At 37.9% G+C, this 72,089-nt stretch overlaps 4 protein-coding genes and 1 non-coding gene across 6 annotated transcripts; 1 reads left to right on the forward strand and 4 right to left on the reverse strand.

The window, feature by feature from the left end:
- Positions 1–10,048: 10,048 nt before the first annotated feature.
- On the reverse strand, positions 10,049–13,534 carry LOC113093147 (ependymin-like). The gene is made up of 6 exons (XM_026258998.1): positions 13,381–13,534; positions 12,466–12,500; positions 12,125–12,259; positions 10,812–10,998; positions 10,425–10,512; positions 10,049–10,343 (listed from the first exon to the last, which is right to left on the reverse strand). The coding sequence occupies exons 1-6, from the start codon at positions 13,484–13,486 to the stop codon at positions 10,229–10,231; spliced, it is 666 nt and encodes a 221-aa protein (XP_026114783.1). The 5' UTR covers positions 13,487–13,534; the 3' UTR covers positions 10,049–10,228.
- Positions 13,535–14,848: 1,314 nt separating this feature from the next.
- LOC113093145 (alpha-protein kinase 1-like) lies at positions 14,849–23,856 on the reverse strand. Of its 2 annotated transcripts, none has more exons than XM_026258995.1 (14): positions 23,578–23,856; positions 23,208–23,310; positions 22,482–22,636; positions 22,218–22,416; positions 22,074–22,133; positions 21,910–21,996; positions 21,726–21,802; positions 21,524–21,619; positions 21,339–21,443; positions 19,174–20,713; positions 18,944–19,091; positions 17,815–17,977; positions 17,373–17,559; positions 14,849–15,460 (listed from the first exon to the last, which is right to left on the reverse strand). In XM_026258995.1, exons 2-14 carry the CDS (start codon positions 23,293–23,295, stop codon positions 15,282–15,284), a joined length of 3,084 nt encoding a protein of 1,027 aa, XP_026114780.1. In that variant the 5' UTR covers positions 23,296–23,310; positions 23,578–23,856; the 3' UTR covers positions 14,849–15,281. The 2 variants fall into 2 exon arrangements, with proteins under 2 accessions (XP_026114780.1, XP_026114781.1); XM_026258996.1 differs by having other exon boundaries at positions 23,208–23,313.
- A 203-nt stretch (positions 23,857–24,059) lies between these two features.
- Positions 24,060–24,150, forward strand: trnar-ucu (transfer RNA arginine (anticodon UCU)). The gene is given in 2 exon segments: positions 24,060–24,096; positions 24,115–24,150. It is a non-coding gene; the product is annotated as a tRNA-Arg (tRNA).
- Positions 24,151–39,321: 15,171 nt separating this feature from the next.
- On the reverse strand, positions 39,322–42,822 carry LOC113093146 (L-selectin-like). The gene is made up of 3 exons (XM_026258997.1): positions 42,498–42,822; positions 41,735–41,823; positions 39,322–39,787 (listed from the first exon to the last, which is right to left on the reverse strand). Exons 1-3 carry the CDS (start codon positions 42,805–42,807, stop codon positions 39,677–39,679), a joined length of 510 nt encoding a protein of 169 aa, XP_026114782.1. The 5' UTR covers positions 42,808–42,822; the 3' UTR covers positions 39,322–39,676.
- A 557-nt stretch (positions 42,823–43,379) lies between these two features.
- Positions 43,380–44,209, reverse strand: LOC113093144 (E-selectin-like). The gene is made up of 3 exons (XM_026258994.1): positions 44,155–44,209; positions 43,710–44,054; positions 43,380–43,396 (listed from the first exon to the last, which is right to left on the reverse strand). The coding sequence occupies exons 1-3, from the start codon at positions 44,207–44,209 to the stop codon at positions 43,380–43,382; spliced, it is 417 nt and encodes a 138-aa protein (XP_026114779.1).
- Positions 44,210–72,089: the final 27,880 nt, after the last annotated feature.

A 72,089-nucleotide genomic window follows, 5' to 3' on the forward strand; every position in this document is an offset into this window, starting at 1 on the left:
CTATACGATGTTTGATAGGGAGCCAGTGCAGTGTTGACAGGACCGGGCTAATATGGTCATACTTCCTGGTTCTAGTAAGAACTCTTGCTGCTGCATTTTGGACTAGCTGTAGTTTGTTTACTAAGCGTGCAGAACAACCACCCAATAAAGCATTACAATAATCTAACCTTGAAGTCATAAATGCATGGATTAACATTTCTGCATTTGACATTGAGAGCATAGGCCGTAATTTAGATATATTTTTTAGATGGAAAAATGCAGTTTTACAAATGCTAGAAACGTGGCTTTCTAAGGAAAGATTGCGATCAAATAGCACACCTAGGTTCCTAACTGATGACAAAGAATTGACAGAGCAACCAACAAGTCTTAGACAGTGGTCTAGGTTATTACAAGCTGAGTTTTTAGGTCCTATAATTAACACCTCTGTTTTTTCAGAATTTAGCAGTAAGAAATTGCTCGTCATCCAGTTTTTTATATCGGCTATGCATTCCATTAGTTTTTCAAATTGGTGTGTTCACCGGGCCGCAAAGAAATATAGAGCTGAGTATCATCAGCATAACAGTGAAAGCTAACACCATGTTTCCTGATGATATCTCCCAAGGGTATCATATAAAGCGTGAAGAGCAGCGGCCCTAGTATTGAGCCTTGAGGTACTCCAATTCAATTCAATTTCAATTCAATTCAAGTTTATTTGTATAGCGCTTTTTACAATACAAATCATTACAAAGCAACTTTACAGAAAATTATGTTTCTACAACATTTAGTAGTAGCTAGTAGTTTGTGCATGTTTGACAGGATTTTAGAAAAAATACAATAAAAATAATAATAATACAAGACTTAGTCAGCTAGACGATGTACTATCAACATTATTAATTAATAGTTATTATATTATGCAGTCACACATGTAGCAATAATTGTTAGTTCTCCATACTGCACTTTTGATCGATATGATACCTCTTCATTCACTGCTACGAACTGATTGCGGTCATATAAGTACGATTTAAAACATGCTAATGCACTTCCACTGATGCTAACAAAGTGTTCAAGTCTATGCAAAAGAATGTTGTGGTCAATTGTGTCAAACGCAGCACTAAGATCCAATAAAACTAATAGAGAGATACACCCACGATCAGATGATAAGAGCAGATCATTTGTAACTCTAAGGAGAGCAGTCTCAGTTCTATGATACGGTCTAAATCCTGACTGGAAATCCTCACATATACCATTTTTCTCTAAGAAGGAATATAATTGTGAGGATACCACCTTTTCTAATATCTTGGACAGAAAAGGGAGATTCGAGATTGGCCTATAATTAACTAGTTATTTGGGGTCAAGTTGTGGTTTTTTGATGAGAGGCTTAATAACATGTCAAGGAAATTGTTTAATTCATGTGGAAAAATAAGATGGAACACATCAACAGAAAATCCAAATGCAGTCATATTCACAGGGAGGGTTGAATGTCTCTTTACATGAACCATATGTTTTAAATCAACTTGCTAAAAAAAAGTGTTTGAAGGGGAATTGAGTTTGGTTCCTGATGCGATTTTTTAAGAGATGTGGACATGTACAGTTTGTGCTTTCTTGTGATTTGTGAAGCTTTCATACTTCCATAAGTCAGTCATCTGATTTATTTTCTTCGTGTCTTTTTGAAGTCTGTTACAAAAAGGTAGATTGGTCTGTGAATCCTAAAAGTGAGACGGAGTGGACTAGTTTGTGTGAAACAGCCCAGACATATTCACTATGTCATCATGTTTACAATCTATATATCTACCCATCCATCCATCCATCCATTATTTCAGAATATTTGAGATAATATTGTTTGTTTGTTGTCTGATTTTTTTTTTTTTTTTAATTTAAATTATAGTCAAAGTTTTAATAATTTGGTTATTTTAAATGTTTGCCTTTTTAAAAAATGTCTATATAGTTTACTAATATTTTTACATTTTTCATTTTTTGCTAACTTTAGTACATCAAGTTAAGTAAGTAAATATTAGACATGTTGCTTTGACAAATAGATGAAAGCATGCACTTTATTTCAGAATATTTAATATAGTTATATTTATATTATTTGTATTTAATTTTTTCTCTTTTTATTTGTATTTTTGCACAGTCTAAAAGGAGTATGCTAAACCTACATTTAACTGCTTGTTGTTTGTTTAATATTTTGTACATGAAAAAAACATGTACATGTTTTGTTTTGCCAGTTAATCTTTTATTTTTTGATGTCCATAGTATTTTTCTATATTTTAATCTCACTTGGAAATGTAACTTTGTAAATTAAAATGGGAAATGTTGCTTTGGCAGCTAAATTGTTTATACGAACATGTATTCTAATTGAACCATTCGGTACGCATTACAATCTCAACGATTCGGTTGAGCAGTACTTTTACATTTCCCTCTTTTCCTCACTTTTATTCACGTGAGAGTGAAGACCGTATAAAACATCCCCAGAGTGTGAGTCTGAAGATCTGAAGTTCTGGATAGATTCGGTTGAGCAGTTCAGTTTCTGATGGAAACACCTACACACCGAATGTTTGCATGATCTCACAGGCATCACATTTCATTTAATTGGATGTTTCACATATCACCAGAGTCAGGAAAAATGCTGATTGATTGCTGACAAATATATAACGACATATTTGATTATCACATGTGTTGAGATTACAGTTAGTGTTGAGATTATAGTTAGTGTTGAGATTAGAGTTAGTGTTGAGATTAGAGTTAGTGTTGAGAATAGAGTTAGTGTTGAGATTAGAGTTAGTATTGAGATTAGAGTTAGTGTTGAGATTAGAGTTAGTGTTGAGAATAGAGTTAGTGTTGAGATTAGAGTTAGTATTGAGATTAGAGTTAGTGTTGAGATTAGAGTTAGTGTTGAGAATAGAGTTAGTGTTGAGAATACAGTTAGTGTTGAGATTACAGTTAGTGTTGAGATTAGAGTTAGTGTTGAGAATAGAGTTAGTGTTGAGATTAGAGTTAGTGTTGAGAATAGAGTTAGTATTGAGATTAGAGTTAGTGTTGAGAATAGAGTTAGTGTAAAGATTAGAGTTAGTGTTGAGAATAGAGTTAGTGTTGAGAATAGAGTTAGTGTTGAGATTAGAGTTAGTGTTGAGAATAGAGTTAGTGTTGAGAATAGAGTTAGTGTTGAGATTACAGTTAGTGTTGAGATTAGAGTTAGTGTTGAGAATAGAGTTAGTGTAAAGATTAGAGTTAGTGTTGAGATTACAGTTAGTGTTGAGAATAGAGTTAGTGTTGAGAATAGAGTTAGTGTTGAGATTAGAGTTAGTGTTGAGAATAGAGTTAGTATTGAGATTAGAGTTAGTGTTGAGATTAGAGTTAGTGTTGAGAATAGAGTTAGTGTTGAGATTAGAGTTAGTATTGAGATTAGAGTTAGTGTTGAGATTAGAGTTAGTGTTGAGAATAGAGTTAGTGTTGAGAATAGAGTTAGTGTTGAGATTACAGTTAGTGTTGAGATTAGAGTTAGTGTTGAGAATAGAGTTAGTGTTGAGATTAGAGTTAGTGTTGAGAATAGAGTTAGTATTGAGATTAGAGTTAGTGTTGAGAATAGAGTTAGTGTAAAGATTAGAGTTAGTGTTGAGAATAGAGTTAGTGTTGAGAATAGAGTTAGTGTTGAGATTAGAGTTAGTGTTGAGAATAGAGTTAGTGTTGAGAATAGAGTTAGTGTTGAGATTACAGTTAGTGTTGAGATTAGAGTTAGTGTTGAGAATAGAGTTAGTGTAAAGATTAGAGTTAGTGTTGAGATTACAGTTAGTGTTGAGAATAGAGTTAGTGTTGAGAATAGAGTTAGTGTTGAGATTAGAGTTAGTGTTGAGAATAGAGTTAGTGTTGAGATTAGAGTTGTGTGTGAATGATCAGACGTCTCTGTCTGTTTCCTTTGATTCAGCTCCTGGATGATTCTGGGACAGAGTTTTTATAAACTGTTATTGCTTTTATTAATAGTTTGAATTAGATTTTTATTTTTTATTCTTAGTCAAATAGTTTTGTGCTTTTGTAATTTATGTATTTATTTGTTTGTGCATTTATTAATAAATGTATTTAAACATTACAGTTAAGGTTTAGTTTCTTTCTTTTTTAGCATGTTGCCTTTGCAACTAATTAATACTATTTGTATTTTAGTTTATTTCAGCTTTATTTTTTATTTTAATTAGCCAAAATGAATACAACGAAATAAGGCTAGTTTTCTAAATCAGATTTGACAGATATCAGCTGCAAAAAAATGTGGCCAAGAATATTTTGAGATGAAAATTAAGATAAGGAATGTTTAAGATCTGAGTGTGTCTGGATCACACACACACACACACACACACACAGATGGAACTGAAAGGTTCTGTATGTGTTTGCAGAAACACTTTCAGTTCTGTGGTGCAGTTCAGTTTCTGATGGAAACACCTACACACTGAATGTTTGCATGATCTCACAGGCATCACATTTCATCTTATTGGACGTTTCACATATCACCAGAGTCAGGAAAAATGCTGATTGATTGCTGATAAAGATATAACGATATTTGATTATCACATGTCTGAGGCGTCACATGACAACAGAACAGCCTCCTTCAGATGAATTCCACATAATAATAAACACCGATAAGGATTCGGCATAAATATGAACTAAATCAAGGTTCATCTAATAAACCTTAACACTTGGATAAAATCAGGATTAAAGTTGAATTGTTGAACGTTGAAGTCCTGGAGCTCTACAGTGGATAATTTAACTATTATTGGTACTACGATGGCATTAAATCACTTTCAGATCTACAGTCTTCAGAAACCTAATCGACCAGCACTAGCTGATATTCTCATGATGAAGTCTTTTGTATGAAAACCCATTTCTGCCACTAAATAAAGAAGATAATTGTGACTTTTTATCTCACAATTAACTCTTTACCTTTTTTTGATGTTCTGTTTTTATACCTCTCAATTTTACTTTTATATCTTGTAATTCTGCACTTTTAAATATATATAAAAAAGAAATAAGCCCTTTCTTAATCGTCTGTCAGAAACAGCTTCCATGTGTTTGTGGTTGAGGGATGAAGTTGATTCCCTGAGGCTGTTTTAGAGAAGAGCCTGTGTTCCTCGATCCACTCATGCTTTCTCTTCTCTGCTGAAATCTCTTTCCTGTGCCCTCTTCTGTGTGTGTGTGTGTGTGTGTGTGTGTGTGTGTGTGCTCCTCCCAGCTTCCCATGCACTGTAGTACCAAGGTAAGCCTGAACACTGCAGCAAAGCATTCTGGGAAATATCTGGGCCAATATCGGCTGTGTTCGGAATGGAATACTGTTTCCACTGAATGAGATGAAAAATGGAGGTCACCAAATTAAACCTGTAGCATGCTATCATTTGAAATGAATTTAGATGCAGATGCTAATGAGGCTGATGACCAGAAATCATCTGGTGAGTTTTCCAGAGCTAGTATTCCCATCCTCAGAAGCTTAGACTCCACTAGCATTCATTTATTTGAACGAATCCTGATTCAGACGGGACAGTTTTTCACCGCAGAGCATCCTGGGTCTGGTGAGCACTGTGTGTGTGTGCTGGGGTCAGAGGTCAGGCGGGACATGTGATTCTTCTGCAGCTCGTGAAACAAGGATGTCATCTGCTTGAGAATAACTGCACATGTTTGTCCAAGGCTCGGGACTTTGTGTCAGTGGAGTGATCTTATAGTTTAATGTTGTGTTCGTCTGTAGTCCACGAGACGCTCCGCTGCTGCATTATTCACTCAAAATATGAGAGAAATATTGAAACTCAACACGTCGAAGATCAAGAATAAGATTAGGTGAAAACTGAAACCAGCTCATTCACACAAGACTCATATTCAGTGCATGTTGTAGACGGACAGATGTGACTGATTGTTCTCACACAAGAGATGCAGAGAAAGCCATGCGGAGATCAAACAGCTTCCACTTTCAGAAAACACATCATGAATTTGTGGAGGTTTATTCCTCTTCACTGAGTCTCTTATGTTTTTAAAAACAATCGTCTCTTTGTATTGAGCAGTGCATAATCGAATGTGCTGCATTATTTTGCTCATTGTGCCCTCCTGTGGCTTCGGGAGACAAGACTAAAGTTTACTTTAAACCTATATTTATACAGTTATTACATTTTATTTTGTGTAAAAAACATAACAAATGTTTTCTTAATAAAGTGAGAAAATTTAAAAAATACTTTGTTTAGATAAATACAAAAATCTATTGCTCTTTGTTTTAACAAAGGTTAAAATAAAAATGTCAATAATCATCGATACCGAATATGAAATAATATATAAATGTTGATAATTTTTTAGCTATATTGCCAAGCCCTTATTAAAATATTAAAACAAAATCCATAAAAATGTAAACGTATTTCATAGGGCACTGAAATGTATTTTTTTTGTTTGTTATGAAACAAACACCTTGATCAGGCTCACCTTACTACTAATGCGCGTGGGAAGCTGGGAGGAACACACCTACACACACACACACACACACACACACACACACACACACACACGATTAATACTCACACACACACACACATGTTTGTTTTTGTGTAAAGTGTGTTCATCCCATAGGTGTAATGGTTTTTATTCTGTAGAAACTGTATATTCTATCGCCCTTCACCAACCCTACACCTAACCCTAACCCTCACAGGAAACTTTCTGCATTTTTACTTTCTCAAAAAAACTCATTCTGTATGATTTATAAGTGTTTTGAAAAATGGGGACATGGGTTATGTGCTCATAAGTCACCCTCTCCTTGTAATACCTGTGTCATACCCATGTCATTATACAGAGTTGTGTCCTGATATGATACAAAAACAAGAGCACACACACACATACACACACGCACGCACACACACACACAAACACACACACACACACACACACACACACACACACAGGTACAGATACTGGAGGACCGAGAGACGCTCATCAGAGAGTTGGAGAAATCCCTAGAGACCGAGATCAGATCACAGAAGACTCGACGTCAGATATCACTAATAATACATGTGGAACATTCACACAGTTGAGATATCAATAAAGAAATAAAGATATTTTAAATAATATCAGCATTGAGATATATGTAAATGAGTTGGATATAAAAGTATATTACAAACAGGGTTGAAATATGCTAAATTAATATGTATTAAATATGCATAGACATATTATAAATAAATAAATATTATTTTAGAAATATAAATATATTATAAGCAAGCAGTGTTGAGATTATAAATATTGATATCATGATTTCCTTTAATGCCGCTTTGTGTATTTTGACAAGCATTACACAAGTAATATTGACTTGACCTGAATTAAATCTAATATATGTTGTAATGTTATATGTATTATTATTTTTCATGGGTGTCACAATATACTATTGATGATAACGATACAAATAAATAAAACATATAAAAAAAAATTTGCACACCTTGTTATATATATATATATATATATATATATATATATATATATGTGTGTGTGTGTGTGTGTGTGTGTGTGTGTGCATTTTTCCCCAATTGTTGGCCAAAACAACACAAGAGAACTTGATGAATTTCCAGATGCATGTATTTTTCAAATTTGTAAAAATAATATTTTTTAATGTTTTTGTCAAAATAATATGTTTTACATCTCTGATAGGGCTTGGCGATATATATATATATATATAAAGAGCAACAAAGAGCAATAGTTTAAAACAAAAAGCAATAGAATTTTTTTTTTTTTTTTTTTTTTTTTTTTTTTTTTTTTTTTTGTAATCACTGCATTTTTAAAATTTGCCCACTTTATTAAGACATTTTTTTTTCTTCACAAAATAAAATGTAATGAATATAGGTTTGAGACTTGAGTCTTGTCTCCTGAGGCCACAGGAGGGCACAATGAGCAAAATAATGCAGCACATTCGATTGTCAATGCAAATACTTGTCTATAAAACGTGCATAATATCTAAATTAACTCATATTCATCAAATATAGTTTTGTAAATTGCATAAATAAAACAGCATCATATGTTTATGCACTGCTCAACACAAAGAGCCGAATCGCTCATCACACAGACTGCATTTAAAAACAGGAGAGACTCGAATGCGTGAAGTGTTTGAACTGCATCTCTTGTGTGAGACACATCAGTCACATCTGTCCGTCTACAGCATGCACTGAATATGAGTCTTGAACTATATCTGCATTCAAATGCTAATCTTCATTTTAATTCGACTAATATTCACACACACACACACACTCTCTCTCTCTCTCTGCGTGACCTCTGACCCCGGCAGGCTGAGAGTCCTCCACATCAGCAGAAACAACTCTTTCTCATTGGTGCTTAGTCAGTCAACATCTCTTAAAATACTACAGTACTGTCATGTTCTAGTGAAGCGAGTATCTGTATTTCGTCTCATCTCGTCAGCTGTCTCAGAGTGATATAGCTCATTACTGCCCAAGAGTATGATGAAGCTTTTACTCTTCAGCTCAATCATATCTTCATGAAAGACACACGTTGAACAAGGAAATATCTTTCTCGTAGTATTCTGTCCAGTTGTCTGGGATGATGGTGTGATGTTTATCTGAAGAGAGCATGTCAGCTTCACCGTTTCCTCTAGCTTTGGATTAATCTCATTGATTCCCGGTCGTAGTCTGTTGTGGACGTTCATCTCTTTGTACGTGATCTCTGTGTGTTATCCTCAGCTCTTGGTGTGTGTTCTGTCTGTTTCTGTTTCTCTGTTTCTTCTCCTTAAACCTGTCTTGTGAAGTGACTTTTGGTGAGGCGTTATATAAATACAAGTTAATATTATTATCATTGTTGTTATGTGAGATTAAACTTGTTACATTTCAAGAAAGTTTTTGAAATAAAATGCTGAGAATTAACTGCAATTTAATGAGTTTATTTTCAGCATTTTAGTTTCACTTTATTCTGCTAATTTATTGAGTTTATTCATAAAATACTTACTAACCCACGTTTAGCCCTAATCCTCATCCATAAAAACGATCATCAAACAAAAAAGGTATTTTTTTTTCAGCAAACAAATTTTAACATTTAAATTTAAAGTTAAGATTATTAATTGTTTTTATTTTTTTGATGAGAGAAAAAGTATGGATTTGTTTCCAAAGCTGAAGGCAACTCGAGGCCTGTCGTGACTGTTATTATAGTATTACAACACAGTCTCAGAATTAAAAAGATATAAACTCACAATTCTGACTTTTTTGCCAGTTTATATCTTGCATTTCAGAAAATAAAGTAAAAATTGCAAAACTAAGTTGCGAGAAGTAAAACCTGAATTGTGAGAGAAAGTCCAATGGTTTGTTTTGTGTTTTTTCTGTGACAGAAACAGGTTTCTTGTGCTTCAGAGGAACTCAGCAGGACACGCTTCTGGTTTTCAGACAGATTTACAGAGAAATCATCTTTTCTTTAACAGAGGAAGAGTCTCTCAAAGCTGAACCCGTGTGGACAAGCTTGAGCTGTTAATTAGCTGATCTTTGTTAAACGCTTCGCAGATATCGCTGCGTCCATGCTCTGGTTTTGTAGTTTGTTGTAGTTGTAGTTTGGTTTATTATTTCACATAATGTTTGGTGAAGGAGGCTAACTGTGCTAACGCTGTAGTGAAGAGATCAGCAGTTTGGATGATAACCGTAGGTTTCTCAGTGGAAACAATTGCAAAAAAATTATATTTTGACCTTGACTTTTTACATTTGAATTTAAAAAGAAATGCACATTACCAACATTTGGAAGTCACTTTGGATAAAAGAGGGTCTCAGTTCTCCCTTCCACAAATTAAAGCAGAACCTGACAGACACAAACACTTGATTTTGAGCAGTACCTCACGAAACCGGTCTTAATTTAGCTCTTTAAAGTCTTTAGACATGTTCTGGAAAGCAAGAGAGAAACACTGCTGAAGAACTTCACTGTAGAGTGTGATGAGAAGATATAATAGACATTATCTGTGTTACATCACCTAAATATCTATAGACTGCATTGATGTATTGAGTTCTATTCAATTTATTCCTAAACACATACACATACAGGTGGAAAGGCCAGAAATATGAAAAAAATAGACGTTTCAGTTTTAGTGTTTGAGAAAAAAAAAAAACGTTTATTTCCCTTTTGTAAATGATTAAAGTGCCTTTGACTGTACATACATTAGGTGCACAAATCACAAAGACCAGCAACAGCATTTAAAACAAAGAGCATTGCTTCAGAGCTGTTAAATCATGATAAAGGAGTGTAAGAGTGTGTGAGGCAGGTCAGTTCAGTAAAAGGCGCTGAAGAAGTCGAGCTGCTCCTCTTTAGTGTCTGCATGAGCACAGAAAGGAGGAGGAAAGAACTGCTCCGGGTCCTCGATCCCCGTCACCGCATTGAAATATCTGCAGAAATCAAGACGAGAGCTGTTAATCATCACATCACATCACAACACACAGAGCAGAAGCAGCTCTTATCACACGTACGTGGTGAGGATCCAGCCCGTTTTAGGAGTGTAGTAGAGCGTGGACACCGGGATGCATCCGAACTCTGTGACTGTGGCCAAATATTTACCTGGAATATAAAAAACAAACAATAACCTTGATTTTAACTATGCTCCACACAGCACTGTATATGAGGACTTCTGAACCATTATCCAGCATTAATGCATTGCTCATATTCACAATGCTTTTGACTTTGTGATGTGACGGACTTCACATTAGAAACAATACCCAGAGGGCAACTGATGCACTAAAGCTGGTAAATATACAGATCAAACTGATATGATGTCCATCATATCCATAACGTTGTCTGGTCTCGAAGGCTCGTTCATGAAGTGAGTTTGTGTGAGCTGTGGTTGCGTTGTGGCTCACCTGCGGTTGCAGGGACGTCCCCCGTCCAGGTGTTGACCAGCAGACCCTCACCTGGAGCTGACGAACCTCCCAGAATCACCTGTGACAGCAGCGAGGCGTTGTGGGGAATGTGTGAGGGGTGGAAGGCTGTGTGGAGAGGGTTCTTCTGACACGTGCGGTTCTTATAGTCGATGCTGTAGACCACGGCCTGAGGACGATCACAACACACACACTGATAAATCATAATTATCATAAAACAAAGATAAAAAGTCAAGTTTAAGACAGCCAACAGGGATAAAAAGTCAAAATAATGAAAAAAGGTATAATATTGGATAAGTCAAAAAGACTTTGAAAGCCATCATTATGAGGTGAACACCAAAATGATGAGACCCGAAACTGACAAAAAGTCCATTCTGAGATACAATTACTTGTGTGAGTCAAACTTGAATCTTTGACAAAAAGTCATAATTATTATATTATAAAGTTAAAATTGTGACATAAAATGAAAATTCTGAAATTATTAGCAAATTATGTCAGCTATGAGAAAAAGTCAAAATTATGCGGAAAAAAAAGAATTATGAGATAAAGCTGAAATTATGACTCAAGTCAATTATGAGAGTCATTATTACGCCAAAACAATGAAATGTCAATTATGAGATAAAAGTTGAAAAATTACAAAAAGTCATAACCCTGAGATAAAATCCAAATTATGATAGTCAATTATAAAATAAAAAATTAAAACTATGACATAAAAAGTTATTAGACTATAAAGTCAAAATTATGACATAAAGACAATTATGAGACAAAATTCTAAATCATGAAAAAATGAAATTGTGACAAAAAGTCTGAATTATGAGATAAAAAAGTCAAAATTATAACACACAGTTTTGGCCTTTTAAGTCATAAATTCAACTTTTTGATTTTGATTTGATTGTTAATTATGATTGTGTCATAATTTTGATCTTTTGTCATACTTGAACCTTTTAAAGTCTCTATTTCAGTTGATGTCAGAAGAGATGAGCATCATGAAGAACGAGCACAGTTTCAGTTCACCTAACATCTGCTGAATCTAGTAAAGATTCGTTTGACTCTTAATTGAGTCAGATATTGTCAGATTTCAACATCGACACATTTTCTGAGTAGTTTCTACACTTGTTGCTTCATTCATTGTTTCTATGAATCTGGAACAAACAATGTTTTGACGATGTTTCCTGTATATTAAAGCTGCACTGATGAGGACTTCTCCCTTCTGCTGGGTTTCTGTTCCTGTAAGGCTGACATTTCAGAGGTCATGAGAAATAAAAGCATAGTTTCACGTGGTGTTTGTGCTTCACCTCTCGGAACAGGAACAGCATGTCTGCGTGGAACGATTTACTCTGAACCTGACCGAACTCCCATAATCTGATGCGCTGGCCGATAGCATCGTAACGATATTTGGCCAACACCCAGTCCTGGCCTTCCCGAGCGCTCTGAAACACACACACACACACACACACACACACACTGAAATGTATCAATATACTGTCAAACAACAAGATAAATGACTTCTTTATTCAGCAAGGAAGCATTAAACTGATGAAAAGTGTGAGTGAAGAGATTTCTAATGTGACAGTAGATGTCTGTTTCAGACAGGTCTGATCTTTCTGTTGATCTGTGAGTGTGAAAGGTGTCTCACCACGCTCATACTGCCGGACAGCAGCGCTGGCGTCCCTGAAACACAGAGCACATGATTAATTCATGCAAAACATCATCCACACGCTCACAGTGAGAGCTCAAGAGTGGATCTTCCTGTTGGTTTGCTTTATTAATAGTCAGCTCTGTGTGTCTGGACGTGCACATTGAGTTTTACTGTAAAGAGAGATCAGATAACAGTTTGAGATGTGCTGTGAATGACTCAACATGTTTCCACACTCTTACACAATAATAGTTTTGAAGTATGCATGATTTATAATCTACTCGTAACAGCTGGACTTTAAATATACACTGCAAAAAAGTTTGCTTGTTTTAAAGCACTGAATTTATTTTAATTCTAATTAAAGCACAAAAATGCATTGTGAATAGATATAGTGACCAGCATCTAGTGTTGATCTTATATTAAAAAATAAATAAATAAATTAATAAATAAATAAAATATTAATTACATGAATTTCAAAACTGTCTTAACAAACATCGACAATAATTATTATTAACTAAAGTCATTCATAAAAAAAAAAAAACTTTATAAATAAACCAAACATTAAACATAAAATATTTAAAAAACTTCCAGCTAGTTGCATTTCTCATAAGCTTAAAATACAAACCAATAAGAACTACATATAAATATTTGATAAAACTAATAAACAACATTACATAAACAGCAAAATCACAACTTCTTCAAATTGATCTCCTTCAACACTAGTGCATTAATGATCCTAAAATAACACTTGTGCACAAGAAACACATTCACCCAGCACACATTGTCTGGACATGTATTCTTCGAAGCGTTTGAGCTCTGTGTAAACAGGATTGATGCTAAATCAGTGCAACAGTCGTCCAGTATCTCGGGATTATTATTGTTGTGTAGCAGACAGCAGTAGTTTGTCAGACTTACGGCATCGATGTGGCATCTGTGCGGAGCTTCTTCCAGTCAGAACCAGCACCAGAACCAGAACCAGAGCCCAACACAAGCCCAGCAGAGGCTTCATCATCTTCATCATCTTCACAGCTCAGATGTGTGTGTCCTTCAGCTGCTCTCTCTGCTCTTAAAGCACCTCCAGCACTTCCTCATTCACAGCTCTCTGAGTTCACTCCTGAATCCACTTCTGCTTTTCCTTCAGCTCTCAGGAGAATGTGACGTGTGCATCATGAGAGCCGAAAACAACACACCTGCTGCAGAGATACACCTGAGCACTTGGGATTAATGCACTTCCAATCATTTCTTTCTGTTAGATTTGAGTGTAATGCATGTATACACACACTACTGTTCAAAAGTTTGGGATCAGAACTATTTTTAATGTCTCTTCTGCTCATCAAGGCTACATTTATTTGATGATAAAAATAATAATAATTAAAAAAAAACAGGAATAAATATATAATTTTGTTAAATATTTTTATGATGTAAAATAATGTTTTTCTATTTTAATATACATTACACTGTAATTTATTTCTGTGATGCTCCGCTGTATTTTCAGCATCATTCCTCCAGTCTTCAGCGTCACATGATCTTCAGAAATCTGAATAATATGATGATTTATTATCTAATACGATGACTGTTGTGCTGCTTCAGATTTGTTTATGGAACCTGTGATCCTTTTTTTCTGGGTAATTTGATGAATAAAAAGTTAAAAAGAAGAGCATTTATTTAAAACAGAAATATTTTCTAACAATACACACTTCAGTTCAAAGGTATCGCAGTTTCCAGGAAAATAATTGTCAGCACAACACTGGTAATAAATCATCATATTATTCTGATTTCTGAAGATCATGTGACACTGAAGACTGGAGGAATGATGCTGAAAATACAGCGGAGCATCACAGAAATTATATTTTAAAGGATATTAAAATAGAAACTGCTATTTTATATTGTAATAACTTTGCAAGATTACTGTTTATTATTATTATTATTATTATTTTCAGTACTTTTGATCAATTATTCTATCTGTTTTCTTTTTATTTATTATACTATTTTAAATCCCATGCTACGTGTACTGTGTAAACCTAACTGAGACTTGTTATAGCACTTATATATCATTGCTCTTTTTGTGGTTTTTGATTGCTTCCACTGTCTTCATCTGTAAGTCGCTTTGGATAAAAGCGTCTGCTAAATGAATAAATGTAAATAAATGCAGCCTCGACGAGCAGAAGAGATTTCTTTAAAAAACATTAGTCTTATCCCAAACGTTTGACCAGTCGTGTATATAGTACTTCTGTTCCCTGAAAATACTGATTCATTTACTGGATAAAAAGAGAAGTACAATCCACACAGAATATCATAAAGAAGCTCCTCAGATGCCATCATATCATAAATAAGCACTACAGACATTACAGACATTACAGACAGACTTAAGAGACATAAAAAGTATTTTATTAATTTCCAGGTTTAACAATCACAATTTTCTGATATTTCCATGACAGTCAGAAATATTGTCTCATGTTTCGTCCTCTAAAGTAAACCTGTGTTGTGCATGTCCCTAATAATCAAACAGCAGAGTACAGCGTTTGTTTTGAAGCTCTGGAATGGAGCTGATCTGGTTTCAGTCACATGACATTAATGATGACGATCATGTGACTCTGGCACAATGTGACCCAGATATTTCTGGATTTACAGAAGCCAAAGGTCTTTGTGGTCAGATAATGTATTACTGATAATAGTCAGTTCCTCTTTTCTCATGCAAACATTGTTCTTTCTTCATAGCCTATGTATTTATATAAACTATTCAAGATTTTATAGCAGCACATGTTCTATGAGTGTGAATCCTAGGCCAGTGTTTGACTGTATACAGGGAGTCAGGGTTATCTGATGTGTCTGAGTCCGGCTGCTCCACAGATCTCGTTGCACTCGTCTCCGTGCTGGTGTTTGAGGAAGTTATTGATCCCGTTCTGTTGGAAGTTACTAGACCTGGACTTCAAGAGCGAGTGAATCTGAGGGTCGGTCAGGTACGTCAAGCCCTTCCCATTGGCCGTTATCCATCCTGAGGAGAATATGACAAAAGGAAATATCTCTAGAAACCTTCTTAGTTTCTTTCTCCACTTCAGCAGCACTTACACACACCAAACGTATCAGTTTTACACCTCTCTGTATCCTCAAGGGTTTTACTGAAGGGTTTGTTCATATGTCATCTGCCTGATTATAAACAGCACTTTATTCCCCAAAACTTGGTGACAGTATATTTGATTTATAGAGTAAGTCTGTCACTTTAACAACTTCTTCTTATTGCCCCAGAAATAATGGCGATAAGTGATATTATTGTCATTTTAAAGACACTTTTATGCCAAAGAATATATACAATCATAATGTAAGCATATAATAATGCAGGAAGGCCTACACACTTCCAAATGACAAAATTTTTGAGAATATTTAGGTAATGGAAATTAAGTATCAAAATATTAGATACATAATTAGTAAATGATCACTTTCTAACAAAAAGTGCAAAGTAACAAGCAGTATAAAAGAAAAATGCGCAAATAATTTCCCCATCTACAGATGTTTCTCTCTTCTCTGTAAATGAAGGAGGACACACTATTACTGAAATACAGGATCATTACTCAGCAGTCAGATGCACACAGTTCTGCAAATGAACCTTTCCTATTCGCACTTTTTAGATTTGAGCAAGCACTGACAACACCACGTTATGAACTAGAAACTGCTAAAGACAGGCACAAGTGGAATGGACAAAACAGTTACTTCATTTTTAAGTAAATATAATGGGTGATATACTGCGTCATGTTTTGAGGTCATGTTTATATATTGCACAATAAGTCGATATAGTGATTATTGCGACAGGCCTATTATAGAGTGATTAAAAGAGAAAACCACGATCCGCTCCGGAAAAACCTTTAACCCTCAAGCATCCTTCATAGAGCAGCTCTTAACGAATCCTTCATGAATAAATTTGGGCTCAAACGTCTCAGGTGTGATCCTTAATTATTATTATTTTTTTAAATAAATGTCATACTATCTTCACTTAAGTAAAAACAATCAATTTATGCACTTCTTTTGTTAATTTGTTTTACCTATAAAATTACAAAATTACTTGACTCTCATGTAAAGTATGAGATTACTTTTACTTATTTTTTTACTTCAGTTTAAGTATTCATTCCAGTAAGTTGAAAAGGCTGAAACTTAAAAATGTGGCAAGCTTGGCGATCCCGGAGACATATGTTGGTGTAAAAATAGCAATTAAATGAAATATCAACGGCCACTAGATGGCTATAGAAGGCCTAGCTCTTAAGTTTTAGATTTTTATCACAAATTAAACTTTTTAATAATAATAAATAAACATTTGTGTTGCATGAGACCATACAAAGATACCAAAATATGCTTACAGACAAATCTGACCATGCTACAAGGAAAAGTGGTTGATTCTGGAAATGTATGTAAACTAGTGCACATTTAATTAGATAATGCATAATTTAAACATAACATTTCATAAAGGTTTTATCTCCACTTCAGCAGCACTTACAGACACCAAAACCTAGAGATGTATTCCTCGCTATATTATAAATGTTTTTACTGAGGGGTTTGTTCACATATTGTTTGCATGCCTCTTTATAACATTTTATTCCTAAAAACATGGTGAAAAAAAAAAAATAATTCTCTGGTTTATGGCGTAATAAAAAGAGAAATCCAAAATCCCTTCAGTAAAAACCTTTAAATCGAATATGTAAACAAAATCAACCAGGAATTTTCGACATGGCTTTAGATTCATGTTCTAGAAACATATGCAAACGAGTGCTGATTTAATTAGAAAATTCCTCTAATTGCATACATTTCCGAAAACTTAAAATGTTTGCATGTGATGTTTTTTAGTCAAATTGCCGTGTAAAGTCAATCATGCGTTTATCACGTCAGAATGACTGCTGAACAATGAAACGGTCTCTCACCTTGCAGATCCACCACCACTTCCTGATGACCGGAGAACTCGTAGCTGAAATGACCAAAGGCAATGCCGTATTTAGTGGCGTCATGTTTCTTGTCAGTATCTCTTGCGTTGTTTGTGAGTTTTACAAATGTCCCAGACATGTACGGCTCAGCAGACAAGCAGGTTACAATACGATCCTTCTCCAGAACCTGAAACACACGTGTGAATACAACTACATTAAAGTCTACGCTTTTGTTTTCATGTTGGACATTATAACAAACATTATAAGCCATATCCACAAACAAATTATCCGTATAATATATACAATAATTAGTGATGTTCACTGATTGTTTCACTGATTCACTGTCCAAATACAGAAGTGGGTTTAAGAATACAGGTGTTTTAGACGTACACATGCAGTACTTTGACCAGGCTGATAAAGCAAATAAAGTAGTGGATCTCACCAGCAGCACTTCAGACGGGATGAAGAAGATCTGGGTTGTGACGTTATTATCGTACAGGCATTTATTAAACTCTGTAACGTAGTACTGTGCAGTCATCTGTCTCTCCACGTCATCAAGATGCATGTGGAGCCCTTTAGCTTTCAGGTATTCCTTTCCCACATAGCTGAAGATTGCAGGAGAGCAAGTGTACAAGGCATAACATAATGCACATAGTAATATTCATAACATTTCTGTCTACTATAGTGCAATCATGCATATCATCAGATACAGACAAGAAAGAAGGAAAACTTGTCCCCCCAGCCCTGTTCACTGACTGTAGAATAACAATAAAAAAAAATAAAAAATAAAAAAATAAAAAAAATTAAATGACATGCATCAAACAAGATATTGTATGTGCTCCAAAAACATAGCCAGTCCGTTCTCAGGTGTGCAAAACAAGAAATATCCAGAGATTTAAAGACATTTTAATAAAAAGAAAAAAATGACAAAAGTGAAAAAAAAAACTGTCTTAAAAACAGACGTTTCAGCTCATGCTTTCTTCAGCACTCAGTTGTTTTTAAGACACCTTCCACTTTTTTTTGCACTTTTTTCACCTTATAGATGTTAATTTAAAGTGATTTTTGTGATACGCCTAATTTTATGTCTTTTGGTGTGAGGACTTTTTTGTTTTTGGTTGATTATTTAAAAATGTAACAAAACAAAGAAATATTTTACTTTCACGGTAACTCTGTACTGTAAAATAAAAAAAACAATATTTAATACATATTATACTAATTATTTATTTTGTTCTGTAATATATATATATATATATATATATATATATATATATATATATATATATATATATATATAGTATATATTAATATTAATATTATTTATTTGCTTTAGAACATTTATTTTGGCTAAAAAAGTGTGTCCTAAAATATTCACTTTTGTAAACAACACATTTAGAAACTATTATTATTACAAATGTGGCAAGATAGCTATGTGCTAATTTTTAATCCTCGCAGGCTTCTTAATTGAACATTAAAGAATAGATTGGGAAATAAAATCTGTATAACTATAGAAAAAAGCAATGTTTTAATTCTTCTGACGTAACAGTGAACTGATAAAATGAAAGGAGTTGTACCTGTTGAGCAGTTGTTCCTGGTGTAGGTACAGCACCTGGATGGCTCGCCTCTGTTTGCCCTGGACACCCATCAGCTTCCCAATGTACACGCTGGTTTCAGACCCTATCCAGACGTCAGAGGCCTTCGAGTACTTCAGGACGATGGCATCTGCCAGATTAGATGAGGACATGTGCATCTGTTCAACCGTTCACCTCAGTTTGCAGAAGAAACACCGTGACACATCTCTTACCGTAGGCCTGCTCCAGTTGTCCGGGCTCCAGAGGCTTCAGCGGTTTGTTCGGCAGTCTCTCAACAAGGCAGCGTTGACAAACTCCAGCCAAAAGAGATCTGTAGTCACGCTCAGTCAGGACATCACTTCCCATGATGCACTTCTCGAAGCAGTCCTTGCACACTGGTGCGTTGTCTCCTGTAGACGAGGGTTTGGCGGGCTGACACTTCTCAGGTGTTGAGAGATGCTCAAACCCCAGTTCCTCAAACGGGTCACTCTCGGTGGACGGCAGAGTGGTTTCTTGCCATTCTTGAATCTTGTTTGGGACCTGAAGATGCTGATCCGTCCTTTCTTTCTTGTGTGTTAACTCAAGCCGCTCTACATTAGCGATGGGGCTTAAGGACAGTTTTTGCCATGAAGAGGAGGACGCAGAACTATCGCAGAGGGAAAACGAGGAAGTGCTTCCACCTTTGGTGCAGCCAACCTTAGCATCGTTATTGATTTTGCTGCTATCATGAGAGGGATCTATAACATCCTCCTCGGTTTCTATGCCACTCTGAGACTGTCCTGATACACGTTCCCATGAAGAGCCACTGCTGAAGGAACTGGAAGACGCTCTTGCATCCAGATTGTCTCTCCATCGGATACTTGGCATTTCTGATGGGTTGATCTCAACATCTTCAGTTGTAGCGAGCTCTTGCATGGCTTGACCTTGACATTGGTTTTCTTTATTGTTACTAAAGGTGTTGGGAACGGATGGACTGGTGCTACTTTGATTGCTCGGGTTGATGATGTTTGCTTCTGGACTCCCATTGCTGAAGTCATCAACCAACTCATAAGATCCAGTGCTGCTTTGCTCATCCACAGTATGACAGCTATGATCAACCAAAACCAATGATGATCCATTGCTAGATGGATTCCGCTTGGAGGAAAACAGACTTGAATGATCTGCTCCATGATCCGGGGGTTTCGGGATCTCTGTTGGGAGAACTTCTGTGTCCGTCTGAAACGCTGTTATACATTGTGCATGAGTCGAGCACGAACCACTTCCAACGCCGTTCTCGAACGCCTCACAAACAGACTTGTGGTGCTTTCCAAAAACGTCCAATGCCTTCGCAAAATCACTGAGCGTGAACAAAACAGACCCGAACTCCATCGAACGGTAGCTGTCGGGAATAAAAGAGCGTGGATCGGAATTACGAAACGTTTCTACCTTCAACAGCAACTTAATCTGCTGTATCTTCGCCATGATCTCGGCGCACAAAGTTGAATCTGCTTTAGTGCAGTAGTCAACAAATACAGTCATGGCTTCCCGACAGACGCTCATGGCTGAGATGACCCTCTCGGACGGGCCGGTCATCCATCTGTGAGTCGTGGCTAAGCAGTAAGCAGCTTTGAGGAACGTGTGTAACTCCAGCTTGCTGGTGACGACGTCTCCTGTCGTCTTTGTTAGCAAGCCGATCTCAAAGGCCTCCTTCGCTAAAATGAGATACATCCGCTGATCCTCTGCAGGGCATTTTTTTGAGAAACTGTAAGACAGTAAACAAATGCCTTGGGCGACCTGCAAAAGAGCATCAAGAGGGGGAAATAAAACATAAATACAGTATAATAACAGGGTTTGTCAGTCTACTGAACGATCCTTATTATTTAATGAAGGAATATTGTTTAATTTCCACTTTTTGCCAATTTAGAATCTTAACTTTCTATCTCATAATTATGACTCATTATATCATAATTTTGAGGTTTATCTCATAATCTCCACCCCCAAATTTTTGTTACTTTATCTCATAATTTTTATTTTTATGTCATAAATTTGACTTTGTTGTAACTGTTTATCTCATAGTTTATCTCATAACTTATTAAGTCATAATTCTTTTATCTCAAGTTGATACATTTATATAAGATTTAACTCTGTAGTAAAAAGAGTACAAAACTTTGTCTTAATTTCTGGATTTAGCCAAACTAAATCATATATGAGCAGTTACATTATGTAACCTCTTTTTTTACTGTTTACTTAGGTTTGCACTTTTGCAACCCTGTTACCAAAGACGGGAAATTTTAAGTCACATGACTGCAGTCACTACAGAAAAATGAATGCTTGTAATGCTTTAGAAAAAAGGACAGCAGATGAACTATCTGTGGAAGGAGCCAAAAGGAGATATGATTGTTTATTCTCAAGAACTCACCACGTTGGTCAGAACGTACAGAGATCCGTACTGACTGAACACAACGGCCATTTTAGCCGCTCGCGCCGCGGACAGCAGACGATGGCGACTCTCTCCGAGAAAACTCTGGAAGAGCAGAAAATAGTGTCCAATAACAAGCTCAACACAGGCGAACAACTGCTTTAGGACATATAAGACTGTATTACCAAGTCAATGTGAGACTTCTTCTGAAGTGCAGCGAAGTCTCGGTCATTCATGGAGGTCAGTATGTTTGCCAGGAGCCCGAGAGACGTCCCAATGCCCTGAAAACAACAACACCCAATTCAGATTCAAGACTGCCTTTCACACACTACAACTCCAGATCAAAGGACTGATAGAGGTCGAGTTTCATTGTAAGAGTGTCCAGACCTTTTTATCAGGTTGTGGAAGAGCGTAAAAGCCGATCAGAGACGCCCATATGAGCTCAGCAGCCTCAAGCCACAGACCTGATAAACACAAAACATGCTGCATTATACATTCACAATAAAAGACATGTCTGACCGGATGATCCAAACATATAATCGAGTGTGAAACAAGTGTGTGTCTCTCTCACCGAGCGTCTGCAGCACTTGTCCGCGCACCTGAAGACTGACGGCTTGCACTAGCGTCTGATCGCTGGCCTTCTGATACGTCCACGAGCCTGAATCACAATGAACCAGAAACAGCATGCTGTATTTACACAGCGGAGACAATGAGCTGAAACATGAGTGAAAGTACCTGTCGAAGCATTATTACTGATCAGACTGCTGAGAATGACCTCGGCTTTCTGGAGTTTACCTGCAGCACATCAAACCAAAGAGCTGTGTTATGGTTTAGAGCTGACACACACACACACACACACACACAGCGTGAAGAGCTCACCAGTGTTCAGATAGACTCGAGCCTGTCTGATGATGACCTGAGGGGCGATGGGAACGTCCGGATAACGTTTGTGCAACGCTTTAGCAATCTTCAACAGCACATGAGAGCCGTCCATCCAGTACAGAAGACGGTCGACCAGGAAAACCACTGCGAGCGCCCACTCCGGCTCATCGGCCGCGATGCTGTCTCTGAGAAACACCTGCAATCACAGCATCCTTCAGATCCAGCAGCGCTCGCTTGTGTCACACACGGTCAGATCCTCACCAGTAACTGCGGCAGGTGCTTCCTGATCAGATCCGAAGAGTTCATTTTGTCCTCAGACGTCACGGACTGCTTGTACTGCCATTTCTCCTCGACGAACGGCCACTTTCTGTCTGCGGCCTCCTGGAGAAGCGTGTTCAGATCGTCCGGAAACGACTCTGAGAGTCAGAGGTCAAGAGTTTAACAGGAACACTGGACACTGCATGTCTTTCTCCGCTCACACAATCAAAATCAATGGGGTCCAGTGTTGTTTGGACTTGCATACCGCTTGCATTTTATCATCTAATGCAAACATTCATTTGGATAAAGTGTGTAAATATTTGTTGGGCTGCTGTTATAAATGCTTATTTTGAAGAAGGACGTAAGCTATTTTCTGATTCTAGGCAAGACGGGCTGTAAACACTAAAACTATTTCTGATGCAAACCAGTGAGTTTATGACTTATGATAATACATAAAGATAAAATATGAGAAACAAAGTTAGAGTAGCTATCTGATTTGAATAATACTTAATTTGCACTTAATTTAGGCTCAAAGAAGCACGAGTCAAAGAGACGTGCCAGTGAAAACAATAAAGAGTTGAATTGTAGGGAGAGCAATCACGTTTATTTTCTAAAACCAAAATAAATAAATAATTCATAAATATACGTGTTTATTTTTATATCGTAAGCTTCCGGTTTTTGCAAACAGCAGGGCTACTTTGTATCTAAAGCAAGTCCGTCAGTAATTACCGCGGCGGGGGGTCTGCGTGTCTCTCCTCGGTCCGCTGATCGCGCGTCGCAGACACTCCTGCAGCAGCGCCTCCTGCTGGCCGCTCATGCTTTAATCAGAGATCTGCTGAAGTCAGAGAGACTATTTATTTACACAAAGACAGCGCCAGTGTTTCACAATACTCATGTTTCCAATCAAATATAATACAAATTCGTGACAAATAACTTTAAACGTAAACTGTTCTAAACTGTTTTAAACTTTAAAAAAAAAACAGTACATTACAAATAATGTAAAAACTGTTTTTTTTTTTTTACAAAATATTTTTTTCAACAGTTTCTTTTGACAAAAACAACTCAACGATATGTTTAATAAAAGTGCTAGCGTTTTTACCTTAATTGTGGAGTCTGGGGTGAGCTTTGAGGTTCAGAGTAAAATTCACGACTACAAAACAGGAATACCCACAAGCCCGTCCTCGCTGTTGGAGTAATGCTGGTAGTTCACACCTCTCTGTTAGAGTCGGAGGATCGTTGAAATACAGTAACCTTATTTAAACTTATCATCTAATAAAATGTGTTTGTAAACTTTGCTTATTTGTTTTCTGTGAATGAGTTACAATGATACAATCGGACCCCGTTCATGTTGCGTTCGCTTCCGTGTCACGTCTCCGTCCGTCTCAGCCAATCACAGCGTCGGATGAGTGACACGCCACAACACGAACACAGACACCGAGGAGCTAGAATAGGATGCACAAAACATAAATATTAATAATATAGCAGGTTAATAAACATTTTAAATGACAAACACTAAAAAAAATACTTCAGACGCCGTTTACAGAAGAATAATATGAGTAAAGTTGAAAATAATCAACAGGTGGCTCCGTGGCGCAATGGATAGCGCATTGGACTTCTAGGCGAATCTAGTGAAGTGATTCAAAGGTTGTGGGTTCGAGTCCCACCGGAGTCGCAGTTTTTATTTTTTTTTGAAAAAGTAGGTAATCAACGAAACGAAATACTGCTAATAGTAACTACACTAGTTCATTTATAATATAAATATAATAAAGCGTGGTTGATATCTGTTAGAAAATACATTGCAGATCCCAGCTCAAATGAATCTTCATCCTGAACATTGGTCAAAGAAAACATGACTCTCCATGCAAATAACTCCTTTCTTTGATTTTTTTTTTCAGTACTGACAGGCATCATTAGCCTAACAAATGCATGAGCATGCAAACATGTGTGTTTGCCATAGTTACGACTTTAGTACAGACTCCACTGGTTAATAAATCATCATCTGATCTGTTATACAGTGTTACATGAACCCAGAGCTCATTTGTCACTGTCTGGTTTATATGATATAAATGAACTAAACACATAAAGAGGAGAGTTCAGTCAGGAAAACTCCTGTCAGCATTCACTCATCCTCATACACACAGTAAGATTACATTGATTTGAATGCATTTGTCATCAGTGTGACTAACCTCTGTGCATCGTCTCTCTACTAACAGAAGTGGACTTTAATTACTTAAAAATCAGAAATACACAGCATGCTATAACCTTTCAGTTTCTAGGCTAGCATCTGTCTGCAATCAGCTAAGAGGCTATTTACTTCCACAATGAACTGTTTCAAATGTCACCAATCAATACCCAGAATCCATATAGTGTACAGAAACAAATCCCACCAGAAGATCCTACACATAACCTTCTCCTTCTTATGGCAGAAAAGCTCTTAGATAAATAAAGTAAGTAAATCATGTTCAGTTCTTTAAAAGTGTCCAGGAGTCTCATCTGTATTATTACCTGATGTCCAGCAGGGGTCAGTGTTTCCCTGCAACTGAGAGATCATTTATATTTAATTATGAAGTACGAATTATGTTGGTGAATAATACATTGAGTTAATATTTTGACGTATTATAATAATAATTATTATTATTATAGGTTCATTATATAAATAATAGCCTAGCATTTTAATATGTATAAGGTATGTGTTTCTATGTCTATCAATCAGTCCTCCAGCTCACAGAACATTACAAAGTCAAATATATTAATATTCCCATGATATTAATCATATCATATGATAAAATATAATTTGTTGTTGTTACCACTGTAAATCTATATTAAATTATTATAGCATCCCCTTCAATGCTTTCAGAATCGTTACTTTTTAAAATAATTTTGTTTCTGTCTTTTTCTTAACCGTGTATAATATTTTATCAATAGATCCGTGTATGTGTATAAACAGAATTAATCTGTGTTGGGTGTAAAAGGCCCCCTTGCCACCTCATACATTTATAAGATAATTTTTTTAAATGAAATAAACTACTGTAAAACCTATAACTACTTCATAATTTTTTCAATTCAAACACACATGCATGTCAGCAGCAGCATCAGATCATCTTTTGTGTGTGTGTGTGTGTGTGTGTGTGTGTGTCTTTGAACAGTTTGCTTTGTGCATTCAGTTTAAAGTTAAAGAGCACTCACATAGTTTCCCATGAAAGCACATTATATCTGTCCCATATTACTCTTAATGTACACACTGACTTCATCCTAGGCTGAAAGACTGTATTGTGCATCTCTCAGCACAACGTTTGTCTTTCTGTCAGTATGCTTTATGAGCTAACAGTGATCCTGCTTTCTCTCTCTGTTTGCTCTGTTTTCTAAAACACACTTCAATTCTTGAAGTGAACTTGTATATGAACTCTTGGACTGCTGTCTTGAACTCAGTCTAAATGTTCTCTCTCCTTCCGTGCATTAAATGTGCATTTTCTGATGTAATTACCTTTAACTTTTTAAAGGTAAAATCAATGGCAACGTATTTCAGAAAGTACAAAAAACACATATTTTTATTTGATTGTTTGATTTTTATTTGATTGACAGTTTGGTCATTGGATATTAGCTGTTTTATTTTTGGAAAGTATGAAATGTTTCTAACCTTGTCACCAAAGTTTGCCACACAATCATAAACCAAACCGTATATTCTGCTTGGATATCCATTCATTTGCAGAGACGAGTTTTTCTCCACATTGATCTGATTATTGTTTTGTGTAGTCTCTTTCAGACAGATTTCCCCCAATCAATGGGTAAGAACAAGATGACCTGTGACCTCATGATAGAGATATTACAACAAGACATGGCAGATTTGCATGCACCGAAATTTCCTAAAATTTTAGTTTCATCTGAGAATACAGAATTACAGGCTTGTTTTGAGCCAGTCTTCATAAAGTTTGAATGTATACATTTAGTTAAAGTATGGATTGTTTGTGTAATGTAGAACTAAGTAGTTATACGGAAACAATTATATCTCAGAAATTGCTTGTAAATTGCACAAATAATAATAATAATAATAATAATAATAATAATAATATATTTAAAATTAACCCTCCTATTGCAAATAGTGCTAAAACGTTTGTACTGTTTATACTCAATGCACCCAAGAATAAACTTTAAAGTTAAAGGGAAATTAATCATAATAATAATATTACTACATTAGCTCATTTATAATATAAATATAATAAAACTTGGTCTATATGTGTTAGAAAACATTGCAGATCCCAGTTCAAATTACTGATCATCCATCATGACTCTCCATGCAAATAACTCCTTTCTTTGATTTTTTCAGTATTGACAGACATCAGTAGCTTAACAAATACACAAACATGCAAACATCAGTGTGTTTGTGTGTGTTTGTCATAGTTACTACAGCAGTAAAAACTCCACTGGGTAATAAAACATAATCTGAAGCCAAAGGAATGTGCTGGGCACAGCTTACCAGCAGTGTCCTTCAGTGCTCCTCCCTAAAACAAGATGTCGATCGCTGCATTGGATGGAGATTCGGAGAAAGATTCAGCTGTGCTGCCGCCTCCGGGACAGTGGCAATGCCTGAATCAGATCCAGAGATGACAGCTATGCTTTCCTGGGCTGCCAAGAAGGTATGGCTCAAAGTTGGAGGATTGGTTTCTCGGGGTAGCTTGCTCTGATTCTAAGCGTTGCACATCTGTGATTTTCTTCCGGGAAGTGTATGAGGAGCACACCAGGTTCTGGATTGCACCTTTTACTGCCAGAATCCAGCCTGATAGTTCATCCTCCCTCTCCACCCTCGACAGTGGTGAAGCAAGGGTGTATAAAGGGATCCTCCTGGTGAAGCGGTCATTTCTGATGCTGTTGTGTAGTGTCCTGTATGTCCCAGCTGATTTGGAGATGTTTTGGAGCCTCTCTGGTAGACCTGTTTGCCTTACCAGAGACCTCTCACTGCCAGTTATTGTACTGCCTGTCCAAGGGAACACTTAGCATGGATGCAATGGCACACAGCTGGCTGCGGGGCCTGCACAAGTATAAGTTTCCTCCAGATAGACCTTTTTCCACAGATGATGTGCAAGGTGTAGGAGGACGAGGAGCAGGTCTTGCTTGTGGCGCCGTAGCACAAACTAGTGCTCTTCGCAACAACCGGAACTGGAAACACTTCACATAACACCTGATGTACTTGCTACATCATTAGAAGAATGGCATCTACGCTAATATTTGTCTGTTTCTCTCTTATTCCGCGGTCACCGTAGCCACCAGATCCAGTCTGTGTCCAGATCAGAGGGTCACTGCAGTCACCCGGATCCAGTACGTATCCAGACCAGATGGTGGATCAGCACCTAGAAAGGACCTCTACATCCCTGAAAGACAGCGGAGACCAGGACAACTAGAGCCCAGATACAGATCCCCTGTAAAGACCTTGTCTCAGAGGAGCACCAGTACACGACCACAGGAAACAGATGATTCTTCTGCACAATCTGACTTTGCTGCAGTCTGGAATTGAACTACTGGTTTCGTCTGGTCAGAGGAGAACTGACCCCCAACTGAGCCTGGTTTCTCCCAAGGTTTTTTTCTCCATTCTGTCACCGATGGAGTTTCGGTTCCTTGCTGCTGTCGCCTCTGGCTTGCTTAGTTGGGGTCACTTCATCTACAGCGATATCATTGACTTGATTGCAAATAAATGCACAGACACTATTTAAACTGAACAGAGATGACATCACTGAATTCAATGATGAACTGCCTTTAACTATCATTTTGCATTATTGACACACTGTTCTCCTAATTAATGTTGTTCAGTGCTTTGACACAATGTATTTTGTTTAAAGTGCTATATAAATAAAGGTGATTTGACTTGACTATTAGTATGTTATGTGTATGCCAGGTTAAAGAGATGGGTCTTTAATCTAGATTTAAACTGCAAGAGTGTGTCTGCCTCCCGAACAATGTTAGGTAGGTTATTCCAGAGTTTAGGCGCCAAATAGGAAAAGGATCTGCCGCCCGCAGTTGATTTTGATATTCTAGGTATTATCAAATTGCCTGAGTTTTGAGAACGTAGCGGACGTAGAGGAGTATAATGTAAAAGGAGCTCATTCAAATACTGAGGTGCTAAACCATTCAGGGCTTTATAAGTAATAAGCAATATTTTAAAATCTATACGATGTTTGATAGGGAGCCAGTGCAGTGTGGACAGGACCGGGCTAATATGGTCATACTTCCTGGTTCTAGTAAGAACTCTTGCTGCTGCATTTTGGACTAGCTGTAGTTTGTTTACCAAGCGTGCAGAACAACCACCCAATAAAGCATTACAATAGTCTAACCTTGAAGTCATAAATGCATGGATTAACATTTCTGCATTTGACATTGAGAGCATAGGCCGTAATTTAGATATATTTTTGAGATGGAAAAATGCAGTTTTACAAATGCTAGAAACGTGGCTTTCTAAGGAAAGATTGCGATCGAATAGCACACCTAGGTTCCTAACTGATGACGAAGAATTGACAGAGCAACCATCAAGTCTTAGACAGAGTTTGGTGCCGGTATCCTCCTGTGTCCTGTGCACTGAGTGGGTTTACTTCTTGTTGCGAGCCCTGGCCTACATCAAAAAGGGGCGCAGGTGGCTCACACAGGGCACTGGAAGGGGCAGCATCCATGGCGCTTTGATAGGAATCCCAATTCGATGGTCATTCAACGTGACGTCAAGATTGACTGACTGAAAGTGAACAACTCTGTTATGTATGGTAACCCTCGATCCCTGAAGGAGGGAATGGAAATGTGACATCCCGTCGCCATGGCTGCTTTATGGTCATTGCATGATATAGGCCTATTCTTATAGAAAAAAAACATTTGGAGATGTGTTTATGCATATTATTTTTCTATTTTACGCATTTTAGTAAATCAAGACTTTTAAAACAAATAAAACAATACAGAATAAACTGTGTACCGAAAGCAAGTAAAGGACTCAACATTAGGCTACAAAAAGTACTGACTACACTGCACTGTTAATCTCTTACACGGCATCTTTGTTGTTTATGATGACATCGGTTCTTGCACGTACAGCACTTAGACGTCCAGATAGCTGCAGTACTCCAAGTTTGCCACAAGGAATAGTGTGTACGCCTGCTCAGACCCTGATGTGGTGGTAAGTTTTACATGTCAAAGACTGTTTTTATAAATATGACCATTGCAGTGGAATTTTGCGTTCACATTCTCTAAGATCAAATCTGTGCATACGCACGTTATAACTGAGGCCCCCACTATCCAGTGTTATGGGTCTTTTCCCCTTCTCCAGAAGATTTGCAGAATCTTTCACAGACGCAGCAGGAGTTTAGTGCAGTTCTTATTCACCCTTGGGTTATTTTCATGTATTGTGTCTTATTTTGTGTAATTATCTGTACCTGTGCAGGACACTTTATTAACACACAGGTTAATAAATACATTCATTTGTGTCATATCTGTTTTTTAATAGTAAAAAAAAACCACTTCTGTGATCTGTTCTCATGCTCTCTGATGTTATTTGAATACAGAGCCTCATATTGCAACACAATCACAATGTAAATCAGTCTCAGCATCTTACTTACACTACTAAACAAAAGGCTTTGCATAATGCAATGCATAAAGCATCGGGTAGATATTAAAAGACAAGTACAGAGAATATGTTAAGAGAAAGAAACTTATCCTGGTGACAAGATCAACCTTCAGTCAGTCCGGAGCAGGTACATTTAATTATTTATTGTGACTGACATTAATATGAAGGTCTTTTCCCATTGAGTGAGTGAGTGAGTGTCAGTGAAAGGAACTGATGGAGTGATACATACTGTACATACTTTTGCCAAACTGTTAAGAAATTATACAAAACTTCTATTCAGTTTTATAAAATTAAACCTTTTACACACACAATATTTTATCTTATTTTCCAATACAGATATCAGTTTAAATATCTAATGTTTAAACATTCTCAAAACAAGATTTACTTTACATTTACTTCAGAAGCAAAATTACTTACAAATAAAACAAATAATCTGAAAGGAGTTTGAAAAAAAAAAAAAATCAGTACAATTTTACTTTAAATTGTAGCTTCAGAGTGAATAAATATTATTAAATATTATTTATTTGAATAAATAAAATCTAGCCAAATTTTCTATAATACCGCTCACAAAAGAGAAACTGAAAAAGTAGAGAAAATGGTGATTAACCCATGGAGTAACTGAAAATAATAAAAAGAATAATAAAATGAATGACGCTAAAGAAGAAGAAGTGAAACGCAGAAGCAAATGATGCTTCTCTTATACTCTATCACAATAGGGTTATTATTATGAAAAAAAAATATATATATAGGCATTTAATAAAAACACAACAAAATTACTATACTTCACCTACAATTAAAGTGAAAACAGAAAATATAAAACACTGCACATAAAAAAAACAAATCAAACAAAAAACCTTCTCTAAGCCATTTATTGAAGATGGGTTTGTATTTTATAAGAGCACACTTATACACTCTTACAGTTAACTTTGTATGGCACTTCAAAGTCTCTACACAAATCTAGCCCTTACAGACAACAACAGACAAGTTTAGTTATGTAGAAATAACTGGCATGATGCTCAGAGATACTGTATTTCAATATACAAAAGTGTTTCTTAATAGTTTAGTTTTAGTTAACTGATGTCTAAACGGCGGTAGATTGATCTCGTTCTCTAATCACTGATGTAATCTGGTGTCTAGATGAAGCAGATCCTCTCGGGTCAGACGTGGAAATCAGATACAGCATCACATGGAGCGTCCAGCCTGACGGGGAGATCTTCAAAACCACACAAAAGATGAATGAGTGACATCTAAACGCTAAACTATACATTGTATATTGTGCAGTCATTTATGAATTATTAATTTATGAAAGTTACAGGAATGTGTAATAAATAAGACTGTTTAACACCATCAAAATACAATACACTTGCAATGATATCATTAATGATTTGATGCTTTAGATACTGTACAAATATTCATGAATCACATTGGATAAAAACACAGGTACCAAATATTACTCTCTCATGATTTCTCTATTTAGTGCACATACATGCATGCTTTTACTTTAAATAAATAAATAAATAATAGTCTAGACATGTTTAAAGTCTTGAGAACATACAGATTTTTTAAATAAATAAACAAATGAAATAAACCAACCAACCAACAAATATAGTTCTGCTCGGTTTTTTATACAGCAGTCTTTTACACTGAAGTTACACCACAACAACTTTGAATATTCATTTATTGTTGGGCTATATATTGTATTATTTGGATAAATAACCGGAATCCATGTTTCCATATTTTATATAAATATATAAAATATGGTGCCTATGGGGAAGTGAGACCACTAGTGGAGACTCAGGGAAACACAGACCAGACAGCGTGACAATCTTATGGATATTCTAGACCAAGTATACGCACTCTTTTTCATGGCATGAGAAAAGTAATTAAGTAAAATCTGTTTTCATTTCAATATACACGTTTACATTAAATATTCCAATCTCATTAATGGAGATAAGCACTGGAAATACATAAATTCATTACGCAGAAGTTAAACAAAAATTATATGAATTTAGACATATTTACTGGATGCGCTTGATCACGTTTCCTGTGGCATGCTGTTTTAATGACAGCGAGGAGTGCTATAGATGCACAATAATTCATCTTTCAACTAAACTGCAGATCTCATGCTATGCGAAAATATTTTAGTGAGAACAATGATAAATGATGTGCACTTACATCGATATTATGATGGACTACTGGATTGAGTGGTCCAACGGTCCATTGTCCAGTTTGATTAGGTCCAATGATAATATCTTACTGTACAACCACAGCTGCGGTGATGATGACGTGTGAAGTCATCTCTACAACATTATGAAAAATACAACTGTATTTGAAGGATACAACTTGAAGAAAATGGTAATTTGCATGTTTTCTTTTAAAAATAGGTTACTTTGTCAGTGATTCACCGAGTCAGACAATTCTATGTACACTGCAATAATTATAGGTTGAAAATAACTAAAAGATGTTCACTTTATCAGCAAAACTGCATAAATTAAATTTGATTTTGAATTGTTTAATACAATTAAAATACTATTTGTCCAGTGGAAAAGAACGAGACCAACTATATTCTAAAATATTTATCTTAGAACAATTTTAAACAGTTTTGTTTTTAGGGATTTTTATTTTTATATATCTGTGCTAAAACATAACAAGGATACTGGATGATTTGTAGCTGTAAAAATTTTGTATGGCACAAATAGGATTTATAGTCCATATCTCATATTTCCTTGATGGAGTGGAGATGCATGTACGCACAAACTTCCTCTGACTGGGATTTATAAAGGGATTTTTGCACAGGTTCTGGTGTACGCATGGTTTTATAAATCTGAAAACTTTTGTCCGTACGCAAAATCTACCTTATACACTTTTAGGATAAAATCAATGTAGAGTTTTATAAATGACTTTATAAATGTAACTCTAAAAACAAAACAAACAACGCAATATAATATGTTAAACCAATTCCCTATAATATAGCCTAATATATATATATATATATATATATATATATATATATATATATATATATATATATATATATATATATAATGATATGTCTGGATATTTCTAAGCTTAGAGCTGCTGAAAGGGTGTGGCGCAAATCCAGATATACTACTGACCTTAATGTGTATCAGTCACTCCTATCTTCCTTCTCTGCTAATGTCTCCACGTCTTAAATGACATACTACCATAACAAAATGAACAATTTGACAAAATGAACAACTCTTGCATGCTTTTTAAAACATTTTCCTCACTTCTTTGTCTTCCTCCTCCTCCTCCTGCTTCATCTCTAATAGCTGACGACTTTGCAATGTTTTTCATTAATAAAATTAAACACATTAGTGCACAATTTTCCACACCATAATCAGTCAAGCTCATATCACCAGCAAACTTACACTCATTTCTATCCTTCTCTTCACTCTCTGAGGTAGAAGTCTCAAAACTCATCCTTTCTAATCACCCTACTACTTGTCTACTTGATCCTATTCCATCTCATCTCCTTCAAGCCATTTCTCCTGCAGTTGTACCTGCACTCACTCACATCATCAACATTTCCCTCCACACTGGTGTTTTCCCTCAGCATTTAAACAGGCACGTATAACTCCACTGCTTAAGAAACCCAACCTCAACCCATCTCTTTTAGAGAACCAGTTTCCCATCTTCCTTTCATTGCAAAAACACTTGAAAAAGCTGTGTTCAAACAAGTCTCTACATTTCTCACACACAACAGTCTCCTTGACAGCAACCAATCTGGCTTCCGAAGTGGACATTCATCTGAGATGGCCTTGCTCTCAGTTGTTGAAGCTCTAAGACTGACAAGAGCAGAATCCAAATCTTCAGTACTTATCCTGCTTGATCTGTCCACTGCTTTTGACACAGTTAACCACCAGATCCTCCTATCAACCCTACTGGCAAATGGGATCTCAGGAACCACACTTCAGTGGTTTGAGTCTTATCTATCAGATAGGTCCTTCAAAGTATCTTGGAGAGGTAAGGTGTCCATGTCTCCACATCTAACTACTGGGGTGCCTCAGGGCTCAATTCTTGGACCACTTCTCTTCTCTGTCTACATGGCATCATTAGGTTCTGTCATTCAGAAACATGGCTTTTCATACCACTGCTATGCTGATGACACTCAACTCTACCTCTCATTCCATCCTGATGATCCGACGGTAGCTATTCACATCTCAGCTTGTCTAAAAGACATTTCTTCCTGGATGATGGACCATCACCTTCAACTCAACCTTGCCAAGACAGAACTGCTTGTGATTCCAGCAAACCCATCGTTCCATCACAATTTCACCATCAAGTTAGGCACATCAACCATAACTCCTTCAAAAACAGCTAGAAGCCTTGGAGTTATGATTGATAGTCAGCTGACTTTCTCAGACCACATTGCTAAAACTGTCCGATCCTGCAGATTTGCTTTATTCAACATCAAGAAGATCAAGCCCTTTGTTTCGGAACATGCTGCACAACTCCTTGTTCAAGCTCTTGTTCTGTCCAGGCTGGACTATTGCAATGCCCTCTTGGCAGGTCTTCCAGCCGGCTGTATCAAACCTTTACAATTAATTCAGAACGCGGCAGCAAGATTAATTTTTAATGAGCCAAAAAGAATATGTCACACCTCTGTTTATCCATTTGCACTGGCTTCCTTTAGCTGCTCGTATAAAATTCAAGGCATTGATGTTTGCCTACAAAACCACCACTGGCTCTGCACCCATTTACCTAAATTTGTTACTTCAGACTTATGTGCCCTCTAGAAGCTTGCGTTCTGCAAGTGAACGTCGCTTGATTGTGCCATCCCAAAGAAGCACAAAGTCACTTTTACAGACTTTTAAATCAAATGTTCCCTCCTGGTGGAATGACCTCCCCAACTCAATACGAGCAGCTGAGTCCTTAGCCATCTTCAAGAATCGGCTTAAAACACATCTCTTCCATCTTTATTTGACCCTCTAACTTTAACACTCACTATTCTAATTCTATTATAAAAAAATCTACCTTTCTAATATTTTTGTATTCTATTATCTTTTCATTAATTATGCAATTGTACTGTATGTGTGTCTGTGTATGTGTAAAGACCTCTAACACTAGCTCTATTCTTTTTTTATTCTATCTGTTTTCTTTATATTATATTATTTTAAATCCCATGCTATGTTTACTGTGTTAACCTAACTTAGACTTGTTATAGCACTTATATATCATTACTCTTTTTGTTGTTTTTGATTGCTTCCACTGTCCTCATCTGTAAGTCGCTTAGGATAAAAGCGTCTGCTAAATGAATAAATGTAATGTAATGTCTGATCACAGGCCTTCCACTTCTTGAGTTCTCTCCAGTGCTGGGAAGCTGATCCGATATTTACATGGGTCCTACTTATTGCCTTAAGTTTTTGTTCCACAGACATTTTTCTCTTGTTTTTTATCCTCCATCTCAATGTTTCTGTCACCCGGCTTGGCTAATATCTGCCCTGTGCAGACTCTCCTCCACATAACAAGCATTGCTACTCGACCCGAATCAGATTTCTAAAGCGTTTTTGAAAAATTGCTTACCCCACCTCTAAGCATATAAGCAGCAACATTTAGCATATTAGGGATGGTAAGATTCCCTTATTTGGTTTTGATTTATTCTATAATCCTCTTTTGTAAGTCACTTTGGATAAATGCATCTGCTAAATGCCTCAATGTAAATGTATAGTAAAATCATTGAATTAGCATGTGGATGCAGACTTCCCTTTTTGAAAGGATTTTAGAAATGAGTGTACCATGTACAAACATCCTGACTGCATTCACACATTACCTTACCATACACTTTGAGATTTGCCCTATAGTGTCTATCTACAACGATATGAATTCAATACAACTGTATGTGTAAGACAGAAATGACAAACAGGTAGCTTGATGACACCGTAGACATTTAATATTATTGTTAAGAATGTTACAAATATTTCTTAATAATTAATGTTATAATGATGAAAAATATTTGTGAAAGACAAGGAAAGACAACTTAAACTTTGAAAAACGAGAAACTTAATGAGAGCATTTTGATTATTATGTACTTTGTTTAAAAACAAATACTTTTTAAGTATGTAACTGTTTTAATAATAAAAAAAAAAATATTCAGACTTCAAGAGGAAAACCCTGAATACTGTATCTTTTGAATCCCTTCTGATGTATCTAAATGTAAAAATAATAATAACCTGATAAAGAATCTGATATTACCTTTTAATATTCATACTCTGTTGGATCTGATGAACCATTTACATTTTTTTGTGGACAAATTCTCAGACTCCACTGCTTTGGCTCTTGGGGCCCAATATCATCTTTGATGACTTTTATTTTCTTTCACAAAGCACTACTGCTTCCTAGATGGAATTGTATGACTATATCAGAACAAAAACAAATATCCTGACCTCCACTGAGAAAATAAATATAGAAACTTGAGCCTGTGGAAGTTTAATCGAAAACCCCTGGTTTACATCAACCAAATGAGTTCAGTTGGCTTGTCAAGCTCATCCATCTGTGAATCAGATCAGAGATGATTTCCATGTCTTTTGCTTTTGCATAATGGCCTACAGCCGAAGGAGATCCATTAATGTCATCAGGTAATGAGAGGCTTTGCATGAAGGCTGGGTTATTACAGATGGATTTATGTGAAATAAATTCAAGAATAAATGACCAGTGTATTGAAGTCAATAACACTGCAACACTACTTAACGTTTTAACTACAAATCATGTATGGTGATGAAAATTTTCATTCAAAAATTGCTAATAAATTTGTAAAAATAACATTATAACAAGTAACATTGAATTATAACATGAAATTAGGAAGTGGCAAGACTGAAATAATATAGCCGGAAATAGGTTAGGACCTCCAGCGAAGTCATTGTCGAGTATGATAGTGACACCAGGGATAGGAAGTATAGCACAAACTCCTACGACTTCAGGACAGAAACACTCCCATCAGTGAGAACATTCTCCATCTAATCCACTGATGTAGAAATTTAAACCAACAGGTTTAACAGCCTTCTCTTTCTTTTTGAGAACAGCACAGTCTGAAATGTTATGTCCTGGCTTCCTACAATAAAAGCAAACAATTTCTCAGTTTGTACGTGTTAATGAAGCATTATCTGCAGACGTTGAGAAAACACTCTGACGTGCAACCATCTTTTTTTATTTTTAACTGAAACTCTCAACTTTGACCTGCTCAACTCATTTAAATGAACAGAACTTTGATGAGAGAGAACAAATTCATCTACCATAAGAGCATTATCAGACGATAATGTTCACTGAGATTCATAGAAACAGCACATGTAACACAACTTTTAAACTCTTCTAAAAGATGAGCTCTCTAAGCTGTTCCTTAGTGGTAATTTTAACAGAGGAACACCAACGATCAAACAGATTCTTTCTCTGGAGCAAACTCAAGATAAGTGCACTTCTCAGACTTAGAATGAACTTTGGCCATTTCAATGACTCTGCAATGCATCCAGAATGCTGGAAATACTTCTCTTCCTCCTTCTCCAAAACTGGTGGCACAAGACTAATGCTTTTATAAACATCAAAGACAGGCGCAGCGAGCGCAGGATCAACGGAGAACACCTGAACAAAGGTTTGATCGGTTTGTACACTCAGCTCTAACTCAACTGAAACTTTCTTCACTCTCTTTCCCTTTCAAATTGTAATTACATTTTAAGTATCTCTAACTGTTTTGGGAATTTCTTTATTTCAAAGTCATTCTCAAACTCTTTCTCTTCTAAAGCACAAATGTCGTGTTCAGCACAAAGTTATCAAACTTCTTCTGTTGTAAAGTCATCTCACTAAACTTTGCATTTTGATCGATATCACAAAAAGGGGAAGATGAAGACTCCTTAGGGTTAATAACTTAAGCTCTTACCTCTAAAGCCTTCTGCACACTGCACGATTTTAACAATCCTATAAGATCATTGCTGGTCACACTGTGCAACATGGATCTAATAAACTTGGGTACGACATGCATGTAGACTGAACAATGATGACACCTATTGACTCGTTAGCTACAACACACGTTTCTATAGAAGAATAAAACATCATTACCCTGCGCTAGTGGTAAACAAATAAAGCACAATGAATACCATTTTGACAGTTGTGGTTTTTATGTGTGCTGAAAAAAAGTGGGAGTGGCGAAAGTGGAAGAAATAAGAGCTTCATATAAGCAGTTTAATGTTTTAGCGTCATGTTGATTTCATGTCACATTTTTACTGGTTTTTCAGTAAACGTGGGTCGTAGCTGCAAACACAATGTGTGATGAGCATGCTGCATTTCTGACAATGACAGAAAATGATCGTAGACTATCGTTGATAGCAAGACTGTGACAACGGCCGTCTTTGAACCTCCCTCACTGTATGACATAGGATCAACGATTAGGAGCCACGATCACAGTAATCGCCACGATTGTTTCACGATGCCAATCTTTTATCTGCGACAGCCGAAAATCGTGCAGTGAGTCTCAGGCTTTAGCCGCTTCGATCGGAAAGTGCGCTCCAAACAACTTTTATCAGCATTTCCTTGAGCTTCTTATCACTGCTCGTTACCTCCAAATCAAATTGTTCGGCAATCTGCAAGAGCCCTTCCTTCATGCACGTCTCTAATAATATGTCTGAAGGAAATGCAAAGAAATCCTCCACTACAGACGATGACATGACTATTGAGAGACAGAGCATACATGAACACAATGTGAACACACGTGTAACTAGAAGTGTTAAAATTACAAATCCCATCAGCCACTTCGCTAGGGATTGTCACAGCAAGCACACTCCAAATAGAAAACATCACCGTTACAGGATAAATAAAAACTTACCACAAGTAATTTGCCAAATTCTCTTGAAACTCGTTAGGCATCGCAAACAAAAGATACAGAAAAACAACAAAGTGTCACCTGATGAAAGATGAGAGACTCCTGTTACAAACAAAACTAACTAAAAACTAACTAAAAACTAGTGAACTCGAAGACAATTGGCATTTCAAACCAAAAGCTTGAAGCATACCTCCATCCAGAATAACCTTCAAAGATACGAAAGGAAAAATAACAAACTAAAATAACAAACAGTGCCTCGATGGAGGGATTATAAAGGACACTCTAACTATCTAAAGTCTTCTCATTTACACAGGTGAACACACAAAAGCACTATGCATTTATTTATACTGTACATGTAGCAATCCGGGACAAGTGCCCAATTCTATGTTATGACCCGTTCGTTCAAGGATCAGACAACAGTATAATCAATGCAAATTGTTTTATTGAATTAAACTAATGCAACAGCAGTCAGTAATGATAATAAACATAAGTCTAGGGATAATACAGAAAGTCATAGAAATAAATGTAGTATAAATATTCAGTAAGGGACATTAAGACATTTCACAGTGTTTTAACATTAAAGTTACAATCATTTTTTACAACGGACTTTAAATATAGTGATTAAATTCAGCTTTAGGGAAACTACAGAACAGCTTTTCTCATCTGGTGGATCAAGATCCAAAAACTGATTTTTAGTTGATTATTCAGTCAATTATCATCTCTTTCAGAAAATCCTGCCCTGTTTTGATGGTTGAGAAGAAGATGATCTGTGATGTCTCATTTCTTTCTCGTCTTCTCTTCTCTTTGGAAGACGTCTCCATTTGCTTGCTGCTTCCATTGCAGATAAGCATGCACTGACAAACCCTGGTATATCATTTTCTGCTTAATCTGAGGGGAGAAAAAACTGATTTGTTAGGTTAAGTGCTTACGGTATTTCTACTTGTCTTCATAAACATTTCTTACCATGTTTGAATGTATAAACCCGATTCCAAAAAGGTTGGGACTCTGTACAAATTGTGAATAAAAACTGAATGCATTGATGTGGAAGTTTCAAATTTCAATATTTTATTCAGAATACAGCATAGATGACATATGGTGTTTGCTAGTTTCAGTCTGGCGCCGTTCACATTTACCCGTCCAATACCGCGTCATTTAATTTCAAATGCATTTGCGCCCATTTGTGTGCCCATGGGCGTGCTGGTCTTAAAAAGAAGTGTGGTCTAAAGTCTGCGCAATATTTTGTCTTTGTCATTTAAAGAGCGTGTTAGTATCGGCGGGTCCACTACAAATTAAAGGATTGCAATGCATAACAATTTTTGTAGGCTACTTAAATATAAAAATGCCTACATGTCATAATGGATAGTCATTGCATGTATCAGAATTATCTATCTAGAATCTATTTGCTCGCACACAAGCAGCTTCATTGTAATTGATGTAGTATGTGGTCTGGCATTGTCATGTTGGAAAATGCAAGGTCTTCCCTGAAAGAGACGATGTCTGGATGGGAGCATATGTTGTTCTAGAACTTGGATATATCTTTCAGCATTGATGGAGCTCATCTTTCCAGATGTGTAAGCTGCCCATGCCACACACACTCATGCAACCCCATACCATCAGAGATGCAGGCTTCTGAACTGAGCGCTGATAACAACTTGGGTTGTCCTTGACCTCTTTAGTCCGGTTGACACAGCGTCCCAGTTTTCCAAAAATAACTTTAAATTTTGATTCTTCTGAACAAGGAACAGTTTTCCACTTTGCCACAGTCCATTTTAAATGAGTCTTGGCCCAGAGAAAACACCTGTCTGGATCATGTTTAGAAATGGCTTCTTTACTGACCTATAGAATTTTAGCCGACAACGGCGAATGGCACGGTGGATTGTGTTCACAACAATGTTTTCTGGAAGTATTCCTGAGCCCATGTTGTGATCTCCATTACACTATCATTCCTGTATGTGATGCAGTGCTGTCTAAGAAATGAAGATCATGGGCATCCAGTATGGTTTTCCGGCCTTGACCCTTACGCACAGAGATTGTTCCAGATTATCTGAGTCTTTGGGTGATATTATGCACTGTAGATGATGATAACTTCAAACTTTTCTCTGATAAACTCCTTTCTGATATTGCTCCACTATTTTTGGCTGCAGCATTGAGGGAATTGGTGATCCTCTGCCCATCTTGACTTCTGAGAGACACTGCCACTCTTTTTATACCCAATCATGTTCCTAATTGAACTAATAAGTTGCAAATTGGTCCTCCAGCTGTTCCTTATTTGTGCATTTAACTTTCCCGGCCTCTTATTGCTACCTGTCCCAACTTTTTTGGAATGTGTAGCTCTCATGAAATCCAAAATGAGCCAATATTTGTCATGACATTTCAAAATGTCTCACTTTCAACATTTGATATGTTATCTATATTCTATTGTGAATAAAATATAAGTTTATGAGATTTGTAAATTATTCCATTCCTTTTTTTTTTTTTTTTTTTTTGATTTTTTAGATCACAATTTGTACAGTGTCCCAACTTTTGGAACTTTTGGAATCGGGTTTGTAACTTGTTTAAGAAATAAATATTTGCATATGTACTGTAGCACTGACTGATAAGATGCACACTTCAAAATTGCTAGTAAACTTTACAAATATTTACATAGAAATGGCAAGTTACACACTTTTTAATTAATGTGAAATGTTCACGTTTGTGAAATTTACAAGCATTTTCAGATTTTCGCAGTAAATAAAAGATTCACCAATAAAAGAATCACAGATTAATCTGAGTCGCTGATCAACATCCATAGTATTCGTTTTTGTAAATGTTGCAGTTAAAGATTATATGTCTCACCTCCTGAAGGATTGTGGCCGTTAAATCGGGATCATTCACATTCTGATCCGATTCCACCTTCAGTCTCAGTATCTGTCTGACCACTGTTCCTGTGGGTTATACCACACACACACACACACATTGCATACTGAGTAATTCATTGCCAATTTTTTTCTAATATCAAAGTTACTTATGGAAAACTAATTTGGTACATTAATCAAAATGAATATTTTGAAAAACATTCAGAAATAACAAATTCATAAAACGGCATGTTTCTCTAACATTCGCATAACCAAGAAGCAAATATCTTAGAAACAATAGTGCTTTGAGAGAACATCCACATGTAATATTCTCATATTATTTACGTTATAGAATAAACTTTAAGAATAAACAAAGAAGTAACCCTCTTGGTAAAAAAAGGGGGTGTTTTGAACATTTGAAAAACAACATTTATGGAAATGTTAGCAAACATTGGCTGAACATGTTTTTGTTAGCTAGGCATTCAGTACTGAAATCATTGTCAGAGTTTTTATGTTAAATGGAATGTCGCCAAAATAGAAACCGTTTTCCTATTGTGTCTGGTTTGGACACTGAAATTAACCATGGTTTTACTGTAGTAAAAGTGTATTAACATTATAATTTGTATGACAGCAGTTTTATTACAAATATCAGGGTTGAACTACCGTTAATTTGTGGTTGCCATGTTTTTTTTTTGTTTGTTTTATTTGTATTTGTAAGGGCTGTTTAAGAAGCCACACAACACCAAATGTGGAAAAACACTCACTGTCGTAGCAGAAGAAGGGCTTTGTGTTACTGCAATCCTGATCATCCCACAGTCTGCTTCTTCGTAAATGCACCACACAGTCTCCCGATCCATCCGGCTGACCTGAATCCCAGTTCCTGAAAGAAGACGTGCTGTTATCGGACCAGACGAAAGCGTCTTTGAAAAGCCCCATGTATGAGACTTCTCCTGCAGGAATCAGCTTCTGGATCTGACAGTTCTCCTCCTGGTTCCTCACGCTGACCAGCTCTGTGTAAGACTGTCTGCAGTAACTCTGAGCCTCTCTCCAGGACTTCGGCCCATTGACCAACATGTATTTGCTGTTTGTCTGACCTAGGAGATAAAACAGATAAGCACTGAATCAGCAGCAATCAGCGCTAAACTCCATGCGTTTGCACAGACCGATAATGATAACATTTTAATAATTGTTGTAATTCCCAGAGAATGGCACGTCCACATCACTGGAACCACATGATTGGAATCACATTCACAGTGATTTTTCCCAGCTGATAAGCGAGAAATGCCCTGGGAACAATGTTTTGAAATATTACTCAAATGTTAAAATTTGACTTGTGATTAGAATGGTGTTTAAAGGTTATGATCATGTTCCTTACAACATTCTACTAACTTTTCACCCAAATATATAACATGACATTTAAATAAAATAAAACATTACATATATTTAAAGTTCTAAAAATGTTAAAATGTTTTTTTTTAAATCATATTTTTTATAAGGTTACTAAAACGTTACTTAGAACCTTCTTCTAACTTTATTTTCACCCAAGAATGTTATTTGAATGTTTATTTTTAATATTCTAAAAACATTAAAATGTCAAACGTTTATTATTAAAATGTTTTTTTTTTATATTCAAAAAATGTTTTCTCTCAACACTGTTTATCAACTACAAACAACATCACAAGGATGATTTGAAAATGTTGTTCTTAGAAGGTTTTAAGAATGTAACAATACATTTATAAGAACATTACTCTGAATTTTTTGTACTCTATAACTTAAAAAAAATGTAAGTGAAAGTTGTGAAAACGCTCCCTATGATCTGAGTAGTTATTATTTCTGGTGTGAACAGTTTAGTTATCAATTAAATCAGTAATTTAGCATACATTCTTTTGAATAAAACTATGTACAGATGTGCATGAATGTAAATACAGTACCATAGGGGTCTGAGTGGTAGCATATGAAGTTCCTCTGCGTCTTACAATCTGTGTCTCGAAAGTTTCCGATAGAGTCCATTACTGAACAGTATTCATCACTACCGTTAGTTGGTTCACGTGGGCCCCAGTTTCTGTATTCAGTTTCTCCATCCTTGTAAAGCTCTGGATCAGTCCAGCGCCACTGCTCATGACCTGTTTTCCTCAGTCCGATCCAGGCAGAGTCAGTGCTCATTACGTTTTCAAGAGCCAGAAGATCCTTCATGTCTGCCCAGTCCTCCAGAGTCACCAGATCAATGTAATGCTCTCGGCAGTATCGCTGAGCCTCAGCAAATGTTTTGTATTCATTCACAAAGTAGAAGTTTTTATATGACTCCATGAAGGTGTTCAAACCTTTAAAAAAGTAAGTATGCAGATGCAAATTATACATAATTGGTACTTAGCACATGCACACTATGTTTACATGCTTGGTTTTATTCCTTCAGTATCTCACCTGTAACACAGTTTATTCCACAGATCATGAGGATGAGAAGAAGCTTCTGCTCCATGGCTCTGTCCTGCCGTCAGCAAATTATGATGAATTAAAGAATGTCTAAAAATGATACTCTGCATAAAGTGATGTTCTTTCTCAGTATTTTAGTTTTTCATGTACAAATATTGAACTTGTTTTCGCTTATGTAGATTTTTTTTAAAAAGAAAATTTATTCTTATTTTAAGGATGAACTAATTTCTAATGCATTTCTCACTTCTTAATTTCTGTCATTTTGCTTTCCAGATTTTTTTTTGTAGTTTTGTCTTGTTTTCAAATAATAATAATGAAAATATTTTATAAAAAAGCATGTATCCATTTTAAAGCTTGTTTAGATATTTGTGCTAAAAAATGACTTTTTGCCGTGTACATGAATTAGGAAAAAAAATCTGTATTTTTTTTGCTTTCTAATAACAATCAATATTTAATAATTGAAAAAAAAAAAAAATGGTATGCATTGTAATAAGACTTTTTTTTTAATTTAATTTAATTTATTATTTGTGCTGGAAAACAAGACAAGTATAAAAAGTCAGAAAAGGTCCGGCCTCACCTGTTGTGTTGAGCTATCACAGAAATCTTTTAAAACGCTTTGAAACTGACTTTGTTTTTTTTTCTTCTTGCTCGTTCTGCTCCTTCGGTTTGCTCTATAACTCTTCTGAATGACACTGACTGGTTTTCATCCTGACTTTGCTTAAAACATGAAACCCATCATTCAAAACACATTAAATCAACATGGAAATGAACAGTAGCTGAGGTCAGTGGCTTAGCCAGAATTGTATTTTTGGGTGGCCTGGGCCAAAGTGAGCTAGCACTAGGCTAACTAGCGGACGGACTCCAGTGGGTTAGCCCAATTTTGCGGCCCCCAACTGCGTACTCAAGGGTGGGTGGGTGCAAGGGGGGCTGGTTACTTTGCAATATTGTAAATATTTGCTTTAAACCAGGAAGGAGAGCCAATGGATATCACACAAGCAACGTGCAAACTTTGCGCAAATTTTATGCGGTGAACCTCAATCTCAGTCGATTCACGAGAAAGTGAAAGTAAAAACTGACCGCGCTTTCAGCATCTGACGCTGCATCGCGGCGCATATTCTCTCAGAGACGACGAGAGAATCTACTTCACATGCCGATAATGGTATTTAGCTAAATGTTTTCATTTACTCCCTTAATAGTCTCTTGTGGCCCGAGCATAGTCTAGTGGGGAAAAAAACAAATAAATAAATAAAATAAAGAGAGAAGAGACATATTTCATGTTAAACAGGTTTTTGCTTTTTTTTACATCAGTGCTTGAAATAAAGCTTGATTTCAGTGTTAATAATTTTAATTACAGGCCTATAATTCATTGTATAATGAGCCTGTTTTGAATGACTTTAAAAAAAAAAAAAAAAACATTTTCAATGAGTAAGCGAGGTATTTCTTTCTTTTTCTTTTCCTTTTTCTTTTTTTACAGAATAAGCATTGATGCTGCTTTTCTAACAGTTTTCTAACAAAGCTGCAAATTACAGTCCGACAAAATGGGTGAACACACACAAATTTACATGTGCGACACGCCCAGAACATCCTGGATAACAGTTGGCTAATCAACTGCTTTCAATCAAACTCATCAATAATACATTTTCTTTATTTTAGTTATTTGAGATGTTATAATAGTTCTCTGATTGTGTTAAAAAAGATTGAACAATAATTAGATAACAAATACTTTATTTGTATAATAAACTATAATAAACACCCCTGGGTGAGGTGGTCAAGCATAGAAAAATACTGGCAGACCGCACAAAGACAGTTGACTCCAGGTCAAGTCTGAAAACACATTTTAAAAGCACATTTTAAAATGGCAAAAACTGCACAATTGCATGCTGCAAAAAATTTATTTTTTTGTCTTGTTTTTCGGTACAAATATGCTAAAAGTCTTTAATCAAGATTAATTTTGAATGTATCTTCCCATTGAAACTTACGCACATAAGCTGGGATAAAACTTTTTTTTTTTAAAACCTACTATTCTAACTGCTGTACCTTTTTTTAAGGCACTGTTCTTTCTTTTGACATATTGCATGTGCATACATTCATAAAATATTGCTGGTGGTGGATGACAACTTAAAAAAAAAGAAAAAAAAAAGAATGTATCAGGGGTTTAAAGGGTTTATTTATTTTTCTATTTTTTGAAATAATAATTTTTCTTGTTTGAACTCACTTAAGTCATTTTACTAAGAAAAACATTTCTGTAGTGCAAGAATCTGAAATAAAACAATTTATATGTAACACATTTCTGCCACAGTGTAAACATATACACATAGTGTCTACAGCGTTAATATTTCTGTAACTATACACATGTAACAACCCTCCAAATGGTTTGTGTACATACAAATGTGTAACAGGACATATATAACTACATTTTGTAACAACAACATATACAGGAGTAATTAGAACCATTTGGTGGAGATGGGTAGGTTTAGGGATATGTGAAGTGGGAGGAGTTGGATCTTGAGTTGGATGGAGTTAGTTCTCCACTGTAATACCAGTGCACTTACATGGAAACTCCTCAGGAACTGTCCACTTAATATAAAGTGTAACATTCTGGAAACCAATGTGTAGTTACACAAATATTAGATACGATGTACCAATGTGTACTAAACTACTGTACTACCACTTTCACGAGTCTCTGAACAGACTGACCCAGGCACACGTGTAGTTTTCACTGCAGTAATTCTGAGCTTTATTCCAGGACGTCACTGGATCAGTAACTACACTTGGCTTTCCTTCTGAAAAACATCAGAATAACTAGAATAAACTTTACAGTTTTTGGTCTATTTTGCTTCCATAATATGTCTTCATTCAGATTAGTGGAAGGAAAACATCCGAAATACATACTTAAAAGTTTAGTTTATTACACTTTATCTATTATCATGTGTAGATTTGAAATACAACACATATCTCCAAAGGCAGTTTTCTCTAAATGAGTTTTATCTCTACTTCAGCAGCACTTACACACACCAAACTTAGCAGTTTAATTCCTCTCTATGCTATGAAGGTTTTTACTGAGCTGTTTGCTCATATATCATTCAGTTATTATAACATTTTATTCCTAAAAACATGGTGAAAATGTATTTGTTTTCTGTTTTTTGACAGTATTTTCTGATTTATGGAGGGATGAAAAAATAGATCCCTGGAAAAACCTTAAACTCTAATATGTCATTAATATTAACACAAATCTTTAACCGTGCTTTATACGATGTTCAGATTTACAATCTGAAAATGTAGGCAAATTAGTTTGTATTTAATATGATAATGCCTCATCTGCATATTTCAGAAAATACAAATAATTGTCTTAATGCTCTGCGATTAATAAACTGGGGAAGTTCATCCTATTACTATTATATAGTGTCTTGTCTTAAGATCATTGAGGAAAAAATGTAAGTACAAATACTAAACAAATAAAACGATCTCTACCCATATTTTAATAAGGGTAGGGTGGTGAAAAGGCGTTAGTGTGAGGCGGTTTGGTGCTCGGCTTCCTCTCCAATTGGTGCACCAGTGCGGTGGGGGTCCGTGCTCTCCCTGTGGGGTGGGGCTGGGGGTCACACACTGCTCTCTGCAGAAACAATAGAGTAAGGGGTTAGCCAAGTCTCATGGAGACATCTCTCACCTCTGTGTTCGTTTGCTGGGTTTAAATAACCAGAGATTGATGGGGCACAGGTTTGGCCGCTCAGCCCGTGATGAGCAGGTGCAGGTGTGACTGCTCAGTTTCCAGGGCGACGCTGACGAGAGCTCGGGACACATGCCACAATACTAAACTGTAGGATGTTGAGGCTTACCATCACTTTGGCAACCCCCCTCCTAAAACAAAAAACAAAAAGGGATTAATCAAATGACAGACTTGATCTCACCAGAATTCATCCTTAGATTTACACAGTATTGTTTTCCATTCAAATTGTTTGTCTGGTCTAAATCTAATTGTAGGAAAATCATACTTGCCAAGATCAGTCTCATGCGTTCACATAGTCCAATCCAAATGTAAAATTGTAGTTTATCTCTCAACTTGTCCACTTCTTCATCGGTCTGGACAGGGGCCAGGTCAGTGTAGTTCTGTCGGCAGTAATCTTGAGCCTCGTCTCATGTTTTATACTCTTTGGTCAGAATATACTCACATGAGCTGCACAGAATGACAGACAGAAAACCCTTTTTGGAAAAAAAAGGTGTAAAATGCGACTTACTGGAAAACGATCTTTAACGAGATTTAAGTTCTTGAAATAATGCCACATGTAAATATAATATTACAGAAAATGCTATACAAAAACATTGCAGATGGTGTTTTAGCTGGTTTAAAATGATAATGTTGTTTTTCAACCTGCCGCAGAAAAGAGCTTGTGCTCGATAATCGATTGGTATTTAGCTCTTAACTTGTTTAATTCAGTCCACTCTTCATCAATCTGGACAGTCGCCAGGTCAATGTAGTTCTTTCAGCAGAATTCTATGCTCACTTCTCTTGAATCAGAACATAATCATGTGAGTCGCACAGAATGACTGAGAGAAACCCTGTTTAGAAGACATTGAGTTGGGGAAATATATTAATTTCAAACGATTCACTCATTTGGTAAAAGCAAAAACAGCAAGCATAAGATGTGACTTAATGGAGATGGAAAATTCCTTCAGTTCAACTAGCAAGTGAAAAATGAACGTACAACAGAGATGCACTTTATTTTATTGATGTTGTTTATGGTATAGACAGCCAAAAGACACAAGACATATATATATATATATATATATATATATATATATATATATATATATATATATATATATATATACACACATTTCTTATATTCTATAAAACATACATACAAACAAAACACACACTCACCTGAAAACAAAATAAGGTGCATGGGTCTTTGTTCCATCTCTGTTAAGCGTAGATTAGGTTTGTGAGTCTGCTAATGAACTGAAGTGTCTGAATTTGATTTGAAATATAGCTTGACTGAGGAGTGAATGCACACCCATTCTCATTTGCACATGTAAATCAGCATCATCATCAGTCATTAACAGCAGACGATAGAAATACATGGTGTAAAGATTTGCTCTGGTAATGAGGCACATCAAATGTGTTTTTACACAAATGCAGACATATGCATCATAGGAAGAAGGGTATGCCTTACATGGAAAATCACTAAAGCCAGAGATGGAGGGCCAAGAAATGTATGAATGCTGTTCAATATTGCTCAATTAATGCATTATGGTGAATTAATCTATTGAATGAAAACGAGCTCTTATCAACTAACAACTAAACATTGTTTGGTCAATGATTTCATAGATGATAAATAAAACAATGGACTTCTGTCATGTTTATACATTATATTTGTTCAAAATAATAATAATAATTGTCAGTAACAAACATAACATGATCAAACTCTGCTGCTAAACCTGTTTCACACTCATTCTCCTGCATGTCTTCTGTCTCTGGTTGATAGTTTAGTAAAAGTCATGACATTTGCCAAGTATGGTACCGGTTGCACCAGCTGGACATACACCCAGTTGTAATGCTAGGTTGGACGTAAAATATGGTTTCATTTTAGGATTCATGTCTGTCAATTTATTATTATTATTATAATTATTATTAATCATTATTATTCTGATCGTGGGTGTATTTCTCTATTGGTTTTATTGGATCTTAGTGCTGCGTTTGACACAATTGACCACAACATTCTTTTGCATAGACTTGAACACTTTGTTGGCATCAATGGAAGTGCATTAGCATGGTTTAAATCGTACTTATATGACCGCCAACAGTTCGTAGCAGTGAATGAAGATGTATCATATCGATCACAAGTGCAGTATAGAGTCCCTCAAGGCTCAGTACTAGGGCCGCTACTCTTCACGCTTTATATGTTACCCTTGGGAGATATCATCAGGAAACATGGTGTTAGCTTTCACTGTTATGCTGATGATACTCAGCTCTATATTTCTTTGCGGCCCGGTGAAACACACCAATTTGAAAAACTAATGGAAGGCATAGTCAATATAAAAAACTGGATGCTCAGGTGTGTTTGATTAAGGTTAGAGCCAAACTCGGCAGGAAAGTGGATCTCGAGGTCCAGATTTGAGGATCCCTGGCCTATGCTCTCAATGTCAAATGCAAAAATGTTAATTCATGCATTTATGACCTCAAGGTTAGATTGTTGTAATGCTTTATTGGGTGGTTGTTCTGCACGCTTAGTAAACAAACTACAGCTAGTCCAAAATGCAGCAGCAAGAGTTCTTACTAGAACCAGGAAGTATGACCATATTAGCCTGGTCCTGTCAACACTGCACTGGTTCCCTATCAAACATCGTATAGATTTTAAAATATTGCTTATTACTTATAAAGCCCTGAATGGTTTTGCACCTCAGTATTTGAATGATCTCCTTTTACATTATAATCCTCTACGTACGCTACGTTCTCAAAACTCAGGCAATTTGGTAATACCTAGAATATCAAAATCAACTGCGGGCGGCAGATCCTTTTCCTATTTGGCGCCTAAACTCTGGAATAACCTACCTAACATTGTTCGGGAGGCAGACACACTCTTGCAGTTTAAATCTAGATTGAAGACCCATCTCTTTAACCTGGCTTACACATAACATACTGATATGCTTTTAATATCCAAATCCGTTAAAGGATTTTTAGGCTGCATTAATTAGGTAAACCCGAAACCGGAAACACTTCACATAACACCCAATGTACTTGTTACATCATTAGAAGAATGACATCTATGCTAATATTAGTCTGTTTCTCTCTTATTCCGAGGTCACCGTAGCCACCAGATCCAGTCTGTGTCCAGATCAGAGGGTCACTGCAGTCACCCGGATCCAGTACGTATCCAGACCAGATGGTGGATCAGCACCTAGAAAGGACCTCTACTGCCCTGAAAGACAGCGGAGACCAGGACAACTAGAGCCCCAGATACAGATCCCCTGTAAAGACCTTGTCTCAGAGGAGCACCAGGACAAGACCACAGGAAACAGATGATTCTTCTGCACAATCTGATTTTGCTGCAGTCTGGAATTGAACTACTGGTTTGTCTGGTCAGAGGAGAACTGGCCCCCCAACTGAGCCTGGTTTCTCCCAAGGTTTTTTTCTCCATTCTGTCACCGATGGAATTTCGGTTCCCTGCCGCTGTCGCCTTTGGCTTGCTTAGTTGGGGTCACTTCATCTACAGCAATATCGTTGACTTGACTGCAAATAAATGCACAGACACTATTTAACTGAACAGAAATGACATCACTGAATTCAATGATGAACTGCCTTTAACTATCATTTTGCATTATTGACACACTGTTTTCCTAAATGTTGTTCAGTTGCTTTGACACAATGTATTTTGTTTAAAGTGCTATATAAATAAAGGGGACTTGACTTGACAGATAAGAGCAGGTTCACACTGAGCACATGTGACGTGATAGATTCTGGAGATGCCGTGGAGAATGCAACATTATTCAGCATGAATGTTTTGATGGTCTGGGAAGGAATATCCTTTGTCGGCATCCTTACTTCTGATAGGTACTAATAGTGAAAAGCTGCTGTGAGAGCTCATGCTGGTGAAGTGGGCCATGTGTTCCTCTTGGTGCAGGACAATGCCTGGCTTTATATAGACAGAGAGTCCCTCATGTATCCCAGACCTGAATCCAATTGAGAACTGTTAGTATCAGCTCATCCAAAGCCACCAAGTAGCACCACAGAAGTCCAGGAGCTCACTGATGCCCTGATCCAGGTCTGACTGGAGAACCTCCAGGACACCATCCTCCATCTCATCAGGAACATGTCAAGACATGAATGCTCGGAATTCATACAGACGTGTACTTTTTTACAGTTCACGACACTACTATTCAGCAACTGAATCTACATGAAACATACAGGCATTGCTTTGGTTTGAATCCTCAGAAAACACCGTTCCCATGAGCTTTACATAGTTATTAATGGAACATAATGAATAGAGACTAAAAGAGAGCATTTGGTCAGAATGCTTTGGGATTGATATGGTGAAGACCACAGTGAATCAGGATGCCCTCTGCTGGACACAGTGGCTGCATCCAAAAACTTTGGCAGGTGACTTTTTGACTTTGCTGTCTAACAGGCAATGACTTTTTTGCCCGAAGGCACCTCATGAATTGGACAGGCTTCTGAGGCGGAGTAATGGTTTAATGATCTACAGCAAAATATAGAGAGCTTTGGTGATAACTAAGTGGATATTTCATTACTGCAATATTAATTTCTCGCTAGAAATTATATAAAAGTGGAAAACGTTGTTCAGAAACATACATTTACACACAAACTGACCACCGACCGCAACTTTCAGATGCCATCTTTATTTTTTGGCTTAACTGTCACAGAATGGAACGTGGGATATCAAAGGCAGCGAAGGATACATCTATGCTGCTTTCAAAAACTGGCCAGATGAAGGCATCTCAGGAGACAGGGAGTGAAGCTGACATTGATTTCGGCCCTGCCAGTACTGAGAACTGAACCCATGACTCCCTGACCAATGGGCATAGGCAAGTTTAGCTCCAACCCTGAAACAAATCTCACCTGCCTATAGCTTTATTGATCCTGAAGAAGTGATTAGCATGTACAGGTGTGTTTAGTTAGGGTTAGAGTTGATCTCTGCAGGTCAGCTTCCAGGGCCAAACTTGCCTAAACCCGCTCTAACCCAGAGGTTACCAATCCTGGTCCTGGTGAACCCCCAACACTACACGTTTTTGTGTTCTCTCTTTTATCTGACACACATACAGGTCTTGGAGTCTTCACTAATGAACTGATGAGTTGAATCAGGTGTGTTTGAATAGGCAAACATCTAAAATGTGCAGTGATGGGGGTTCTCCAGGACCAGGCTTGGGAACCACTGCTCTAACCATTAGGCCAAGACTGCCCCATATGTCAATGACATCCACATGACAAAAAATAAATAAATAAATAAATAAATAAATATATATATATATATATATATATATATATATATATATATATATATATATATATATATATATATATATATATATATATTATGTTGTCCTCTTCACCTTCATTAGGTTCTTATTTGTATAATGGAGATAAATTATAAACAAATAAAACTCCTCTCTCATGCAAACATGCAGGGAAATGAGCTCATGCAAACTTAATGGGAGGTTTGAGGTGGATATGAACTCAACAAATGGCATCGCTGGTGTAAAACATTTGTTCAGAAGACAGACAAATAAATGTATGTGAGTGCATGTAGGGCCTCACTTCTCACGGAAAAACCAGAGGGAAGGTGCTTGTGGATTTAAATGACTAGGTCCTCCAAACAGACTGTATTCGTTCTTAAAGTTGTGATGAAACAGAGGTTTCACGTCTCTGTATTGTGAAAAACACCCAAGTGTAACAGATCTGACTGGGGCATTTGATTCTGTCCATCTACTCTTGTCCTACGGTTTTGTGGTTCTTGTCTGATTTGTAAGAGTGGTTTGTTATGTGGGTTGAATGACGTTGCTAGTAATTTGCTTTTGTTTTTCTTCTGTTTCTTTGTTTTGAGATTGTGTTAGTGTGAATTATAGTTTCCAGTTAAGTGTTCTTGGTTTATTCTCATTGTTGTTATTATTACTAGTATTGTTAGTATTATTATTTTTGTTATTGTTTTTTTTTTTTTGCTGTTTATATTGACTTGATTCAGTTGTGATTTCATTCTAATCGTGATCCTCTTTCTTTATTTTGTGTGTGTGTGTGAGCAACTGTAAACTCTTTCTGCTAGATGTCAGGGGCTTCAGTCAGGAATCCTCCTCTTCCTCAGCGTGCTGGTGGTGGTTTGAACACTGGGTGCTGTGTGCAGTGAGACGCACAGATTTTGTGTGTGAGTTTACTCTACAGTGTGTGGTTGGTTTCTTGTTCTTTAGCCCTCAGCTGAAAAGCTTTTGAGTGTAAGGTTTTATTGTATGTTCATTTTGTAGTGATTGACTTTTGAATGATTGTATTTCTCCTCTGCCTTTATAACATATACATTCTATGTATATGTCTATGTCAGATGCCATGAGGAGTTTTGCCTGGTACGCCCGGTTTACTCCTGTGTGCTTTTAATAAAGAACTCTTTTGTATGATTTGCATGTCTCTGTTCCTTACTAGTACAACAAACTTGTGTGCCTTAAGATAAAGGGTATCAATCATTCTCTGTGATGTCAGTGGCGTAGTCTGTTTTCATAAAGCTGCAGTTATTCTATTCTAAATAGCTAGGCCCTATTGCCCCACAAATTACGAGCCCCCCTCGTTCTGCCACATAAGCATGAAAAATAGCAGACTTTACAATCTCATAGTCACACTTTACTCAGTAGTCAGCGTTGAATACCCTTCCTGTGCTCTCCCTACCATCACACATTGCAGTAATAATGTCCAAAATTTCTTTAGCCATTTCAATGACTCTGAAATGTATTCAAAATGCTGGAAATACTTCTCTTCCTCCTTCTCCAAAACTGGTGGCACAAGACTAATGCTTTTATAAACAAAGACCAGCGCAGCGAGCGCAGGATCAACGGAGAACACCTGAACAAAGGTTTGATCGGTTTGTACACTCAGCTCTAACTCAACTGAAACTTTCTTCACTCTCTTTCCCTTTCAAATTGTAACTACATTTTACGTATCTCTAACTGTTGTTGCAATTTCTTGATTTCAAAATCATTCTCAAACTCTTTCTCTTCTAAAGCACAAATGTCGTGTTCAGCACAAAGTTATCAAACTGCTTCTGTTGTAAAGACATCTCACTAAACTTTGCAATTTTGATCGACATCACAAAAAGGGGAAGATGAAGACTCCTTAGGGTTAATAACTTAAGCTCTTACCTCTAAAGCCTTCTGCACACTGCACGATTTTAACAATCCTATAAGATCATTGCTGGTCACACTGTGCAACATGGATCTAATAAACGACATGCATGTAGACTGAACAATGATGGCAGCTATTGACTCATAGGCTACGACACACGTTTCTAAAGAAGAATAAAATTTCATTACCCTGCGCTAGTGGTAAACAAATAAAGCACAATGAATACCATTTTGACAGTTGTGGTTTTTATGTGTGCTGAAAAAAAGTGGGAGTGGCGAAAGTGGAAGAAATAAGAGCTTCATGTAAGCAGTTTAATGTTTTAGCGCCATGTTGATTTCATGTCACATTTTGCTGTGACATGAAAAGACTCCAGTTACAAACTAACTACAAACAAAACTAACTAAACTTACCGGGGCCCGTATTCATAAAGAATCTTAATGCAAAAAGTAGCTCCTAGTGACAAAATTCTAAGAATATTCCTAGAAATGTGGGCGTTTACTCTTAAAATTAAAGAAAAAATCCTAGTAAAGAAAAACGTAATTCAGAAAGAATCCTAACCCTTAAAAGAGGTCTTAAGGTCAAACTTGTTAGGAGCACAGACAAGGACTTTTAAGAGTCTCTTAATTGGAAAGAGTGGAACAATTTTTAACATTCTATCGTTTATCAAGCCAATCAAATACCTTAAAGGAAATTAAAAGCATTAATTATATACACACATATAATGTGTGTGTGTGTGTGTGTGTGTGTGAGAGAGAGAATGGTCAAATAGGAAAATTTACGCATGTAAATTCAAAGTGAGAATTAGAATAGACCCTATACTTAAAATCACTCTTTTTTTTCCTTCTTGGACAACCAACCAATCACAGTCTTCAAAATATTGTGTCATACATAGCAACGGGGTCAATCCCGCCTCCTCACTAAGATGAAAGTTTTTGTCTTTTCCTTACTCAGAGTTGCTCTCAGATCGTTCCCGAATCACTTTTAAGCTAAGACTCCTACGTAAAAGTTTTTGAGCTAAATTAAGAGTTTTCTGAGAGGACTCTTAGTATCTTTATGAATACGGGCCCTGATCTTCAAAGATGTACTGGTCTCTGAGCGGTGTTTAAACACTGAACTCGAAGACAATTGGCATTTTTAAACCAAAAGCTTGAAACATACCGCCGACAGAGATTAAAAACCTCCATCCAGAATAACCTTCAAAAATAAGAAAGGAAAAATAACAACCTAAAATAACAAACAGTGCCTCGATGGAGGGATTATAAATCCAGCTGAGGAGACTCTAAGTACCTGAAGTCTACTCATTTACACAGGTGAACACACAAAAACACTATGCATTACTTATACATGCAGTAATCTGGGACGAGCGGACAATTTTTTATTATATCCCATTCGTTTAAGGTCAAAACATAAAAGGGAACAGACAACAAAGTCTAATCAATGCAAATTGTTTTATTGAATTAAACTAATACAACAGCAGTCAGTAATGATAATAAACATAAGTCTAGGGATAATACAGAAAATCAAATAAATAAATATGACAACAAAACGGTTTAACTACATGATATAAGAAATGCAAAGGGGAAAAAACGTTAGCGAATCAACAAGATCTTCCATGTTGAGTCAGAGCCACTCCTGAGAAACCATCCCACAGATCTCCCTCAGGTAACAAATATGCTAAAACTTACATCTAGTGCTGTTTTATTATATATTTGCAGAATGCTAAATGTTTCAATGAAAGCATTTCAGTCAAATGTAATTCATGCAACATTTCAAACCTTAAACCCATGGGGGAAAATCCATGTCCCTCATCTCACCCTAAATCTACATCTAAAAATCATCTTTGTCACCCAGTTTTGAGAACAGATTTTCCATCAGGAGCACACTATTGAAATAAACAGGTAGCACACTAGGTTTAGGATCAGAACCACAGAGAGATGGAAGGGATGCTTAGATTTGGACTCCATAAAGCTTAAACGTGGTTTTTGTTCAGTAAGGGACATTAAGACATTTCACATTGTTTTAACATTAACGTTACAATCATTTTTTTACAGCTGACTTTAAATATAGTGATTAAATTTAGCTTTAAGGAAACTACAGAACAGCTTTTCTCATCTGGTGGATCAAGATCCAAAAACTGATGGCAAAAGTCAAGAGACATTTTTAGTTTTTTCCACATTGATTCAATCAATTATCGGCTCTTTCAGAAAATCCTGCCCTGTATTGACGGGTGAGAAGAAGATTATCTGTGATGTCTCATGTCTTTCTCGTCTTCTCTTCTCTTTGGAAGACGTCTCCATTTTCTTGATGCTTCCATTGCAGATAAGCATGCGCTGAAAAACCCTGGTATATCATTTTCTGCTTAATCTGAGGGGAGAAAAAAAATGATTTGTTAGGTTAAGTGCTTACAGTATGACTGCTGGTCTTCATAAACATTTCTTACCATGTTTGAATTTTACTTGTTTAAGAAAAAAAATATTTTTATATGTACTGAAGCACTGATTGATAAAATGCACACTTCAAAATTGCTAGTAAACTAAGTAAACTAAAAAGACTTTATGTTCTTTTCACGTCTGTTAAACTTACAAGCATTTTCTGATTTTCGCCACATTTTTTCAGCACAGTACATAAAATATTCACCAATGAAAGAATCAAAGATTAATCTGAGTGGCTGATCGGCATCGTTAGTCTTCATTTTTGTAAATGATGTAAAGATTAAATGTCTGACCTCCTGAAGGATTGTGGCCGTTATATCAGAATCATTCACATTCTGATCCGATTCCACTTTCAGTCTCAATATCTGTCTGACCACTGTTCCTGTGGGTTATACCACACACACACACACACACACACACACACACACAATTGAATAATTCATTGCCAATTTTTTTCTACTATCAAATTTACCTTAGAAAATTTGAAAACTAATTTGGTACATTCATCAAAGTGAATATTTTGAAAAGACATTCAAAAGTAACAAACTCATAAAATGTTCCTCTAACATTCGCATAACCAAGAAGAAAATATCTTAGAAACAATAATGCTGCTAATGTTGAGAGAACATTGAAATGTAATATTTACATTATAAAATAAACATTAAGAATAAACCAAGAAGTAACTCTCTTGGTATATAAAAACAAAGAAAGAAAGAAAAGGGTGTTTTGAACATTTGAAAAACAAAATTTATGGAAATGTTAGCAAACATTGGCTGAACATGTTTTTGAACATGTTAGCTAGGTGTTCAGTACTGAAAGCATTGTCAGAGTTTTTATGTTAACTGGAATGTCGCCAAAATAGAAATCGTTTTCCTATTGCATCTAGTCAGGGCCGTATTAAGACAGTGTGGTGCCCCTGGTGTCACATCCACACAAGGAGAGGAGGAGATGGGTAAGTGTTTACGTGAGGCTTTATTAACATAGGACTTTTAACAGAGCAAGTAAGTGTGGTCACAGACGATGAATCTTCAAGCACTGATCAAATAGGTGAGTTCAAGCACAAGGCTAGGCCAGACAACAAAGAGTCACTTCCCTTAATCGCTGTGTCTGAATCTCCACAGAGTCACAATATGATCCACAAGAAGCAGGCAGAAGATCCATAAGAGCGTCCATGCAATCTCGATTCCAGCCGGTGAGTGAATGAGTGAGGTGAGTATTTAAAGGTGTGGTGATTGCTGGTGCAGGTGCAGGTAATCAGTATTCAGGTGACGGTTCACGTGAGCGGTGCATGGGAGATTGAGTGGATGGTGACTGGCAATGGTGACTGGGGCTGAGGGAACGAGCTGAGGGTGTGACACTACCCCCCCCCTCCCACGGGTGACTCCAGGCATCCTAGAGCGGCGACGGGGACGACCACGACCTCTGGGAGCCGGGCGGTCTGGGTGTTGTCGGTGGAAATCTTCGAGGAGAGCCGGATCCAGGATGTCATTGCGTGGTACCCACGACCTCTCTTCGGGACCGAACCCCTCCCAATCTATGAGGTATTCCAGGTGGCCGTCCCGCCGCCGGGAGTCGAGGATCTCTTGGACCTGGTAGATGTTGTCTCCGAGGATCTCGGGTTGGTCTGGAGGGGGAGGCGGTTCTGGTTCTGTGGAGGAAGGAGAAACTGGATCAGTGTGACGTTTTAGCAGTGAGACGTGAAACGTGGGTGAGATCCGGTAGTGTGGTGGTAGGTCCAGGCGGTAGGTGACGGGATTTATCTGAGAATGGATGGTGAACGGCCCTATGTAGCGGGGACTCAGCTTTTTGCAGGGCAGTCGGAGGCGGATATCCCGAGTGGAGAGCCAAACCTTGTCTCCAGGTAGATAGACGGGATTAGGCGATCTGCGTCGGTTAGCGGTCTCTGTATGCCTCCGAACTGCCCGTTGGAGATGGACGTGAGCTGAGTCCCACACCCTCTCGCTCTCCTGGAACCAGTGATCTACCGCGGGCACTTCAGAGACTTCTCCTGACCAGGGAAACAGCGGTGGTTGATAGCCTAAAACACATTGAAAAGGGGTTAAGCCAGTAGTGGTTTGGCGAAGGGAGTTTTGGGCATACTCAGCCCACGGCAGATACTGGCTCCAGGTATCCTGGTGTTGGGAGCAGTAAGTACGGAGGTACCGTGAGATCTCTTGAATCTTCCGCTCGGTCTGGCCGTTGGTCTGAGGATGATATCCAGAAGATAAACTGACGGATGTTCCGAGGAGTTGGAAGAACGCTCGCCAGACCCTGGAGACAAACTGAGGTCCTCTGTCCGAGACAATGTCCTCTGGAGTGCCATAATTCCGGAACACGTTGGTGAAGAGGGCTTCGGCGGTCTCGAACGCTGTGGGAAGACCCTTTAATGGGATTAGTTTGCAGAATTTAGAAAAACGATCAACAACAACTAGAATGGTAGTGTACCCCCTTGAGGGGGGAAGGTCAGTGGCGAAATCCACCCCTAGATGGGTCCAGGGTCGGCGAGGAATGGGCAGTGGTTGTAATTTACCCACGGGAAGTTGAAGAGGTGTGGTGGTAACGGCGCAGACCGAGCATCCGAGGATGTACCGGGTAACGTCACGAACCATGTTAGGCCACCAGTACTTCTGCTGGATGAGCGAGAGGGTTCGCCTGCTGCCAGGGTGTCCTGAGCCAGGTGACGTGTGCGTACTTTCCAGTAGGGGGAGTCGCTGGTTGGTGGGCACGTACATTAGACCCGTGGGTACCTCCGGAGGTGCAGGCTCCTCGAGGGTGGCGGCTCGAATTTCCTCGTCGATCTGCCAGAGGATAGGCGCGAGGAAAACGGAGGGTGGTAGAATTGAATCAGGCTTGTTGGTGTCTGGATCTGGTGAGTACATACGGGACAGGGCATCTGCTTTAGTGTTCTTGTGACCGGGTTGATACGTGATCTGGAAATTAAAGCGAGCAAAGAAGAGTCACCACCGAGCCTGACGAGCATTGAGTCTTTTGGCATTCTGCAGATATTGGAGATTTTTGTGGTCGGTGACAACAGTGAATGGGAACTGAGCTCCCTCTAGCCAGTGCCGCCACTCCTCAAGGGCGAGTTTAATGGCCAACAACTCACGGTCTCCGATTCCATAATTGCATTCGGCAGGAGAGAGTTTCTTAGAGAAGTACGCACACGGATGGAGTGAGCAAGGTTCACCGGACCTTTGGGATAGCACGGCTCCAATGCCGTGATTGGCCGCATCCACCTCTACGACGAAAGGCTTGGACGGGTCAGGATGTCGAAGAATGGGCGCTGAGGTGAAGAGGTGTTTAAGATGGCTGAAGGCTTCTCGAGCTTGGGGTGTCCAGCGCAGCCGGCGCTGACCTCCTTTTAGGAGGGATGTTAGAGGAGCAGAGTGCAGGCTGTAGTTCTTGATAAAGCGCCGATAGAAATTGGCAAAGCCAAGGAAACGCTGGAGTTCTTTCACCGTTGTGGGCTCCGCCCAGTTGGCCACAGCATCTACCTTGGCTGACTCCATCTGAACTCCCTCCGTAGAGATCACGTATCCGAGGAAGGAGACGGTAGTGCAGTGAAACTCACACTTCTCAGCTTTTAGGTAGAGGTGGTGGTCTCGGAGTCGTTGTAAGACGTGGCGAACATGGGTTTGGTGTTCTTCTATGTTCCGGGAGTAGATCAGGATATCGTCTATGTAGACAATGACGAATTGGTGGAGATAATCACGGAATATTTCGTTCATGAAACTCTGGAAGATGGATGGACTGTTAGCAAGCCCATAGGGCATAACCTGATATTCGTAGTGCCCGGCAGGGGTGATGAAGGCAGTCTTCCACTCGTCTCCCTCTCGGATACGGATCAGATTGTAGGCACTGCGGAGGTCGAGTTTGGTGAACACCTTGGCTTCCCGCAGTTCCTCCAGAGCCGCTGGAACGAGTGGTAACGGGTAGGCGAACTTGACGGTGGCGTCATTTAGCACTCGATAGTCGATGCATGGTCGAAGTCCGCCATCCTTTTTGGGGACGAAGAAGAAACTGGATGCAGCTGGAGATGTGGATGGCCTGATGAACCCCTGATCGAGAGCCTCCTGGATGTATTCCTCCATTGCCACCTGCTCAGGACGGGAGAGTGGATATATTTTCCCATGTGGTAGCTTGGCACCTGGCAGCAGGTCGATACAACAGTCCCAGGGCCGATGTGGTGGGAATCGGGTGGCTTGTTCCTTGCTGAACACATCAGAGTAGGAGGAGTAAAGGGCAGGTCTTCCCATGGTAGTGGAGTGTAATTGAAGGTGCGGTGGCGCAGACTGTGAATTCTGGACTGGTGAACGGTGAATGTGACTCTGGCATCTCGGGTCCCATGCCTGGATCTCCCCTGTGCTCCAGTTGATTTGGGGGTTATGTTGGGCCAGCCACGGCCTACCCAGGACAACGTCAACGGTAGCGCGAGGAAGTACGAGGAGGGCCAGTTGTTCCTGGTGTCCGTGGGGCAGAACGAGCTCCAGCTCGTGTGTCCTTTTAGATATTTTGCCACCGCCTAATGGTGATCCTTGGATGGTAGTGATACGGTAAGTGGTCTCGTTCTGGATGATGGGTATACGGTGCTTGGTTACAAAGTGAGATGAGATGAAGTTGCTTGTGGCTCCGGAATCCACCAGGACATGGATGGAAAGATTGCGTGAGTTAATTGTTATCTGGGCTTTGATATGAGGTATGTGAGATACAGATGGGGTAATGGAAACTGTACTCACCATTGGGCGAGGCGGACGGACCGGGCAGGTGTGGATCAGGTGAGTGGCCTCGCCACAGTATAAACACAGCCGCTGCTGGATGCGGCGTCTCCGTTCAGAGGCATCTAAGTGGTAGGAGTCGGTGATCATGGGTTCCTCCTGGTCTCGTTGGGGCGAGGGCGTTCTGGCCGATGGTGAGATGTTATATGAAGCCGGGGTGGCACAAGCCGAGAGGTGCTGAGCAACATTTATAGTTTTTTTTATGAAGGTCTCGAGAATGACATTATCGTCGTAAATGACCATTTGCTTTCTGATCTGGGGCTTTAAACCTTTACGGTAGGCAGCTAGTAGGGCAGTTTGGTTCCAACCACTGGTGGCGGCTAATGTCCGGAAACGGAGAGTGTAGTCGTGTATTTCTGTGGTTCCCTGGCGGAGATTTAAGAGTTCATCATGGGTCGAAAGAGGAGTTAGAGCCACCCCGAACACTTCCTGGAGGTGGGTAACGAAGGCGTCAAATGAGGATAGAACCGGACTCTGGGAGTTCCAAAGAGCCTCTGCCCATTGTAGCGCTCGTCCGGTGAGGAGAGAGATCACAAAGGCGACTTTGGTGGCCTCATCGGGGAATTTACTGGTATTAGTGTTGACGAACAGTGAGCACTGCAGAATAAACTCACGGCAGCCACTCGGTTCACCCGTATAGCACGCGGGACGTGCAAGGGGCGTGCTGGTGGTGGCGGCAGTACTAGTTTCGGTGGGTGGTGAAACTGACGGTAGTACTTGGCGGAGGGCAGTCACCATTTCGGTAAACGGATCCGAAGCCGCTCCCTGAGCTGCAGCGTTAACATCCATGGGAGATATGAAGTTCTGTTTTTTTGGGCTGGAATCCTGTCACATCCACACAAGGAGAGGAGGAGATGGGTAAGTGTTTACGTGAGGCTTTATTAACATAGGACTTTTAACAGAGCAAGTAAGTGTGGTCACAGACGATGAATCTTCAAGCACTGATCAAATAGGTGAGTTCAAGCACAAGGCTAGGCCAGACAACAAAGAGTCACTTCCCTTAATCGCTGTGTCTGAATCTCCACAGAGTCACAATATGATCCACAAGAAGCAGGCAGAAGATCCATAAGAGCGTCCATGCAATCTCGATTCCAGCCGGTGAGTGAATGAGTGAGGTGAGTATTTAAAGGTGTGGTGATTGCTGGTGCAGGTGCAGGTAATCAGTATTCAGGTGACGGTTCACGTGAGCGGTACATGGGAGATTGAGTGGATGGTGACTGGCAATGGTGACTGGGGCTGAGGGAACGAGCTGAGGGTGTGACACCTGGGCACTATACCTCAAATGCCCCCCCCCACATACATAATTAAGGTAATTTCTCAAATCAAATGTAATTTAATAACTTGTCCAACTACCGTATTTGTCGGACTATAAGTCGCACCTAAGTTTAAGTCGCATCAGTCCAAAAATACGTCCTGACAAGGAAAAAAACATACATAAGTCACACCGGACTATAAGTCACATTTATTTAGAGCCAAGAACCAAGAGAAAACATTACCGTCTACAGCCGCAAGAGGGCACTCTATGTTTTCAGTGTAGACTACAGCTTTGGGAGCACTGAGCAGCATAGAGCGCCCTCTCGCGGCTGGAGACGGTAATGTTTTAGCTTTAACTTCAATGGTAAACAGGAAGAGCAAGCGAGAGTGCAGTCAATCGCTTCTGTGTCATTGTCGTCCTGAGCTCATTCTTCACTCGGTTTAAAAAAAACAAAACCTTTTGATCCCTGGAACATTTTGAATTGTAGCTAAACGTCTAGAGTCATTCTCTTTCTTTAACTTTCATTTTTCAAAACCAATCGATTGATGTCTGTCCATTTTGATTGATTTTCTGTAGCCGTTAAAAAAAATTAACATTTGCGCGTACTTGTTGTGGACCAACTCAACTCTGACAGATTGGGGGCGGAAGGGGGGGACTGATAGTGGTCATGTAATCTTTATTTATTTATAATTTATTATTATAATTGTTGTTGTTAAGTTAGTGTTCATAAATGAGTTATGTATGGTGTTTTAAGAATTTCGAGTTAATAATAAAACAATTTTATGAAAAATATTTTTAAAGCTTGTGTCATGTGGTGCCCCACTAGTTTTTGTGAATGTTTGGTGCCCCTGGGCACTGGCCCAAGTGCCCTTATGGATAATCCGGCTCTGCATCTAGTTGTTACACGGAAATTAACCATGGCTCTACCGTAGTAAAAGTGTATTAACATTACCATTTGTATAACAGCAGTTTTACTACAATTATCAGGGTTAAACTACCGTTAATTTGTGGTTGCCATGTTTCTTGTTTGTTTTATTTGTAGAAAAACCATGGTTGATTTTTGTAAGGGCTGTTTAAGAAGCCACACCACACCAAACGTGGAGAAACACTCACTGTCGTAGCAGAAGAAGGGATTCGTTTTACTGCAAGCCTGATCATCCCACAGTCTGCTGTGTCTTAAATGCACCACACAGTCTCCCGATCCATTCGGCTGATAGTAATCCCAGTTCCTGAAAGAAGACGTGCTGTTATCGGACCAGACGAAAGCGTCTTTGAAAAGCCCCATGTATGGGACTCCTGCAGGAATCAGCTTCTGGATCTGACTGTTCTCCTCCTGGTTCCTCACACTGACCAGCTCTGTGTAAGACTGTCTGCAGTAACTCTGAGCCTCTCTCCAGGACTTCAGCTCATTGACCAACACGTATTTGCTGTTTGTCTGACCTAGGAGATAAAACAGATAAGCACTGAATCAGCAGCAATCAGCGCTAAACTCCATGTCATGCGTTTGCACAGACCGATAATGATAACATTTTAATAACTGTTGTAATTCCCAGAGAATAGCACGTCCACATCACTGGAACTACTGTGAAAACGCTCCCTATGATCTGAGTAGTTATTATTTCTGGTGTGAACAGTTTAGTTATCAATTAAATCAGTAATTTAGCATACATTCTTTTGAATAAAACTATGTACAGATCTGCTTGAATGTAAATACAGTACCATAGGGGTCTGAGTGGTAGCATATGAAGTTCCTCTGCGTCTTACAATCTGTGTCTCGAAAGTTTCCGATAGAGTCCATTACTGAACAGTATTCATCACTACCGTTAGTTGGTTCACGTGGGCCCCAGTTTCTGTATTCAGTTTCTCCATCCTTGTAAAGCTCTGGATCAGCCCAGCGCCACTGCTCATGACCTGTTTTCCTCAGTCCGATCCAGGCAGAGTCAGTGCTCATTACGTTTTCAAGAGCCAGAAGATCCTTCATGTCTGCCCAGTCCTGCAGAGTCACCAGATCAATGTAATGCTCTCGGCAGTATTGCTGAGCCTCAGCAAATGTTTTGTATTCATTCACAAAGTAGAAGTTTTTATATGACTCCATGAAGGCGTTCAAACCTTTAAAAAAGTAAGTATGCAGATGCAAATTATACATAATTGGTACTTAGCACATGCACACTATGTTTACATGCCTGGTTTTTATTCCTTCAGTATCTCACCTGTAACACAGTTTATTCCACAGATCATGAGGATGAGAAGAAGCTTCTGCTCCATGGCTCTGTCCTGCCGTCAGCAAATTATGATGAATTAAAGAATGTCTAAAAATGATACTCTGCATAAAGTGATGTTCTTTCTCAGTAATTTTTGTTTTGTTTTCAAGTACAAATATTGAACTTGTTTTCCCTTTTAATTATGTTTACTTTTTGCTCTGTAAATGAACAAAGGAAAAAATATTTTAATTTTTTTTGTAGTTTTATCTTGTTTTTAAATAATAATAATAATAATAATAATAATAATAATAATAATAATTAAAAGATTTTTATGCAGCATCACAGGACAAAATACATTCACTTTCTATGAAAAAACAAGCATGTGTCCATTTTAAAGCTTGTTTAGATATTTCTAAAAAAATGACTTTTTGCCATGTACATGAACAAGGAAAAATCAGTTCTAAACAAGTATTTTTGTTGCTTTCTAATAACAATCAATATTTAATAATTGAAAAAATGGTATGCAATGTAATAACACTTTTTTAATTAATTGTATTTATTATTTGTGCAGGAAAACAAGACAAGTATAAAAAGTCAGAAAGGGTCCAGACTCACCTGTTGTGTTGAGCTATCACAGAAATCTTTTAAAACGCTCTGACACTGACTTCGTTCTGCTCCTTCGGTTTGCTCTATAACTCTCCTGAATGACACTGACTGGTTTTCATCCTGACTTTGCTTAAAACATGAAACCCATCATTCAAAACCCATTAAATGAACATGGAAATGATCAGTAGCTGAGGTCAGTGGCTTAGCCAGAATTGTATTTTTGGGCGGGGCTGGGAAAAAGTGAGCTAGCACTAGGCTAACTAGCGGATGGACTCCAGTGGCTTAGCGCAAATCTGCGGCCCCCAACCGCGTACTCAAGGGTGGGGGGGGGGGGGTTTGGGGGATTGTGCTGGTTAATTTGCAATATTGTAAATATTGGTTTTAAACCAGGAAGGCGAGCCAATGGATGTCACACAAGCAACGTGTAAACTTTGCGCAAGTGTTATGCGGTGAACCTCAATCTCAGTCGACTCACTAGAAAGTGAAAGTAAAAACTGACAGTGCTTTCAGCATCTGATGCTGCATTGTGCCACATATTCTCTCAGTTTTAATTTACTCCCTTGATAGTTCTCTTGTGATCTGAAAAAAAAATAAAAATTCAATGAGGAGTAAGCTACAGTAGCCTAATCTCTATCATCCGCGCAGCGTGTCAGTTATTCTTTATGAAATTATTGTGAGTCAAATTAATTGTAATAAGCTATTAATTTAATAATAAAATGAACTTAATAATATTAATAGGCCTAATAATCTGAAGAATGTAACAGGCCTACATTAACTGAAAATGGCAAATTAGATTAGGCCTATAACTACGTGTATTTAATCACCGTTATCAGTCAACAAAATGTATAAAAAATAATCTTTGTGAGTGTAACGAACCTGGTTTGCAGTCTTCTGTTTGATCACCACCAGAATTTGCCTGCGCTTTACATTGACTCTTGCACCACACAGACTGTCACAGATCACCCTGGACTACAGTTCCCACAATCCATCTCACTGACTAAATGCACATCCGAGGCCTAACTAGCCTTCTACCACGCTACAACCCATCACGCACCCCAAGATCACAAAACTCTGGACTTTTGGTAGTTCCTAGGATAGCAAAGTCCACTAAAGGAGGTAGAGCTTTCTCACATTTGGCTCCCAAACTCCGGAATAGCCTTCCTGATAATGTTTGGGGTTCAGACACACTCTCTCTGTTTAAATCTAGATTAAAAACGCATCTCTTTCGCCAAGCATTCGAATAATGTATCTCTTAAATTGTGAGTGTAGTTGCATCTGATCAAATGTGCATTTTTATTCATTAGCTTGGGTTAAACTAATTTTAGTTTGTTGGATCAGCAGCTATGCTAATGATGTCTCTATTCCATTTCTATGTTATGCCGTGGTAACTAGGATTTACACAAGCTCCAGTCTGGATCCAGAACACCTGAGAAGAGATGATGCTGACCCTCAGAGGACCTCAGATGATGCTAACCCTGAATCAACTAACAGAACTAACAATTATTGCTACATGTGTGACTGCATCATATAATTATTAATTAATAATATTAATAATGTTCATCGTCTAGCTGACTACGTCTTGTATTAATTTTTTCTAAAAATACTGTCAAACGTGCACAAACTGACAGTCACCACCATAAGCTACTACTAAATATTTTAGAAACATAATTTTCTGTAAAGTTGCTTTGTAATGATTTGTATTGTAAAAAGCGCTATACAAAAAAACTTGAATTGAATTGAAACACACACCCGGAGCAGTGGGCAGCTATAGATCCAGCCCCCGGGGAGCAACTGGGGGTTCAGTGCCTTGCTCAAGTGCACTTCAGCCATGGGTATTGAGGGTAAGAGAGAGCACTGTTTATTCACTCCCTCCACCTACAACTCCTGCCAGCACAGAGACTCGAACCGGCTACCTTCGGGTTACAGGTCCAACTCTCTAAACATTAGGCCACAGCTGTGAACTGTATTTGCACGTTTGTGTGTTTTGATATGAATATGAATTGACACATTTGTACATCTTGAAAATGTCAGTTGTATTTTTACACATTCTTGTACATTTAAATAAAATATTTTAAAATATATTTGTAAATGTGTTATTTGCATATTAAAATAAAATCTGTAATTTACAACAAATTAAGTTCAAAGTATGGTTGTATTAAGTCATTTTTAATAAAAATACTGATGTTAATTAATATAAATAAATAACTCAACTGTTGGGTAACTTTTAACCCAACAGGATTTTAACCCAATGGGTTGGGTTGAAATAACCCATAGATGGGAAGGTGCTATACCAACCCATAGTTGGGTTACAGGTTGGGTTAATTTTAACCCAACATTTTTTAGTGACAAGTTACTATGTTAGTACAGAGTTATTAGGGACACTTAATATAAAGTAGACCCTACAAGAGTGTGGATCCTGCATTTTCTCATTTCAGACTTTAAATTTAAAATGAAAATATAGCTTTTTAAAATATTTCAAAATATTAATAAAAAAAAAGTATCTAAATGATAATAAAATAAAACTGGACTGAATCAACATGACAAGTTTAGTTTAAACCAATGAACTAACTCAAATCAGCAGAGACGTGGAGAGGCTCTGGTAGTTCAGCAGAGACGTGACGAGACGCTGGTAATCCCATGGTGTTTATACTGGATTCCAGAAGATCAATGCTGACTTGACTCTGCTCATGAAGATCATTGGTGACTTGCATTTGTTCATGAAGATCAATGGGGACTTGCCTTTGCCCATGAAGATAGTCAGTGACTTAACCTTGCCCATGAAGAACACTGGTGAATTGACTTTGCCCATGAAGATCATTGGTGAATTGATTTTGTTCATGAATATCAATGGTGACTTGCCTTTGCCCATGAAGATAGTCGGTGACTTGACCTTGCTTATAAAGAATACTGGTGACTGGACTTTGCCCGTGAATTTCATTAGTGACTTGCCCTTGTCCGTGAATTTCATCGGTGACTTGGCTTGACTCCAAGTCAAGGGTCCACGAGCACCTGACTCGACTCTGGAGGGTCAGCGGGAACCTGACTCGACTCTGGAGGGTCAACGGGAATCTGACTCGACTCTGGAAGGTCAACGAAACATCCTTTCTCCCGCTCGGTGACTGGGGAAAAAATATCAAAAGACATACTGCTGGATCCTTAGTTGATGGAGTCCTTCTGTAACGATCGCGATCCAGTGAAACACAGGGAGAAAGAGATCCAAATGCAGGTATGTTTATTTAGGGTAATCCAAAGAATAATCCAACAAGCCGGGTAAGAACCAGAAAACAATCCAAAATAAAACAAATAGGGAAGGAACAGGAAAGGGAATGGAATGGGAACTCAGAATAAGAGGAATCTCGGAGGATGAGAGGACAGGATCACGAAAGGAAAGGACTCCATCCAGACAACAGGAAAGGACTGGTAAATATAGGGAGACTAATGACAAATAAGTGAAGGCACCTGGTGCAATTAGCAGGAGTGCAATTACTATGAAGAAGGGACAAGGCTAGTGGCAATTGAGTGCCTACGGTGAGGTGCCTAAGGGGAAGTGAGCCCACTAGTGGACACACAGGGAAACAGAGGCCAGACAGCGTCACAATATGTACCCTCCACTCTCTGTCTGAGCTCAATGAAGAGCCTGTAAAAGCTGTGACCTATATATGTACCTCCTCCCTGCCTGTCTGAGTATAGTGAAAAGCCTGCAGAGTTACTGAAGTGAGCTGCTGTTGTCGATCTGCTACCATTATAGTCAAGGTCCTCTAGGTGCTGATCCACCATCTGGTCTGGATACGTACTGGATCCGGGTGACTGCAGTGACCCTCTGATCTGGACACAGACTGGATCTGGTGGCCACGGTGACCTCAGAATAAGAGAGAAACAGACAAATATTAGCGTAGATGCCATTCTTCTAATGATGTAGAAGGTACATGCTATGTGAAGCCTAAAAATCCTTTAACGGATTTGGATATTAAAAGCATATTAGTATGTTATGTGTATGCCAGGTTAAAGAGATGGGTCTTTAATCTAGATTTAAACTGCAAGAGTGTGTCTGCCTCCCGAACAATGTTAGGGAGGGTTTTCCAGAGTTTAGGTGCCAAATAAGAAAAGGATCTGCCGATATTCTAGGTATTATCAAAATGCCTGAGTTTTGAGAACGTAGCGAACGTAGAGGAGTATAATGTAAAAGGAGCTGATCCCAATGCATCTTTTTCATTATCAACATGTATATTAAAATCACCAACTATTAAAACTTTACCTGCAGCCAGAACTAACTCGGATATAAAATCACCAAACTCTTTAATAAAGTCTGTATGGTGCCCTGGTGGCCTGTATACAGTAGCCAGTACAAACATAACAAGGGATTTATCATTAACATTTGTTTCTCTGCGTAATGTTATATGAAGCACCATTACTTCAAACGAGTTATACTTGAAGCCTGCCCTCTGAGAAATCCTGAAAATGTTGTTATAAATTGAAGCAACTCCTCCCCCTTTGCCTTTTAGATGCGGCTCATTTTTATATCGTAATCTTTGGGGGTGGACTCATTTAAAATAATGTAATCATCAGGTTTTAGCCAGGTTTCTGTCAAACAGAGCACATTTAGATTATGATCAGTGTTCATATTATTTACAAAAAGTGTTTTCGTAGAAAGGGATCTGATATTCAATAAGCCAATCTTTATTATTTGTTTATCCGTATTGCATCTGTTTTTTATTTGTTGAACCTCAATTAAATTGTTAACCTTAACTTGGTTTGGACGTTTTTTGTATTTTCTAGTTCGGGGAACAGACACAGTCTCTATAGTGTGATATCTAGGTGAAAGAGTCTCTATGTGCTGAGAATTAACTGACCTCTGTGACAGGAGGCAGCTAGCAGACGGTCGGTTTAGCCAGTCTGTCTGCTTCCTGACCTGGGCCCCAGTTAGTCAAGTATAAACACTAAGACTATGTGCCATATTTCTAGACAGAAGAGTGGCGCCACCCCAGGAGGGATGAAGACCATCTCTTTTAAACAGGTCAGGTCTGCCCCAAAAGCTCGTCCAACTGTCAATGAAACCTATGTTATTCTGTGGGCACCACTTAGACATCCAGCCATTGAGTGATGGCAATCTGCTATGCATCTCGTCACCACGGTAAGCAGGGAGGGGACCAGTGCATATTACAGTGTCTGACATCATGCTTGCAAGTTCACACACCTCTTTAAAGTTATTTTTAGTGATCTCTGACATGAATAACAATCTTACTGTATTCACATTTAGCATTAGCCAGCACATTTAAATTTGCCACGATTTCAGGCGCTCTGGCTCCCGGTAAACATTTGACTATGGTGGCTGGTGTCTCTATATTCACGTTCCGTACAATAGAATCGCCAATGACTAGAGCACTTTCATCAGGTTTCTCTGTGGGTGCATCACTGAGTGGGGAGAACCTGTTTAATGTTTTAATCGGAACAGAAGAGCGGTGTTTTGACCCACGACTACGCTGCCTCAACGTCACCCAGTTGCTCTGCTGCAGGGGCTCTGTTTCCGGAACCGAACAATGTACAGGAATCCCTGAGCTAGATGCATCCAAATCCGTATATAATAACAATAGCAGGAGAAGCCACTACTCACCGTGCTTGATGAAGTATTCTTACCACAGTTGTTTGATGAACTGAGAGAGAGGAGAGGAGAGGAGAGGAGAGGAGAGGAGAGGAGAGGAGAGGAGAGGAGAGGAGAGGAGAAAAGAAAACAGTGATAGGTTTGAATGAAAATGCTAATGACAAGCACACTTTGCAGGTGTACTGCACTCACAGATATAAAATAAAAGTGAACGATCAAAA

The sequence above is a fragment of the Carassius auratus genome, unplaced genomic scaffold (assembly GCF_003368295.1).
Source record: "Carassius auratus strain Wakin unplaced genomic scaffold, ASM336829v1 scaf_tig00214898, whole genome shotgun sequence".
Taxonomy (NCBI): domain Eukaryota; kingdom Metazoa; phylum Chordata; class Actinopteri; order Cypriniformes; family Cyprinidae; genus Carassius; species Carassius auratus.

What these genes read in the sequence shown, in the direction of transcription:
- LOC113093147 (XM_026258998.1), bottom strand. Translation starts at nt 13,486, where the DNA reads ATGATGAAGATGATGAAGCCTCTGCTGGGCTTGTGTTGGGCTCTGGTT. An exon ending in TGTCCGGCAGTATGAGCGTG is followed by an intron (nt 12,260 to 12,465) that starts GTGAGACACCTT and finishes TGTGTGTTTCAG; the next exon opens with AGCGCTCGGGAAGGCCAGGA. An exon ending in TGCTGTTCCTGTTCCGAGAG is followed by an intron (nt 10,999 to 12,124) that starts GTGAAGCACAAA and finishes GATCGTCCTCAG; the next exon opens with GCCGTGGTCTACAGCATCGA.
- LOC113093145 (XM_026258995.1), bottom strand. Translation starts at nt 23,295, where the DNA reads ATGAGCGGCCAGCAGGAGGCGCTGCTGCAGGAGTGTCTGCGACGCGCG. An exon ending in TTCCACAACCTGATAAAAAG is followed by an intron (nt 21,620 to 21,725) that starts GTCTGGACACTC and finishes TGTTGTTTTCAG; the next exon opens with GGCATTGGGACGTCTCTCGG. An exon ending in TCCCGTCTGAAGTGCTGCTG is followed by an intron (nt 17,560 to 17,814) that starts GTGAGATCCACT and finishes CGTGTGTTTCAG; the next exon opens with GTTCTGGAGAAGGATCGTAT.
- LOC113093146 (XM_026258997.1), bottom strand. Translation starts at nt 42,807, where the DNA reads ATGTTGGTCAATGGGCCGAAGTCCTGGAGAGAGGCTCAGAGTTACTGC. An exon ending in GCCCTTCTTCTGCTACGACA is followed by an intron (nt 41,824 to 42,497) that starts GTGAGTGTTTTT and finishes TATAACCCACAG; the next exon opens with GAACAGTGGTCAGACAGATA. An exon ending in CGGCCACAATCCTTCAGGAG is followed by an intron (nt 39,788 to 41,734) that starts GTGAGACATATA and finishes TTCTCCCCTCAG; the next exon opens with ATTAAGCAGAAAATGATATA.
- LOC113093144 (XM_026258994.1), bottom strand. Translation starts at nt 44,209, where the DNA reads ATGGAGCAGAAGCTTCTTCTCATCCTCATGATCTGTGGAATAAACTGT. An exon ending in TGGAATAAACTGTGTTACAG is followed by an intron (nt 44,055 to 44,154) that starts GTGAGATACTGA and finishes ACTTTTTTAAAG; the next exon opens with GTTTGAACACCTTCATGGAG.